This window comes from Phodopus roborovskii, unplaced genomic scaffold (assembly GCF_943737965.1).
Source record: "Phodopus roborovskii unplaced genomic scaffold, PHOROB, whole genome shotgun sequence".
Taxonomy (NCBI): Eukaryota; Metazoa; Chordata; class Mammalia; order Rodentia; family Cricetidae; genus Phodopus; species Phodopus roborovskii.
The window spans coordinates 11,588,110-11,660,198 of NW_026126515.1; the positions used below are offsets into that span (position 1 = coordinate 11,588,110).

The 72,089-nt window shown below is 40.5% G+C and overlaps 1 protein-coding gene and 1 non-coding gene across 3 annotated transcripts; both read right to left on the minus strand.

The window, feature by feature from the left end:
* Window positions 1–9,334: 9,334 nt before the first annotated feature.
* Gtf2a1 (general transcription factor IIA subunit 1) lies at window positions 9,335–41,706 on the minus strand. Of its 2 annotated transcripts, none has more exons than XM_051196148.1 (9): window positions 41,208–41,706; window positions 38,290–38,391; window positions 28,565–28,769; window positions 26,380–26,447; window positions 23,922–23,997; window positions 22,001–22,134; window positions 21,416–21,736; window positions 16,869–16,958; window positions 9,335–13,878 (listed from the first exon to the last, which is right to left on the minus strand). In XM_051196148.1, exons 1-9 carry the CDS (start codon window positions 41,235–41,237, stop codon window positions 13,771–13,773), a joined length of 1,134 nt encoding a protein of 377 aa, XP_051052105.1. In that variant the 5' UTR covers window positions 41,238–41,706; the 3' UTR covers window positions 9,335–13,770. The 2 variants fall into 2 exon arrangements, with proteins under 2 accessions (XP_051052105.1, XP_051052106.1); XM_051196149.1 differs by lacking the exon at window positions 41,208–41,706 and adding an exon at window positions 40,621–40,715.
* On the minus strand, window positions 27,240–27,382 carry LOC127231007 (small nucleolar RNA SNORA79). The gene has a single exon (XR_007835247.1). It is a non-coding gene; the product is annotated as a small nucleolar RNA SNORA79 (small nucleolar RNA).
* Window positions 41,707–72,089: the final 30,383 nt, after the last annotated feature.

Sequence of the window (72,089 nt, forward strand, 5' to 3'; positions counted from 1 at the left end):
GGGTGGCACATGCCTTTAATCCCAGCACTTGGGAGGCAGAGGCAGGCAGACCCCTGTGAGTTTGAAACCAGCCTGGTCTACAAGAGCTAGTTCCAGGACAGACTCCAAAGCAACACAGAGAAGCCCTGTCTCGAAAAAAAACTAAAAACAACCTTTCAGTCTCACATAAGACTTAGCTGTGATTTCTGTTCTCTAGTCTATGAATCAACAGCAGAGAAATTAGACATAGCACAGTGTGCTAACTGGGACAGTGACATCCAAACACGGTGAGGGGTCCAGGGGACAAGTCAACTGTACACAGGACCACAAGGAGAGATGCTTTTCTGTGCTTCTGTGCTGTCATAATGGGAAGAGGACTTCTATCTAGGCAAGGATTAGTGTGTAATATCAGTCAACTGTGAACAACCCGACAGGTACTTCATTCTTTGGCAAAAGGAAAGTAAAAAAAAGATATATTTTCAAGCAGTTCTGAGAAGGCTGAGCCTCACCTTTCAGGTCAGAACTACTTAACTTTCTACCTCCTTCTCCTCTTTCTGTTCCATTGGTTGACAAGGATCCTTCAGTGTGACTTAGTTCTTGACCTCATTCATTGAGCTGACTGTTGAGTGTCTTTGCTAAGCACCTGGTGACGTAGATGGGTTTCATTAAGGCCCTCTTTTGAGTTCTCTGCTGTCTTAGTTAGGGTTTCTATTGCTTTGAAAAGACACCATGGCCACAGCAACTCCTACAACAGAAAACATTTAATTGGGGCGGCTCACAGTTCAGAGATTCAGTCCCTTGTCATCACGGTGGGACATGGCAGCGTGCAAGCAGACATGGTGCTGGAGAAGTAGCTGAGAGTCCTACATCTTGCAGGTAACAGGAAGTGATCTAAGATACTAGGTAGTATCTTGAGCATATATGAGACCTCAAAGCCCACTTCCACAGCGATACCCTTCCTCCAACAAGACTACAGGTACTCCGAAAAGACCACACCTACTCCAAAAAGGCCACACCTCCCAGTAGTGCCACTCCCCTTTGCAGGGCAGCCATTTGTATTTGGCTTAGAACAAAGGTGTCATCATTTAAAACCATGTGAGCCTTGACCACGTATGGAGAAAGGTTCATCCCTGGTCACAGTTTGACTCTGAAGTTGAGACACTGGTGTCCCTTTGGGTTACCATGGCAGAGCTCAGTTTTCCTACAACTGATTTGTCTGGGACATAGGCGATAACTTAGATGATATCACACACAAACTGGGGAGTTCACCAATGTCCTGTGAAAACACACTCTTAACTGATGGGAAGGGGGGAGCCCTCTCATGCTTGCTTTACACATGGGAGAAAGTCGAATTTTCTATTGATTGCTAAGAAAAGCCTACTCAGATTAAACTTGACCAAGAAACATGACAAAGAGAGATGCTGAACTTTAAAGTTGTGGCTTCTAGGGTAAAACGCTCTAGCTATTTGTCTCTGAATTAAATAGACGGTCTATGGCTATTACATTTTGTGCTTGCATATATACAGAGTCACATGTATGTATCATTCCTCAAGTGTCTTCTGCCTTTTTTATTCTTTGAGACAAGCTCTCTCATTGCCCCAGAACCTGCCTAGCAGACTAGACTGGCTGGCCAGTGGGCCTCAGGGATCTTCGGTGTCTCCCTCCTCAGTACTGCAATCACAAATACACACTACCGTGCCTGCCTTAACATGGGTTCTGGGGGTTGAATCTGGTACCTCACACTTCTAAGTTAAACATTTTACCAACTGAAGTAGTTCCGTCATCCCTAATATATTTTTCTGTTGTCTGATTTTGAAGACAAGGGATGGTTTGGATAAGAGAATAAATACTGGGTGTACGGTGTTATTAATAGGATGAGATAGTTCTTGGTAGCTAAGTTACAGAACTTAAAAGAGTACATGCCTCATGAAAACAGGCCATCAAGAGTGGTTGAATGTTCATGAGATCTTTGTTATCACTAAGGTAGATTCTAAGGCTCCATTGGGCACTGGAAATGAATCACAGCAGTAGATACAGCTTTCACAGAAGGATAAACTATTTAGTAAGGACCACGCAACAGGACTGGACAGTGAACGTGACAACCAAAGAGCACAAGGACAGGGTGTCTGCAGGAAAGCTTTATAGATGCGCAGCTAGAGAAGGAGGCAGCCTTCTTGGGGGCGAAGAGAGTGGAATCAAGCAAAAGCTCTAATCAATTATTACCTGTGCTTTTTAGAGGGAATGTGTGACTGAATTTTGGGAGCTTAGGAGGTTTTCAGATTGAGTCATAATGCTTCCTAACAGACTGATGACTCAGTAAACAGCCCCCCCTCCAGAAAATGGTACAAGGCAAAATCATTTCTCACAGTCTCTTGGAATTTACATAATATCAACTGTAATTTTCAACTATAAAAAGATACCCCACTATGTCATAAGGCAGACAGTGGCCAAACATTTTTCCATTTATTTGCTTGTTTGTTTAATGTGTTTTGCCTGTGTGTTTTGCCCTGCATAACAGTGCCCAAGAAAGCCAGAAGAGTGCATCAGATCCCCTGCAACTCTATTTACAGACAGTTGAGAACCAACAAGAACCAGCATGTGGATGCTAGATAATTGAATCCCAGGCCTCTGGAAGAGCTTCCATTGCTCTTCACCACTCAGCTCTCTCTCCAGTTCATGTTCAAACATTTCTATTGTTCCAGAATTATGATGGTATAGTTGGGAGGTGTTTTTAAGTGCTCTCCATCAATTAAACACATTATAAACGAAACAGTGATATATTATCCAATTCAAATCAAACAAATATTTTTGAGCAGATATATTATCCAATTCAAATCAAACAAATATTTTTTGAGCATCTGCTATTGGCTCGGGGTCATTGTAGGCTCTTGGATATGGCAGTGAATAAATCCAACCCGAATATATGCTCTTATGGGGCTGGTATTTGGTATACAGTCTGTTAGTGATAGTGTAATGGAGAAAATATAGAGTATGATAAGGAGGTGGGGAAGCAAGAGGGGTCAGGGCAGGCCTCACTAACCCTTGCTAAGTGGGCCCGTGTTTGATGGAGGGGAGAGCCTTATTCAGCTAAAGGGAGAAAAGCATTCTAGACAGCAATGAACAAATAGCAACATTCTGGGTAGGCGTATGATCTGGGTCCAGGAAGGCAGAGCAGCTAGAAGGAAGCCAGCAAGGATCTGGAAGGGATTAAAAAAAAAAAAACCAAGAGGCAATTGATAGCACCCTACAGCACCTTACAGACTACTGGAGAGCCTTTTAGGGGCTTTGGTGGAAGACCGGCCTGAGTGACTTGAGTGTTGACGGAAACACCCCACTTCAGCTGTGAAGAATGCGCTGGTAGAAAAACTGTTGTGAAAAGAGCGGAGAGTAGCCATGTCAGACACTGTTGGCTGTACACTTCTGCCACAGTTGTCCACCTCAGCTGTTAACAGCACAAGACTAGCTGCACACAGAAAAGGAGCAACTGGCAGGCTTCCCTTGGAAGGATTCAGTAGTGCTAGCATTCAATGTCATGGCTTGTATGCTTCAAAATAATCTGTCTCTTTTTGCTGTCCCAACCATTTAAAAACATGAAGCTATGGGGCTGGGGAGCAGCTGTTGGTAAAGCGCCTTTGCACTATAATCTGAGTTCAGAGTCCCTGGACCCATGCAAAAAGTCACTCTCCTACGGCCTAGCGCTGGAGGTTGGAGGGTAGATGACAGAGTCCTGAAGCTCATTAACCCCATCAGCCTAGCCTAATCAAGGAGCTTCGGGTTTCAAAACAAGAGAGAGACAGAGAGAGACGGAGAGAATTAGAGAACCAGTGACGAAGGAGACATCTGGCATCCTAATGTTGACCTCAGACCACACACAGCCATACCATGTACACATGCAAGCCACATAAACACATGTAGACACACACACACACACACACACACACACACATAAAACCTCATGTCAAAAAAAAAAAAAAAAAAAAAAGCTATTCTTAGCTTTTAGGAATTACAAAAGTATTCCTAATACCGGGAGAGGGTAGTTTGTCAACCCTGGAACAGATTCTGATGAGAGACAAGAAGAGAGACAGCTCATCCATTAATAGTTGGAAGGAGGCACAGTGACGACAAGCTGACTAGGGTGACAATGGTGCACGGGTAAGAAGTGCTGTCTAAATGTGGCAGGTGAAACCATAGAGATTTGGTGACAGCTTGAATTATAATGTTTTTAAGCATTTAAATTTTTACTTTGTGTACCCTGTGTCTGTTTCTGTGTTTGGATATTTATGCACATGAATATAGGTGTCCACAGAGGCCAAAAAAGAGTATCACACCCACTGAAGCTGGAATTACAAGCAGTTGCCAGCTGCCCAACTCAGGTGCTAGGAACCAAACCTGGGTCCTCTGAAAGAGCAGTAAGCAGTCGTGACTGCCGAGCCAGCCCCAATGTGTTATGAGAGAATCAAGATGATATCTTGGGTCTTAGCATATCAGCCATTGAAAATGTTAAATGCAGTGCTCACTTAAAAGGAAATGATAGTTTATTCCTGAGCCAAATATCAGTGACTGTGACCCAGGGATATGGATTTCGAAAGTCCCAAATAACATGAAAGTTTGTAGTTAGAGAACAAACAAAATCCATAAACAAAGCACTTTCCAGATACATCAGTGGAAACAGGGTGGACATGGCAGGTGTCAGCAAAGAGAGGAAATCTCGGGTACAGGTTTCAGATGCCATTGATGACATTCTCAGCTTTTGGTTATCGGAAGCTAATGGTCTGTTAACCGTGAATAAGAGCACTTGCTTCTCTTGCAGAGGACGTGGGTTTGGTTCCCTTGGTTCCCAGCACCCACATGATAGCTCATAACCCTCTGTAACTCCAGGTTCAGGGGACTGAGCACCCTCTCCTGGCCTTTGCCGGCACTGTACACACATGGTACACAGACATTCATGCAGACAAAACACCCATGCACATAAAAATAAACTTTAAAATGGTTTAAATTACCGTTTTAATTTTAAATGTGCTATTCAGTATTGTTAAGTAGATTCATATGGTTGCAAAATCACCTCTAGAATTTTCCATTTTTGCAAAGCTGAAACTATATACCCATTAAGCATTTCTTCACTCCCCAGCTCTTGATATCTGCCAGGCTGTTTCTAACAACTTCACTACCATAGATGCCTCATTCAAGCAGATTCATACACTAACCCTCTTTTTGGGATTTCGTCTTTTGGGAATTGCCTTAATCATTTCTATAAAACTTAAGAAAATCACAGGCTGGAATGTAAAAAATAAATAAATAAATAAATAAATAAATAAATGGAAATCACAGGCAATATAAATAGGACTAAAATTCATCATTGATGCATTTAACATCATTGAGTTGTACTTATAAAGATGGTTAGTATAAGTTTTATGTGGGCTCAATACATCAAAATGAATTCTTAAGACCTCAGCACTCTTGCAACAGAGAATTAGAAATGCCATTGCTGAAAAGCACCAAGTCCACTTGAGACCAGGAAGTAACTAAAAGGCAGCATGAGAGGCTGGAGAAGCTCAGTTGGTAGCACATCTGTCCAGCATGCACCAGGCTCTGGGTTTGAGACCTAGCACTACACGAAGCAATACACATCTGTAACTCCAGCACTATAGAGGTAGAGGCAAGAGGATCAGACGTTCAGAATCATCCTTGGCTACACGGTGAGTCTGAGACCAGCTTGAATCCTCATCTCAAAAGTTTGATTAATAAATTAAAAATCAAATAAAGGCAAGCTGAAAGCTTGCAGCTGTGTGTTGTTCTTTACGTCAGATTCCTGCCTCACTGAGTTGCAGTGGTAGCTACCAAGGACTATCAACCTAACCCATCCCTTCCCCAGTCAGAGCTGCTGGCACAAAGGTAAATCTGCCCTACAACTGCAGACACCTTGGATTCCAGGAACAGAAACCCTTCAGGACTAACCACCTCTAGGCTGAAAACAATACCTGTGGCAAAGAGGCTGTACCCTGGAGCAATGGTACCATCTCATTGGAACCAGATTGATCCAGCCTACCAGAGACAGTTCTGAGTTTTAAATCACCTGGTAGAACAAGTGCCAAGACCACACCTTGACCAGATTGCCTAATTGTGCCCAACTGTTGCCCCTTGCCTTGCTTAAATAGAAAGTTCATGTCAGTACCATGATGAAGAGCTTGGCAATCACTGGATCCCCACATCCATCTTCCGGACCCACCCATGCCCTGCTTCCCATCATTGCTGGTCTTTAACTGGTGTACTGGCGCGGGTGGCTGAGTCTAGCCTGTTGAGGCTGAGTTCTTTTGCCCTAAAGCTGCTACACTGTGGCAACTAAACCAGTTGGAACAAATAACTAATTCTTATGAAGAGGAGAGTTTTTCATAGGTGTAATTTATGATTGCTGGAGCTTCATAATAACAAAAAAAGCACACTGGCTTTAATCAGCATTTTAATTGTTTATAGGTGCTCCCAATAATCTATCTGGCTCTCCTTGCCTGTTCCCAGGACACCCACACCCTCACCCCAGCATACCTCTGCTGCTAAACATGCCAAGTGAGGCAGGATTTCACAGCTTTCCTTCACAGCAATTCAGGCGGCGGGTGCTATTTAACTTTGAAGACTGGAGTGTGTATCTTGGTTTGTTAAGGCTATCTAATCACAAGAGTCTATGAACTGAAAAACTTACCAACAAGCATTCATTTCTCACTGTTCTAGAGGCTGGGAAGCCCATGGTCAAGATCTGGTGCCCCTAGCGTCCTCCAAGAGACCATTCTTTGCTGCACTCAGACAAGAGGTCAGCTAACTCTGGGCTATCATATAAGGAGTGATCTCATGACAATTCACTTCTCAGAGGCCCAGCTTCAATTATGATTACTTTGAGAATCAGGATTTCAATATAGGAATTTGAAATAAACACAAGACTTTGATTCAGATCGCAGTAATAATCTAAAAAACGTACTACACAATGCTGAGAACTTACACTAGGAAACTCTCAAACATGAGAGTGTAGACAAATCACTTTTGGGCAAACAAAAATAACTACCCACCCACCCCCATGCCAAAAATATAAATTATAAAATAAGACCTTCAGTTCATTCCATTATCATGTGAGGTGTAAACACTAACTGCACTCCGCTGACTCTCACATGAGCACGAGTGACTCTACCCTCATGCTTCCAGATGATGACTTGATTTAGGAACTGTTAGGGTTGAAGTCTGGGCCCTGGCAGCCATTAGCTAGGCTTGGCCACCTGTCCTCAACAAGCCAAGTGAATAGACCAGGATAAGTTGAAGACTTCTCCAGTGTGAACGAATTGGGAAGAACAACAAATCCAGGTCTAGCGACCACCTCCCAAGCCCACATGTGGGGTTCTGACTTGAAGTTTAGAGTTAGATGGAGCTAGAGGTCTGCACTTAGGTAGTCTTGAGCAAGGTGTGTTCTACCCTTCAACCGACTCATCCTTTTAGCTGTGTCTCCTCAAAGGTGGCAGGCATGTCATCTCTTTCCAGAAGACAAGCTCCCCTCTCCTACTCGTTGGCACCAGGATTCAGCCTTCCCCTTTTCTTAGCATGAGATTCAAGGAAATTCTAATTCCTTTGGGGACCACTGTTTCAACAGTTTGATAGCCAAAAGCAGAGGCACAAGTGTCTCTCTTTAGAATATCTTCCCTCCTGCCAAGATGATTAAAAAAAAAAAAAAATCTACTCACGTCACACAGAGATCAGGCAGACAGGAGCTCATAAATGAACTGACATGGAATTGCCCATAGGCAGCTGTATCACTGATGTCTCAGTCCCTAAATAACCTCTCACCCCGACACTAAGACCACCTTAATGGCAGGATGATGTGCAGCTGAGGCAGGGGGCATGGTAGCTGCAATCAAGGGTGGGTATCCTGACCCTTCCCACTCTTCAGGGAAACAGCAACAGTCTCATTGTCTTCTAACCATGTCAGTGAGTGTCTATCATTCTGTTATTACGGCTGCCACCATAATAACAGGGTTTCTCTGTGAAACAGTCCTAGCTGTCCCAGAACTCACTCTGAAGGGCAGGCTGGCCTCCATCTCACAGAGATCTGCCTGCCTCTGCCTCCCGAGTGCTGGGGTTAAAGTTGTGCACCACCACCGTCTGGCTCCCAGTGTCTTAAATCAACATGGCAGTTCAGGTTCTTGGTGACAGACATGTAAAGCAAACAGTTACGCTGTACGCTGGGTGATGTATTTACTACTTACTCCCTGTCTGTTGAAAGACAAGGAGACAATGAAGAATGCAGGAAAGACACAGAGGCTACAGACCACAGCCTCTTCCCAACAGGTCTAGCTAAGATAGAAAACATCTGTTCCTGCAAACTGAGTCAAAGGGCTATCCCATCTTTACTGACTGCACCCTGCCTACAGCATCTCTACTATGCTTTCACAATTTCACACACATACACTGAATGTACTTTGATCATACGCTCTTCCCATTACTCTTATCCCCCTTAAGCACCTCCACCCCCACACACACAACGAACCTTTTAGTAAACTCTTTAAGTTAAATATAAATAAATAAACAACCCTAGTTTCAGATGTAGGCTATGTGACTTGGTCAGAGGGCCCTAGCCCACCAAAACACAGGTTACAGCATTGCTCTTGGTTGCCCACAAGAACTAGCTGTGTTATCATTAGCATGGAAGTTGCATGGACTAGATGATGTCACTGAGCTCTTTGCCAAAAGGAGTTACCCGTCACACTCATAGATCAGAGCTTGACATCTCCATGTGTTCTCTTCACACTGACTGCATATGACCCACACATACTTGGGAAATTTATTTTTAAAATAAATGGCTCAACGATTACAAGCACTGGCTGCTCTTGTAGACAACCTGGGTTTGATTCCCAGCACCCACGTGGTAGCTCCCAGTTCTAGGGGATCCAACGTCTTCTTCTGATCTCTGTGGACACTACATGCTCATGGGGGGAGGGGGGAGCAATCATACACACAAAGTAAAACATAGTATAGTTCCATCAATTTCAGTTTTGAAAAACATGAATCTATTTCAGACATGTAGCTCAGAGCATGAAGTCCTTCCACCCCGACGCCCACCCTCTGCTTTGGCCTGCTCCTTAGCAACACAGGTCCACCAACTCCTCCTTCTGGGCTGCTCTGTGAACAAGTATTCTGGTGTCTCAATCACACCACATTTTTCTACTTTGGCGACTTACTCCTTTTTTGTTTCAGTCATTTTAAATTATCCAAATTATTTCATACTCAAAACATTGCCGTTGTTATTTCACAGACAGAACTCAGGTTACAAAGATTAAGATCATAATGTAGGAGCTTGAATTAAATTGCAAAATACAAGAAATGCTGGCAATAAATAAAATATCTTTATTATGATTATTTAATAGTTAAAATCTGCATGTTTCCTTAGATAAAGTAGTTTATAACAGGATAAAAAATTACAAAAAGGCAAGCTCTTAATGATTCATTTGAATTAACTATAAAATCAAAATACTGCTAGTAATTTAATATCTTCTAAAGTAACACAAAATATATTCAATATGTAATACAAACCTCAATAATCCAAATCTTCTAATAAGCAATTATTTACAAACTCTGAACTGAGAGAAAACAGTTTAGCCAGACAAAGAAATGAAATGATGTTCTTAATAACTTCATCCTATGTAATCTAAGCTTTTGAGTAGAAATACTCATTCAATACAATGTTAATTATATTAACCTTAATTTACATTTAGTTGGTGTGAATTTACCCATCCTAAATGCCTCTGTGCCTGGAAAATACAACTTTTAAAAGCGCTTAAGATTTCTAAGACAGTTTAACGATTCAGTCTGGTATCCCAAACTCACTACCTTAAAGGTACAGAATTTAACTAAGGATACAGAATTTAACAACATCCCTATTTTGGTTGAGCTTTTCCTGTCTAAACTGTATGGTTTTATTCAGCTGTCCAATGCCATAGACTAGTAAGCAAAGCAAGCAACATTACTTTTTTTAAATAACATCTTTAATTAAAGTTTTTGCAAGGTAAAATATTAAACTTAAAATAGGTCTTAGTACATCAGAATACTAAGCTCTTTAATTGTATTCCAAGATGGTCTTTAAAACCTAACACCTCATACATCACAGAAGAGCAACCTTGATCTGCAAGTGAACAGAATGAATTTTACAAACATAATAAATATATTTACGCCCTTACACATAACAGTATGTACAACAGCAGTCGACAATAGTAGCTCCGAAAAGCCAGGGGTTAACCCCTCCCCAACCCGGTGCATTCGGGACTGATTTAAGGAAGCTTGACTGAATGAGTTATTTATTAAATGTTGTGTTGTTCTCCCATCAAAAGGGAGAAAGCTTTTGTTCCTCAAAATAAGCAAAAAAATTAAATTTGATGCGCTCTTCCTTAAATCATGCATGCAACAAAAATGACAAAAGAAAAGGGCAGGCTTCAAGGAGGAAGAATATAAACCAGAATAATTTCCATTGGGGTAACAGATCAAAATCCAAACCTACAATAAACACATGAGAAAACACAAAAACAAACATTTTTAAACCAAAAACCTCAGAATTTGCTATAGGGGATTTAGACAGGTAGGCAGGAATCATGAAATGAAAATGTACAAAGATCAATAAAATAGCACATTGCACAAAAGCTCAAAAGTTCAAGATGAAGTAATCTGAAAAATATAAGAACTTTCTCAAGCAGAAAGTTTTTATAAAGGGAAAGTTGCTAAGAGGAAATATGTCTATTTTCTTATATAAGGAATACTTACCCTCTAATGTGATGACATTATTGCTATAATAATAATTAAAAAAAATTCTCAGAGGGAGACAATTCTGCATTCGTCTACACAAGCCACCAAAAGAAAACTCCTTGATTTTCAATACAGCAGCACACTAGTTTATATCAAAACTAGTATATTTTACATTGTTTTCTAAAGCCAGAATCTATTATGCTTGTCAAGAACACATGTCAATTGCACATGGTGCATGAATCTTGATGCCATCGTGACTTTTTAAAAGGCAACAGTGTAAATGGGCTGTGCATTTAACAGAAATGTGAACATCTCAAATATAAAAGCCCAATACAGAGATCTCCTCCTACCATGTTTGACTCTAGAAACTGCACGTGACAAAGCTGGGTTACTCTAAGAAAAAATTGCACGTGCTCTCGGGCATCCAGTGGTCTGAGAGTACAAAGGACCACCACGCAAGAGTTCATACACTGAAAGGCACACATTTCCACTTGACTCATTCTGTGTAAATTTACCTTAGCACTACTGGCATGGTGTTACATAAAAGGTGCCATCACGATTGGTACAACCCTAAACAGGTCACCTCCTGAAAGCACCGCTTATTTCAGTCTTCCCAAGTCAGAACTATTCCCACCTTTTGGGTAAACATGCTGCTTTCATCTTGAAATTCTGCAAGGGGGAATCCCTTGCCTTTCCAAAGGAAAGACATTTTAATAGAACCTAATGACATCATCTGTTAAATGTAATGGCCAAAGCATGATTAAGAATTCAAAGCAAGTGACATTTATATAGCAAAAGCTAGTATAATAATAAAAAAAAAATGCTACTTGATTTAAAAAAGAACACGATATAACAGCATATAAGAGCACAATCTGGTGTGCAGGGTTGTTTGAACCAGCTGTCAGAGTTTTCACAGATAAAAGCATTTATGGGGGGTGGGGATATCATTAATAGGCAATACACAGGTACAAATACAAACAGTTACTTCTGGCTTCAAAATAGCCCTCCTTGTGTACAATGCTAACCTTCAATGTTTGACTACATAGAGGGCCCAGGACCTGTGCTGAATTAGCATCATGTAGTAATCAAAGTTTCAGCTACTGCTGAGCCCAAGGGTTTCACTGGAGCAACACTGCCATAGGTGGTTCAGGTCACTGGCTTCATTGAGTAAACACAAACCTAGCAACTGGGCAGAGGGACCACTGAGCAACAGAACTCATGGGATCTCCTTCCCTCCGTCCGTCCTCCAAGTATTATAAACAAAACTGCATGTGCTTCGAGATAGGGAGAATCAACAAACTTCCCCCGAAAGGCTACATCAATAAAACAACAATTGTATTACCAGTTATGGCATACAAGCAAAATCTAACTACTATCGTGTTTAACACACCACCACTTATACCAAACTCCACAATTGGTTCAGTGGGGTGCTAAGTGAAAAGGGAGAATCAACTGCATTAAGAAATTTAAAAATATGTGCTAAAAAAGCACTATATAACTCACAGTTTTTCTTGTGTAATATATTTTATCTGTTACATCTGGAACTACACAAGGTCAAATTAAAGGAAGACAAAAATGGAAGACAAAATAAAACCAATAGGCAAGTTAACTTGAATGCAAATGTTGTTAATCACTAGAACAAAGATGAAGGTGAGCAAGCATCCTGGCAGCTCCCAGGAGGCTGGCTCACTGTAGCGCCACATTGTTTAGAGCCCCTGACAGAAGTGAACCAGAGCTATACATTCCCATCACACACAATAAATGTCTAGAGCATTTAATAAGTCAAATCTCTATACTTTCTTCCCAATGTGCAAACTGGAGCCCAAGTCTAGATCAATGGCCTGAAAGGGCTACCCAATGAAAGAGAGGTAAATTTGTATTTAGTGGCCCACCTCCCTCTACCCCCTCCACCCCCAAACTTTCCCTCAAATTACAAAGTTTTTTAAAAAATTGTTCAATTAAAATAATAATTTCTAAAATTCTTTACTAGTAAACACAAGAAACTTTTATAATTACTAAATTGTTTAATAAAAATCCAGTCCTCACCACCTGCCTTTGCGTCTTAGATCAATGTACAGAATGCCATCTCGGTGTTACATGAAGACTAAATGCACAGCTAAACACACACTGTAGCCCAACAAGAAAAACTTTCACATATCAAGTGCTCTGTACAATTTCAGCTCGGTGGTACCTTTGTGAATAAAAACATATTCCTGAGGAGCTGATTTGGGGTTTCTTCTTAAGTGTGGGACTGAGTACAGTTTTTCTATATGGAAATCAAACTGTCACTTTAATTCTACTCAACACAGGTAAGACCCAAATCTTTAAGTTACATTTAACAAGTATGAAAACCTAATTAAAACAAGCATCCATTCCTGGGTCAACCTTCTCTCCAAACTGTGACCATTGATCCTTTCTTTAAATCTAAAGTAGATGTTTCCTACAGCAGGGAAGCAAGAGGTATGTATTACTGAGGGAGAGTAACAAGTAAAAATGTTTAAGACCTATTATGAGTTTTAAATTCTCCTATACAAGTGAATTAAAATTCAACACCATAATTCTTGCCCTTCTGTAAAAAGTTCACACGCAATTTGTACCAAATATAAGCACATACAACAAACAGATTCAGTTCAATCTATCAAAAGGGAAATTTCTTCAGGTCATTCCAACAAGTATCTTCTGACTGAGCCCAACTTGGAGAAAGGAATATAGACAAACTTTACATGCTAATTACCAATGGCAGGTTCCTGTATTTAAAATTGACTGTTACAGTATCCTACACAAACCCTCCCCCCCCACCCAACAACCCCAGGTGCTACAGTTCCATGGCTTGCCAGTTAGAAGTAGTGTCTATGCTGTCAAGGTCTAGCTTTGTTTTGTTCCAGTAGCTTTGCTTCTACTGCGCTTTGCTTTTCTGACATGCAGAAGTGACGTTTTGGTTGATATATGTCCCAAGTTTCAAACCGTCCATTTTAACTTTGTAAGTTCCTTTTGTCTTACTTATAAAAGGAGAGAAGCAATTCTTCACCACTCTGCATCTCCAATTGCTTTGGAAAATATATAATCTCTTCCGTTAAGATTCATAATGCCATCCTTGAGGTGAAATTTCCATTTATTTTTACTTCTGTGTATCTAAACAAAAATTGAGAATACAAAAGGCATGAGGAAAACACAATAAAACCCCATCCATAATAAAACCAAAAGCTTGTCTTGCATAATTATTACATTTGAAAACTGTTATCTTAATGTTTAGCAAAAAAGAAGAAAGAAACAAAACTATGAATTTTAATTTTTTCTTTAACTCATTAATAGCTCTCGGCACTTTGTGCTCACTAAGATTGTTACAAGTTATCTGCAAGCAATACAAATAGAACCTTATTTCTTTCAGTAAAATAAACTTATGTTCTCAAAACATAGCGTGGACCTTTCAAACAATGCAGATCTATTTAGGAGATACACATTTCTGGGCTCTCAATCTTAAAATCCTAGTCTTAGCACAGATGGACACCCTCTGGCATATTAAGACAAATGGCTGTTCAATGTTTATCTGATTATAATTAGAAGTTTGTATAGAAGTTTGTCTAGACTTTACCCTGTCCTCTTAAATGTTTCCTCTTAACTTTCACTTACTGATCCTAATGCTACCTTTTGATATGTTATTTAAAAAAAAAAAAAAGATAATAATAATAAAGTGTTTTGTTCATCTGGAAATCACTCATGTTCCTGCTCTACATTCCAACTTATTAAAATAAAACAGAGAACAATAATCTTAGAATGAAGAGACTCTCACATTCAGAAAGAAGTCCAGAAATTCAAAACTGAAGTCACGTTGAGTAGTAAATGAAAAATATTTTTATTTACACAAAAGTATAAAATACAACTTTAAAAACATCTCTCAGGCCACACGCCTTTAATCCCAGCACTTGGGAGGCAGAGGCAGTCTGATCTCTGTGAGTTCAAGGCCAGTCTAGTCTACAGAGCTAGCTCCAGGACAGACTCCAAAGCAATACAGAGAAACCCTGTCTCAAAAAACCAAAAGAAGGCTTGAGTGGCAATATAAACATCATTATTCCTTCTATGCTTTTCTTAAAATCAACTCACTATTGAAATTAAAGCTTAGGCTTCAAAACAAAAGTCCTAAAATTCAAGTTGGCTCAAATCACATTTATCCTTATTTTACTAACCAGACTGCCTCAGCATTTATACTATAGCACTTGACTATTCTTTCAGTCTTTCTAATTCTTGAAAGACAGCTCTGAAAACTCTGAAATTGTTTTTCACTAGGCTGCATAAACCAAGTCTGTTAGCTTAAAACATAAATGTACCTGAAAGCCAAACAAACCAACTTTACTAACATTTAGAACACTGTATATAGCTTACCAAGGTGAATGAATATTCTCTTACAACAGGAAAATATTACAAAAAAAAAAAAATTCTCCCTGGACCTAGACAGGTTTTCTCTGTGTAACAGCCCTGGTTGTGCTGGAACTTGCTTTGTAGATAAGCTAGCCTCAAACTCAGAGATCCACCTGCCTCTGCCTCCCGAGTGCTGGACTAAAGGCGTGCACCACCACCACCAGCAAGTAATATTCTTTGCTTGCTATCATGAAACTATGTACTGGGTATTTGGCTGCAAGCAGGTCCTTTAGGCCTTCCTGCTGTTTTAATCTTACTCTTTCTGTGGGTAACAAAAAAAAAAAAAAAAAAAAAAAAAAATCCCATTTGCTGTACTATGTGCAGTGAAGGGTTAAGTCAAAATGCACAAAAGCAGGTGTCATTAAATTATCAATAATGTATCTGGCTTTAGGTTACTGATATGCAACTAACCTGGTTTACCTTTTACTAAATCTCCTTTGTAGATCTACTTGATGTAAGCACTACTTATCAAATTCATTGTAACAACAAAAATTTAAGATTTCTTTAAACTACAAGGAAATTTCTTGCAGGATACAAATAATACATGCGTAGTTCTCCCTCCTACTCAATAAGCATTTAAAGAAAGAAACAGTATGAAAGCCAATAATTTATGACTGACAAAAGATCTTATCACTTCATGATTTAATTATAAAAATCCCAACAACAAAAAAAAAAAAAAAAAAAAAAAAAAAAAAAAAAACAGTTCTCAACGTGGGGGGTGAGGGGTTACAACCCTTTTGGAGGGCAAAGGACCCTTTCCCAGGAGTTGCCTAAAATTGTTAGGAAACAGATATTTAAGTAATCTCTTGAAGCTCATCTGTCTATTAGTTTTGTTACTGATTATTTTCCTGGACCTCTTAGTAATAAAAGATAATTCAGTTATATCTTTTCAGACTCAAGAAAGCTGAAGTTTATGAAGATAAAATTCTCTTAACGACTTTGTGTCACTGAAAGGAAAAGCGGCTGTTTACAAGCTGATGTAGAATGAAGAGAAACATGATCATCTTGGGGCTGGAGAGATGGCTGGCTCAGCAGTTAAGAGCACTGGTTTCTCTTCCAGAGAACCCCAGTTCAATTCCCAGCACCCACAATGCCAGCTCACACCTGTCTGTAACCAGTTCCAGGGGATCTGACATCCTCACACAGACATACAAGTTGGCAAAAAAAAAAAAAAAAAAAAAAAAAAAAAACAAACAAAAAAAAAACAATGCTTTGAACTAAAAGTAATTTTTTAAAAAGGAAGAAAAATGATCATCTCTTACCGTTTTACTCATTACTTACTTTTCAAAGGTAAGCTAAGGAATCAGAGTCTACTTAGACAATCTGTGAAACAATCACAATGCTTTCTTTCACACTGTCTATAAAAAGTTAAGAAGGAAAGTCAGACAAGGTAGAGTGCGCCTATAACCCTAGGCTGAGGCAGGAGTACAGCTTAATATGAAGGCACCCTGAGCTAGCTACCTACACCCAGAGTTCAAGGCCATCCTAGATTGTTAAATACAACCTGGTCTCAGAAGTAAGACCTAAAATTAAATATCGACAGTCATCATCTCCCTAAATCTTTCAGTAAAGCTAAAACCATGGCTTAGAAGAGAAACTACAACAACAACAACAACAAAAAAGTCCATTTAACTGAAAATGAAGTCCTTCAGGCTCCAAATTTACACCGAGGAACCCTGTCTTGAAAAACCAAAAAAAGTTCTTACCTTATCATATTGGCATACAACAACATTTTCCGTGTCAAAGAGTTCCTGCCCCTCCTCGTCACTCACGTCATCTTCACTGTTCAGGGGCTCCTGCAAATAAAAGGAGAATTTATACATAGATCCCCTGTGTTGCTGTAGTTTCCTGTACCATTTAGCGGAAAGAAGTCCAGGTACCATGATGCTTTCTGAGAACTACGTATCAGGTGTGTTGCACACACTGTGAAGGTAAAGCTGTCAACAGCAAAGGTTTGCCAATGTTATTTCAGCATGAAACTCAATAGAAGTTAAGCTGGTGAACTCCTAAGAATCAAAGGGGGTTAAAATGTATTTCCTTTGGGGCTAGAAAGATGATTTATTTGTTAAGAGCATTGTCTGCTCATGTACAAGACCTACGTTCAATTCCCAGCACCTACACGGCAGTTCACAACCATTTCTAGATCTAATCCAGGAGACCAGATGCCCTTTTCTGGACTCCCTGGTTATTAAGCCCTCACCTGATCAACAGACACAAATGCAGGCAAAATAGCCTTACATATAAAGTACTTTTTCAATTTTTCTTTAGGCTTTAATAATTGCACAAGATAAAGTCTCCCCAATAAATGTTTCAAATACCCAGAAAATGATATTGAGAAAATATGAAAGCTGTGTTGTGAGGTCATGGTATTAGTCACCACCAACAGTAAAAGAAAGCAAATCAAACCAATAGTGACATTGGAGAAAAAGAGCAAAGAATACAATTGGTTTGCAGTGTGGCCTGAGGGCTGCACTAAAGACCAATATTCTGAATGCCAATCAGTACTGTTTGTCAACTACAATGGCATTATGGTAAAGATACAATGAATAATTATGATTTAAATTACTTAAGTGCAGAGGATGAACTATCTCAGGGACAAAAAATAAAACCAAAGGAGGAGATAAAATAAGGTTGAAATTTATTTGTGATATAAGACTTTAAATCAGATGTCTAATAAAGGAAGAAAAAGATATGGCAAAACAGAGGTAGAAAGGAAAATAATCAAGGATGATTAAAAGCTTGGGTGTATTAGGTGTATGTCATTCAAACATAGGTGTGGACGGGTATATCCATACTCTTTAAATAAAAATACTTATATTAAATGGGAAACGGTGATTAAAAACTTTAGCCCTCTTAGACCGTACATTTCAGCTGTACTATGGACATTCCTAATGGAATCATCTCTGCTATGTAGCTCCAGAGCACTTCACGAATCTTATCCATGGCAATCACTCTATATAGTCCCTTCTGTCCCCTGGCAACCACCAATATGCTTTGCCTATCCTGAATATCTAAACAGAGCAGTACAATTTGTGGGCTTTGTGCTGCTTTCAGGTTTTCAATGTATACTCATGTAGTAGCATGCACCAGTACTTCAAGATTCTTTTACTAGTATTGTGCTGTAAGGATATGATTCCTTTTATTTGCCATTCACAAGATACTAACAGACAGCCAGGATGCTTACACTCTTTGGATAGTGAAGAGTGCTGCCATGAGCACTCATGCACACGTTTTTTTGTCTGAACAATTCTTCCCTAACATGCACTTGTAAGTGAAGCTTGGCAGCACAGGGTTAATGCTACTTAACTCTGAAAAACTCCCAGTACCACCACACTATTTTCCATAAAAGCTGTTCACTTCATACTCACACCAGAAACACACAAGGCTTCTGACTGTTCCAAATCCTCACCAATGTATATATACTTTACATTCTACCATCCTGGACTAGAGAGATGGCTCTGTTTTTCCAGAGGACCTGGGTTCAATTCCAGGCAGCTCATAACCACCTGTAATTTCAGTTCCAACAGTATAGCACCCTCTCTTTTGGCCCCTGTAGGCACTGCATGCATGTGGCATACAGAAATACATACAGACAAAACAACCCCAGAGGTTTTTGGGTTTTTTACTGTAGTTTCCCCCCCTTTTTTTTAAACTGTAGTGTTCCTAGTAGCTGTGACAAACCCTCTAACTGTGATTTAGATTTGCAATTCCCTACTGACTAAAAAAGCTGAGGAAAACCACATCTGTTATTACAGTTTCCCATGGTCAAAGGTGCAGGCAGGCATAGCACAACATAGCAAGTTTCCCTGTTCAGTCTCACAGAGGTTAAAATTCATAATATCCCAAGACACAGTTCATCTCTGGGTCCTTTTCTAGGCTCATTCATGTTATTGGCAGAACTGAACTGCTTACATTTTTTAAGAATGAGACCTTTCTTTAGGAGGTGTTCTCATGAACTGTGCATAGATAGTTCAATGGCAGAATAAAGTAACAAGCTTTAACAATACCCACAGATGTTGCAAACAATGACCCATGACTTTAATCCCAGCACTCGGGAAGCAGAGGCAGGCAGATGATCTTGGTGAGCTACATATAGCTCAGCCTGGTCTACATACAGACCCTGCCTTTAAAAAACAATAATATAACCCCCCCCCAAATTTAGCCAGGCGTGGACAGTGATGCACAACTTTAATCCCAACACTTAGGAGGCACAGAGCTCCAAGCTGGCCAGGGCTACATGAGACTGTCTCAAAAAGAATACATTTAAAAATTAAAAATAACAAATACAGAAGACATTAGTTTAATTTTTAGAACAACAAAGTCCAAATTAGTTCATAAGGGTGCTATTAACATGAGAGTGCTAAGAAGATTACTGAAAAAGAGGTGACTCACGCACACTGATGCTAACTTGTGTCAACCTGAATCTGGCAGTTACAGAGAGTACAATGTACAGTGACTAAGCTGGGTCCTATCGGGAACTCAAGATTGGTTTGCACATTAAGGCCAATCAATGAAATTCATAAAGGACAGTCTGAATCAGATTCTGTGACTATCTAATAGTTGCAGAAAAGCATTTAATAATAAAATGCATTTCCTTATAGTTTAAAAAAAAAAGCAGCAAAACTTGATTAATTACAAAGAAAATAAACTCTTTCAGCCCTAAAAGACAACCACAAAAAACAGTAATAAATACACTTATAACAGACTATTAAAAGATCCATCTACATAGAAAACAAAAGAATCAACAAAGGCATTATAAAAGGCATCAGGCTAACTCAATGGTGAATACTAAAAGTTTATACTATACATATCTATAACACCAGCAAACAGGAGAAAATGCAATATAAATGTCTCTTAGGAAAAGATCAAAAGTGTGGGAAAATGCTAAGGATAATGTTAAATAAGTACTTCCACATAATAAAAATACAAAAAAAAAAAAAAAAAAATACAAATGACAAGTAGATATATGAAAAGAGGCTGAAGCTCCTAAGCATTCAAGGAAGTTCTACCTAAAACCAAACCAAGAAACAATTTTCTATTGGACTACAGCAATTCAACAGTCTGTCAATATTAAGAAGTGATGACATGTTGACATCTACAAATCATAGACAAAAATGGCAGAATAGACTCTGTACAGTAAACAGGCAAATCCATGCTTGTGTATAATACTGAAGAGAAATAAATACATATGAGTTCCCAGAACACATTAAGGGCAACTAGAAGTTGCCCAAATGTTTAATGGACCCAAAAAAAGGATAATCAAATAATGGTACAGTCAACAGTAAAAATAATGACAGTTATATGCAACAACCTGGCTGAACCTCAGAACTATCATTTTAAGAAAAGTTAACAGAAACATTAAGAATACTGCACTTACACTACTCAAGCAGTACTACACCTTTGAAAATATAAACATATATTGAAATACAAAGACAAGTTAATGAATGATAAAGTCTGGCACAGATGCTTTGGAAACTGATGGAAGAGGATGTAACAGGGGAAGAAACACCAAACATTTTAAGTAACAGACACCAATTTCACCTCAGTGGCGCATGCCAGGATAATCATGGTTTAAAATATTTTAGTCACTTTGATTATTCAGATAGTTAATAAACTATCTTTAACTAAATTATTTAGGGGGGAAAAAAAGACTTAGGCCCAAACAATGACTCACACCTATAATCCTTGGGAGGATTATACTTGGGAAGCTGAACCAGGAGGCTTGCCACAAGCCCAAGGCCAATCTGGGCTATATAATGAGTTCCAGGCCTATAACCTAGGCTACAGTGTGAAACTGTCTCCAAAAAAAAAAAAAAGACCAAAATAATAAATGAATGCAAATCAGTAAAATGAAACAGAATTTTGCATTAAGATTTAAAAAGAAAGATGATTTCTAAAAAGAAAGATGATTTCATCTTATGCCAAAAAAAATAATCATGAAAATTTCAGTGGGACATAGTAACTATCCTGAAAATTGGTAGCACCATGTTGATTGACAGGCGTCAAGAAAAGGTATGAAGATCAGATAACTGGGAGCCTATGATGGTCTGCGATGATGTGGCTAACTGAAATAGAAGAACCACATTCAAAGTGGGTGACACATTCCCTGGGTTTGGGGAAAAGAAAGCTAGTGGAGTCCAAGCATCCACCTCTTTGACTCTGAAGAAAGAGCATATAATTTGTCTGTTTAGCACTAAATAAATGACGAGTGGCTTCTCTTTTCAAGTCTCCTCTCTCTTTACTAGAAACTTACTTCTTCCACCTGCCCATCTTCAGCTCCATCTTTCTCTTTATCTTCCTCCTCGTCATCATCATAGTCTTCCTCCTCATCTTCATCTTCCTCAGATGATGTATCCCCCGTCCCATCAACCTGCAGCACCAATGGAGCTTGCGGTTGAGCAGGCTGGGCCTGTGGCTGCTGCTGACCAGCTGCAGGTATCTGTGCTTGTGCTGGTGTGGCTGCTGCCACTGTAGTAGGGATGACCTGAGTCTTATTTCCTGTAAATAAGATTTGCTGTGGCTGGATGATGACACCTGTCTGTGGTGAAATCCCTCCAGGGAGTGGGGCTAGGACCTAGAGCAAACAAAACCACCAATTAGGAACTAGTAAGAGGAATCAGGAAACCAGAACCAAATAATAATTCAGCTTTAAACATGAGAAATGTAAATTAGGCCTGAAGGCCTAATAATGATGATAATGATGATGGTAAGAATAATAATATACAGTTCAGAGTAAGATTGTTTAGACCACTGTACATGTAAACGTGGGGGGGGGGGAGCCGGGGAACCACATGATAAATTCATACAACTATAGCAGCAGCAGTATTGGCAGCTTTACCTGCTGAATAACAGGAGCCTGTACTCCACCAGGCTGCATCTGTGGTATAACTTGTTGTTGTAGAACAACTGACTGCTGAGGCTGAAAGATATACTGGGCACCATTGGCTGCTCGGACCACCTGAAGAAGCTGACCTAAGGCAAAATAAGAATATAGATCGTCCAAATTGCTATTTCGGCAGCAATTAATACACAGAGAAATGAATTTATATTGCTTTCAAGTCAAAGAACCAAAAGTTACCAAGTTAGAAGACTAACCATTTACTAAGGGCTATCAACTATACATGATAAACTACAATCATTATTGTTCCCAACTTCCCTCTATGTCCAGATGTTTCCCATATTATCTTCATTAGCTTTTCTTTTTTTTTTTTTTTTTTTTTTTTTTTTTTCTTTTTTTTTAACATGCATTGGTGTTTTACCTGCAGGTATGTCTGTGTGAAGGTGTTAAATGCCCTGCAACTGGACTTACAGAAAGTTGTGAGCTGCCATGTGGGTGATGAGAATTGAACCCAGGTCCTCTGGAAGAATAGGCAATGCTCCGAACTGCTGAGCCCCCTTCTTTAGCTTTTTACCAACAACAGGTTGTAAGACTTGATTAAGAGGCTGAGATAACTCAGCAGTTACAATCACTAGACGCTCTTCCAGAGAACTGAGGTTCCATTCCCAGCACCCACATGGTAGCTCACGGCCAGTCCTAACTCCAATTCTAGAGGAACTGATGGCCTCTTCTGGACTCCCAAGGAACTACAAGCACGTAATACACAAACAAGCAGGTAAAATAAAATATCCATACATATAAAATTAAAAAATGAAAAAAAGACTTAAAGATAGCCTTTTTGCTCACATGGTAGCAGTCAAGAAAGTGTAGTAAACAGTATTATACATTTCAGTGGCTGCTTTTAAACTTTAAAAACACAAAGGTAACATTTCATTTATAAAACCATTGAGGCTTTGCTTCAAATTTTCAACAAGCAATGAAAATTGGCTAAGACAATTAGAACTGCTGTAATTATGATTAATATATAATACACAGATCAGCCTCATATACTCTTTCAAGAGTGAACAAAAGCATTCAACACAAAGCTCTAGGCAGTGGTGGTGCATTTGGGAGGCAGAGACAGGCGGGTGTCCATGAGTTCCAGGCCAGCTCTGGTCTACAGAGCAAATTCCTTGATAGGCTCCAAAACTGCAGAGAAGCCCTGTCTCAAAAAAAAAAAACAAAAACAAAAACAAACAACAAAATAAACAAAGCCCTAATTGATTCTGCACAAATTTGGAAATCATAATCAATCAATCAATAAGTAATATAAAGATGGTAACAGTCCATACAAATATTCCAAAAGATGAAAATTTGCATTTGACATAACTGCAAGAGATAATATCATCTAAAAGTACACAATGAATCATTTCTTCAGGTCCTGTGGAATTTAATTTGGTCACCACAAATTAATTCAAATATCTGATTTAGCAAAACTGATGCCTAGTTAAAAGAAAAAAAAAAAAAAAAAAAAGACAAATCTCGGTAAATAATCATTTCTCCATAATCTCACTTGGGCAGGGTTCTCATTCACAGAACAAAAGATCCATTTAAATTTTTTAAATTTGCATTTTAATTTTTTTGCTTTTTTGAATCAGGGTTTCAGCTGGGCTCAAACTTACTATGAAACCAAGGATGACATTGAACTTCTGATCCCCTGCTTCCAACCCCCAACTGCTGGGATTATGTGTGCTACCACACCTAGCACAATTTTCATTTTTTCACTTGTATCCTCAACAAAGACTACAATTCTATATTCTATAGCCCTCAAATTATTTTAACAAGTGTCTGTATTGTCACCCTCCAATGACAATAAGACATTAAAAGCCACTTGTTGTTGATTTCTGAACAATATTTAAACTGCTTTCCTTGTTCTCATTACCTGAATTTGTTAGTATCTGTTGAACAGGAGTCACGCCTGCAGGGAGTGCCAAGGTAGCAGCCGTAGCAGCAGCACTCTGGAAGAGTAAAAACAAAGGGAGAAGTCGCACCTGCATGTGCACCTAACCAGACCCTAGTTTATCTGTAGTGTACTTTACAGAGTATGAAGAACTCACTGAAAGGCACTCTAACAACAGGATGACGCTCATGTGGCACAATAAAGACAATATAGCCTAAATAACCTACTCAAGCATTTCAAGAAATTATAAGTCTAATTGTTTGGTTCCCCTAAAAAAAACTTACTGTACGCAACCTCCTGATTCTCACAGACTCAGTCTAACCTGTATGTTTTTAGAAATACATGCACTTGCAGCCATGTTGTACCATGAGACCACCATTCCATGACTACCATCCTTCTACTTTTTGGTTCCTTACACCCAATTTCCTGCCTCAAGTAATAATATACTAAAGGCCAAAGTCAAACCATCCTTATTTCTTCATTTTCTACATTTCTACCAGAATCAACAGGTCTCCCTACAAGACAATCGAAGAATTCCTTGGTGTCTATAACTGGCAATTTTTCTAAGATGCCACATTACCTAAAAGGAACATAAATACACCGACACAACAGTCTAGGTAAAATATGTAATAAAGTGAGTGTTTCTTATCCCAATGCTTCAGAACTATCTCAAACATCAGATATTTTTGCCCAATTTAGAAATATGTGTATACACACACACACTCCCATGCATGCACACACACAAACACTTTATCTATTTATCTTGTATATGTGAACCCAAACGCATACATTTATAACTAGCCTGGATTTAAATCGCATTTTAGTAGCCTGTGGGCTTTTTCCCTTTTCTTTTTCTGAATGTAATCTTCTATGTATGTAATCCTCTCTAGCCTGTAACTCACTGCCCAGACAGACTGGTCTTTAGCATGAAGTGAGTCTCCTGCCTTTTCTTCCCAAGTACTGGGATCACAAGTGCATACCACATGCTTAGTCTTATTTTGTTTTGCTTTGTTTTTTGAGACAGGGTCTTTCTTTAAAGTTTATTTTATGTGCATTGCTGTTTTGCCTGTATGTATGTCTGTGTGAGGGTGTTGGGTCCCCTGGAATCAGAGTTATAGACAGTTGTAAGGTGCCATGAGGGTGCTGAGAACTGAACCATGTCTTCTGGAAGAGCAGCCAGTGCTCTTAATCAATGAGTATTCTCTGCAGATTCTCAGTCTTGTTTTCTTAAGACCGAGTCTCACTACATAGTCCTGGCTGGTCTCAAACTGGTGATCCTCCTAACTCTGCCTCCGAGGGATGGAATTACAAAAGTACCATATAATGGCCCCACAGAGACTTGAGTTTGACTGCAACAGGCAAAATCACTCCATTTATTTCTTCCAAAGACGTCATTTCTTCTCTTGCTTGCCCTCAAAGGTTACCAACACTCCGTTAGCTTCGTTTTGTACTTATAAATAGTATTTTTATGCATCTTACTGTAACTACATTTAGGTAGTTTTATTCCCATGTGTTTACATACTCCTTAAGACACTATGTTATACATTTTTGTTTAACCTATAATAGAAAACCCACACCTGGATTAAGTTTAGCCAATTAAGTATGAAAATGCTGTGGAGAAACTAGTGCCAACAAGACTTTGTGCAATTAAGGAGCAAGAGAGATGGCTCACTGGTTAAGAGCACTCATTGCCCTTGCAGAGGACCCAGATTCAATTCTGAGTACCTATATGGTAGATCACAACAATCTGTAACCCCAGTTTCAGGAGATCTGACACCCTCTTTTGGGCTCCATAGGCTACCAGGCATGCATGTGATACACAAATACATATTTGGCAAGCAGTCATACAAACAGAATTAAAAAGTGTGTGTGTGTGTGTGTGTGTGTGTGTGTGTAAAAATAAAAAGGAATTGCTATTATTGGCAGCAATGTATAATGCTGCCTAGGTATGAATTAGCAATACATAGGATGGTGCAGAGAAACAAAACGACAGGAAAAGCAAACGGTTGGGTAGGAAAACACCAAGGAGTGGATCTAGGAAGAGCTGGAGTAGGGGGTGAGTATGAATAAAACACATAGAAAATGTTCAAATAACTAATAAAATCAAATTTAAAAAGTACCTTTCCTGAACTGTTAGCATTCCCACCCTCTAACTTTCTAAAACAGAACTCCCATGTGCCAGCATATGCTTGGCTGATCCCTATAGCTATAAAGCAATGACCACAAAGAGTATTTGGTATTTTTTTAAAGGAGGAAATTACATAATTTTATGAACTTTAATGTTTAAGATTAAGCTACCCTTCAGATTTGTGGCTAACAGCTATTTCTCGCAAATCTCCCATAATCCTCAAACTGTTAAATACAACACACATAGGAATAATTTCAATGTTGAGTTAAATAACCAAAACCAATGTAAGTGCCATCCATGTTCCAGTCTTACCGTAATACTTGATGCATTCATATGCTGTATTAATTTAGAGTCAGGAACAATGACTTGTGGTGCTGTAGCTACAAATATACAAAGAAAAAAGTAAGACATTGGCAAAAATGAACTTGAGGACACTTAACAGTCACAGTAATGTTATAAAATACCAAATACTTTTTTACTTTTTTCATACTTCTGTCATGTTTTCTGCATTAAAATACTCTCAAACTATTTTATATTTCAGAAGTTTTTACATTTTTCAATGGACAACAACAGCTGGGATATATTTATTTTATACTGAAAAACATTAAAATTATAATACCTAGGCCAGGCATTGTAGTACATGCCTTTAATTCTAACATACTCAGTAAACAGGCAGGTAGACCTCTGAGTTCAAGGACAGCTTGGTCTTCATAGTGAGACACTGTCTAAAAACAACAAAAAAAAAAAAAACCCAAACATCCTTTGACCAACCTGACAGCTACTATAATCATGGGATTTTAATTAGCTATTTTAAAAATACAAATCAAGGGATGTTAAGTGCTTGCTGTATAAGCATGAAGACCTGAATCTCTAGAACACAGCTAAAAAACAGCCAGCTACACAGCACCACCACTCTGGGTGGCACCACCCCTCTGGACAGCAGATGGGGAGCTATGAGGGTGATGAGGACAGCTAGCTTGGTGTATGTATGTATGCACAGGAAAAGCAACCAAGACCCTGCCTCAAACAAGTGGAAAGAAGGATCAACACCCAAAGTTGTCTTCTGACTTCCATGCATGCACCATGGTACGTGGGCACCTACATCTGCATGTGCACACACACACATTACACACACAACTCAGAAACAATGGCAATGTCAAGTCAAAAGATAGAATTGTTTGATCCCGCAAATTTCAGAGAATACACAGATAATCCCATTACCTTGATATTCTCTGAGTGAAAAAAATCAATTTTAATTTATGATGACCTAAAATCCTAGTGCCATGCCTAAAGGCAATAGGAGGAACAGTCATCAAGGATGTGATTACGTGGTACAGACTTAACATAGGTATTAAGAGCTGGTGAGATGGTTCAGCAGGCAAAGGCACTTGCCTCCAAGCCTAAAGACAAGAGGTCTATACTTAAAACCCGCATGGCAGAAGGGGAGAACAGACTCCTGCAAGTTGTCCTCTGACCTCCACATGTATGCCACAGTGTTCACATGTGTGCCATGGTGGGTCTACCACTCCTCCACAAACACTAACCTAAGTAAATTTTTAAAATAAAGAGTGAATCAAAATCTATTAGCTATAAACATTAAACCAAATCATATAGGTTTTTCTACTCTGTATTTATTTTGTATTTCATATATACTAACATGAAACAATTGAGTCACTAAACAGTGACCACCTTAAACTAAGCTTTCATGTATCCTGTTTCCTTTCCAGTCAAGATTCATCTAACTACAATATTGAGGAAATTTTGTAACTGAATAGATTGGCATTTTTTTAAAAAAAAAAAAAAAAAAAAAAAGCTAAGTATGATGGGTCAAGATTCTTCCCCCACCCTGCGTTTTTCAAGATGGTTTCTCCATGTAGCCCTGGCTGTCCTGGAACTTATTCTGTACACTATGTATACCACGCTGACCTCAAACTCAGGATTCTGTCTGCCTCTGCCTCTCAAGTGCTGGGATTAAAGGCATGCACCGATGCCGCCACCAGGGCCCAGGTTTTCTTCAACTGTGAAATGGAGCTAATGGCTATTCTATAACACCCCAATAAAAGACTAACAGATCAAGACTTATATAATGATTTGAACATTGCAAAGAACTATTAAATTAAGCTAAATTGTATATCATTTTCTACTTAAATTAGACTAAATTTTCAGACTTACAAGTTACAAAATTTCTCTAGTATACATGGATAAAATAAACATGTCATTGAAAGAACATGTTTCATAAAGAAAACTACCTTATCTAAAATAATGAAACCCTTTGTAAATAAGCCTATATCAATCAGGATCCCCATTTTTTCCTTAAATACCCACAAGCACAAACTCAGCCAATAAAGGGGAAGAAAAAGAGAAATAGGTATAGATTTCTCCCCAACCAAGCATCTCTTTAAAAGGATAATCCAAGAAACTCAGGAGCCAAAAGAATACTTCCCAAAGACAAGTGTAACTTGCAAGCTGTAACTGGGACCCATCTAGACCTTCTCACCTTGCTGTGACGCAGGAATAAGGACCTGTTGGGTCTGTGCTTGCTGAGGTACCGTCTGCTGAGGTTGCGCTTGCTGATGGTGGTGGTGGTGGTGATGTTGCTGCTGCTGGGGTTGATGCTGCTGCTGAACTTGCAACAAAAGCTGCTGCTCTTCTGAATGAAATCCATCTACCGCCCTAGACTGCATTAACTTATTCTCCCACAACTAAGACAAAGAACAGTAAAAAGACTTTTCAGTGAGGTAAGGAAAACTCTGCACATATGGACAAAACATTTACTAGGTGTTTATAAATTTTTCCCATTTTAAGAAATGATACAATCATAAAAAACTAGCCTTTAATTCTTACCCAAGTTTTATATAAGGAAAATAAATCTATCAAATTTCATCTTTTCATTTCAAAACCATTATTAAATTACTTTTATAGAACTTTGCTTAATACACATTTTCTATTTCGCCAGGCAATGGTGGCATATGTCTTTAACCCCAGCACTCAGGAGGCAGAGGCAGGCAAAGATCTCTGTGAATTCGAGGCCTGACTGGGTAGGTACAGAGCGAGTTCCAGGACAGACTCCAAGACTATACAGAGAAACCCTATCTTGAAAAAAAAAAAAAAAAAAAAAAAAAATCAAAAACAAAACCAAAAAAAGAAGCAAAAATTTTTTCTCTCTTAGCAGTCAACAGAACAAATATTCATCTTTCCTTCCATAGAATGAGAAATAGAGACATTCTAAATTAAGACAGACCAACCTCCTTTCCATGTCTCATCTTATAAGAAAGTGAGGCCTCAGCAGTCATTCCAATCCTCTACACCTCTTAAAATTTCCTTTCTTCCAGTATGCCAAAGATTGACAATCATTTTCTGCTTAGTCATTTCTACAGACAGAATATATCTAACCTAAAAATTCAAAATCTGCAATTTTCTCAAAATCTGTATTCTTAACATGACATTACCAGTAGAAAATTCTACCTGAAATTTTATTCTATGAACAAAATTATTTAAAATACTGTGTGAAATTAGTTTCTAGAAATGTATACAAGGTATATATAAAACATAGGTAAACTTCACTGCATATTATTTGCAAGTATTCCAAAATCTGAAAAAAAAAATGCAAAAAGGAAATATTCCTAGTTGGTGACACCTCTCATATTAGAGATTCCCAATCTGCATTTTCTCATTTCACCATAGGGTAAATTCTATAATGGGAGGAGAAAGAAATGAAAACATTCCCAACTATTTCCTAACATATCTGCTCTCTTATGTTTAATGTTTCATGTACAGCCTCACTCCCATAAGAAATTATCCAACGCAGATGCAACAATTTGGTCATTTTTCACACTTGATCATCTATACACACTGCTTTTAACTTCAGGACCTGCTCTTGGAATACTGCTGATTTAGAGGCTTCTCCAAGATCCTCTCAGATGACTACATGCTGTAACAACCCCAGCATCTTTCCAACAGTATGTGTACTGAAAGAATGAAGTAAGTCAGGTTCACAGTAAAACTATTTCCCCAACAAGCCCAATACTTAAGTGCCCGAAATCTACACTTAAGAAGATACTACACTCTACTCATAGTTATCAGAGTTTAAAGCCAGTGACCATTGAACGATAGCTGTTATTACTTCAGTAATGGCTTTAATTACGTAAGGGCATTATTACATCAGAGGCTGGGAACCAGTTAATCCTGGTTTGTCTACTAATCTGACTCAATCATGTAATATTCTTGGACATTTTCCTCATCTAAAATTAAAGGAAAATTAACTTACATTACTCCTAAACTTCTAGACAATAATAGAGGCTTCTATAAACCCCACACTAAAAACAACTGGTTTCTTCTTGTAGCAACAAAGTATTACTTCCTAGACTCCAAATTGTGTCTAGCTGATCTCTGCAAAATGGGCAAAATCCGGTCAAAACGGGTACTTGAAGACAATTAAGACATATTGTGATAATTAGTGTATTATATATAGTAAATTTCTCAGATATGCTAGTCGCTTGAACCTCCTGTCTTCCTCTTCCCTCTTTCAAACTGAAAACAAAACCTAGTTTCTTATGAGTCAAAAATCAAGGTAAGTCAAAAGACAGGTGTTAATGTTAAGGCACCTGCCACCAAGCTGACAATGGGTTTGATTCCCTAGTACCCACACGGTGGAAAGAGACCAACAAGTTACCCTCTGACCTCTACATGCACAAGGTGGTTTATATTCATATACATACATGTGCATACAAGCACACATACACACAATTTTTTCTAAAAAAAAAAAAATTAAGTGTGAAGTAAAAGAATTATTAGTGTTGAAACTGGTTTTTAAGCCAGCTGTAATGGCCTTTAATCACAGGATTTTTATTAGTTCGAAGCCAACCTGGTTGGCCTGGTTCCAGGACCGCTAGAGCTACATAGTGAGATCCTGCTTCAAGGTGGGGGAAAAAAACAGGGTTTTTTTAATTATTATTATTTTTACACCAAAATTTTCTAACTGAGATAATGATGAGGATCCAACCTAGTTCTTAGAGTACATCTTCTAACACTGGCCCCAAAAATCCCAATAGCATACTTTCAAAAAAAAAAAAGATTCATCTTATTACTTGTGTACATTCGGGAATATATGTCACATGCTTGTGGCTGCCCTCCCTAACCAAAAGTGGGTGTTGAATCCTCTGGAACTGGAGTTACTGGCAGTTTGGAGCCACCTGAAGTGGGTTCTAGGAACAGAACTTTGATGCTCAGGAAGAGCGGTTATCACTCTTACTGACTGAGCCACTGCTCTAGCCCCACCACACACACTTTCCTAAATTCATGTTTCATTTTCATTACTATCGTTGGTCTACCCACTGGAATGAGAGCTCATCATTCCAATGAAGCCTTTATGGGAAACAGAAAGGTTGACTACATGTTAATGTGCAGCTGAATGCATGTTCAACTCCCTTACTTTCTCTTATCAAGGACGTAGCAATCAAACTTCATAATTGAGGTTTAGGGTGTCCTTCAGTGGTTAAGAGTGTTAGCCCCATTAGCATGAAATGAGAACCACAAATCCTGAACCACATAAAGAAAGGAGGAGAGGGGAGGTAGCAGCTGCAAGAAGGAAAGCTAATTCTGAGGTGTGATCCCAGACCTATTCTTTTGGCAGGTTTAGAAGTGAGCCACAAGCCGTCACAATGAACTGTCCAGGTTATTTTGTGATGCTTGCAAAAGTAAGAGTATTAAAGTCTAAACCAATGCTTTTCAATGAGGATTGAAACCCATTAGTGGGTCATAAAGTCAAAGTTCAATTTTTTTATGAAAACCAAATGGAAAGGAAAATGAAACATAAGAAAGTTACTGTATCTTTGTTATATAGTATGCGCAGAAGCTTAAGGAACATTGTCTTCTGCACTGTCAACAGGATTAATTTTCTGAAGTTTACAAACACATTTTTCTAACAAAGCTGACCAAGAGTAACAAAAACCTCAAAAAATAAAATCAGGGGTTGGAGAATAGGATCAGTAGTTAAATAAACTTCTGCTCTTCCAGAGGACCCAGGTTTAAATTCCCAGAACCCACATGGCAGTTCACAATAGTCTGTAACCCCAGCTCTCTTCTGACCTCCACAGGCTCCAAGCACACATATGATACAGACATGCATGCAAGCAAAATACCCACATACCTAACCATAGATAGGGAAAACAAGTACACTTATTTTTTAAAAAACTGTGGCTTGGTTCTAAGGTACTATCCATCCCATTTAGTGGAACAGAAGTTTAGTATGCCGATTTGCCACAGACTAGCTGCTGTTACTCTAATTTCCTCAATTTCTTTTAGTATTAACTACTTTCAGTGATATAACCTTAGACTATTCCATTGCTTTTAATCTACAGTCTTCTAAAATCAAAGTCCCATAGCCTCAAAGAAAAGCAGTCACTTAGGCTGGGCTTGGTGGTGTGTGCCTTTAATCCACAGCACTTGTGAGATAGAGGCAGGTGGATCTGTGAGTTCAAGGCCAGCCAGGGCTCTAAAAGGGGGTAGGGTATGGCAGTCACTCCCTATGCATATTAGAAATAATTCTACTTTTGAATGAACTCCTTCATGAAGAGACTATTTTATTCAGGACCTAACAGATACCTAAGAATTTAACAACCATTTAGCATTAAAATCAAACAAAACTGGAAAAGTAAACTACTGTTTTTTCTATTTTCTGTATTGCACTCTACTGGCATTTTAGGCAGAGTACGCCTGTATCATCTGGGATGGTCCCATAGGAAACCCAACATTCCTAGTTCTTGCCTACTAAATGAACATGGTCCCACATATTGCCAAGAGCTCTGCAGGGGTTGGGCTAGCCAATCAAGGAATCAGGACTTAGCAATCATGGTAAAGTGCTCTAGTAACTTAACAAATATAAAAAACAATACATACAACTAAGCACCAAGCTTATACCATCAAGTAAAATTTGATGTATTCAATATTTACACTTTATCTTCATTTAAAAAAGATTTATGTGTACAACTGTTTTGCATGTATGTATGTATGTATGTATGTATGTATGTATGTATGTATGTATGTGTCTGATAGCCACAGAAGTCAGAAGGCACTGACTGGGAAATGGGAGTTATGGACAGTTGGGAGCCTCCAAGTGGGCACTGAGAATTGTAGCCAGGTCCTCTGTACACAGCAAGTGCTCTTAACTGCTGAGCCATCTTTCCAGCCCTTCAATTTCACTTCAGTACAATTTCAACTGTATCATAAAGTTCCAGGTTCTAAATATCAGCTGTTAAAACAATGTTACATTGCTCAGGCAATAGTAACTGAATTAGTAATGATGAATTAGCAATACTAAATTGTTAAATATTTCTTGTGCTTAGAAATTTGCAAGAGCCCTTTTACTTTATTTTCATTTGCTCCCTTTCCCACAAATAACTACTAATTCCGGGATACCCACACTTCAGCAATTTTTGCCTAGGTATCTAAAACTGACATGAAAAAAATTTTCTGTTCACAAAAGAATGAGGTATATAACTATGTGTTACTAGAGTTTAATAACTGAAATTTAGTTAGTTCTATATAGTAAGTACATATGTAGACATTATTATCACCTGCTTCTTTAGAGAAAAACAACCCAAAGAGAAGTTAGGCAAGTTATCCAAGATCAACAAATAATAGAAGGCAAAAATAGGTTAATTATAACCCACAAGTCTCGTTTCAATGTCTCTGAACAATGTGCCCTGGGTACTTCACTTGCCTCATCCAAATGCTGCCTCACCCTAATGCCGGTTCTAATCCTCGCTTCTCATCTAACCACACTGTGACTTCATCTACTTTCTATTTCATTTGCTCCTGGGGGAAGCTGAGTTCCCTAACAGTGTTTGGAAGCTATGAAATGAATTGTACATTTTATCCGGGAGCCAGGTATTTTGTGGAAACAGAAGAGTTGTTTAAAATTTCTAGCCCACATACTACTGGAGAATGGGCAGTTCATAATTTGACTCAAAAGTAAATTCTAACCAACCCTTGACAAGGGCACTTACCTAAAGATGGTAGGAATGTGAAAGTAGGTCTTTTATCTCAGAGCAGAACATGGTTCACATTCTACTTTTACTAGCGATAAATGCTCTTGTCAAAGGGTAGAGAATAGGTAATCAGTGAATTTATAGTCTAGACATTTATAGTATGTGTCACCTTAGCTATATATAATTAAGAGTATGTTTAGAGAAGTGCTTCTCAATTTGGGGTGGCTTTGCTACTACTTCCTTAGGGAGACTAGCAATAAACACATTTCTGAACACAACTACAAGGTGCTACTGGCATATAGTGAGCACAAGTCACCTCTCTGCTAACACCTAACCAATCATGCCAACAAGTCAAAAGCACCAAAGCTGAGGCACTCAACTAGAGACACGTGTAACCTGAATTTTCAGACTCATCTCTAACTGAGGAATCAATTTTTATCAGCAGATGCATAGGGATGTGGCTTGGTGGTAAAGCATTGGCGGGGGATGTACAAGGCTCTATATTTAATGTCCAGCAATGACAAGGGAAAAAACCGTCTTGTAAGCTGTACTTGCTATTTCGATATAAACAGGTCTGACAAATTGTTTTTAATCATTTACTTTAGGTTTTTTGTTTGTGGGAAGTTTTATTGGGGGAAGGGAGGACAGAGAAAGAGCAGGTTTTTGTTTTTACAGGTTCTTTGGTTTGTTAGTTTTTGGCTTGGTTTCTTTTGTTTTTTGAGGCGATCTCACTATGTAGCCCTGACTGGTCTGGCACTATGCAGACTAGGCTAGCCTCAAATTTGTGCAGATTCTCTTACCTTCTCCTCCTGAGTTGCTCATTATTCACTTCGAAGTAAATTCCTTGTGTTATTCCCACCCAATTACTTGCTGATCCACAATCCACTTAAATACAAGTTTATCAATTATATCTCATGTCTTCCTTAGCTCCCATTGTTCACTCATCAAAGTAAGCTCTCAACACTTTAATATTTTTTTTTTAAATCATGACATTACCTGCAGTATTTAGTTAACTTTTAAGTTACAGGCATTCTCACCATGCATCTCAGTTCATAATCTAATTTACCACTTATCTCGTTGCCTTAGCAACCGTTTGATAAGCTGTTAAACAGTTAAAAAGGAGAAGGGCTAGCACTCAACCAAAGTCCATTATAAATGATAAAATACACAATGGATGTTACCCTTGTTAGCAAGAAAATCTGTGTAGCTCAATGTGGTAATCACTAGCCACATATAGTTATTTAAATTTAAATTAAATAAAATTAATGAAAAATGTATTCCTCAATTCCTCTAATCTCATTCCAAATACCTAACAGCCACATGTGGCTAATAACTACCATTCAGCGGACAACAGACACAGACAGACCTTTCCATCACTATAGAGCTGTCCCTGGACAGGGCCAGTGTTCGACTGTTAAATTTAGGGCACCTTCTGGAAATTCTAATGAGGGCCTGAAGAAATTTAGTGCAGAAAATTAAGTTCATTCTGTCCAACCGCTTTAACTCTTATTACAACTCAAGACATGAGAGTATGCCCCACTTAACAGTAACAAAAATAGCATTGTTAAGAGTCTGGAGCCACATCTGCTATTAACCAGTTCAGCTAAATTTTTAACTGAGTGCCAGCCACACATGCCAGGTATTATGGTAAAAACTGAAGATTAAAAATTGAGTGAGTCACTTTCAATCAAATGTAAGAAACATGCAAACAAAGTTACTTAATTTTTCCAAGACAACTCAGTTTCTCTGAACAGAATGTCTTAAAGTTATGGGAACCAGTCGTAACACTGAATTCTCCAGACTGTAACTTACAAAACCAGAGCAAATCAAGATCTTGGACTGACCCCTACTATAAATCAGTTACTCTTTAGGGCTCATTTCCACACCTGTGGAAATTGTATCTTCTACATAAAGTCACAGAAGTGTTAACAACAACCAGTCATTGCAGCAAAGTGTAAAACACTCCCCGGTAAACTGAGGATCATGCTAAGTTACTCTTTGTGTAACTTAGGTACTTCATGCTGTTACAACTCCTGCTTCTGAGGAGGTATTCTAACACTTGTATCCTTAAGCATTAATAAATTTACATTTCTCTCCCGCTAATATTACTCACCTCACTGAAACTTACTTTTCCTTCTCACATTGGCAAATTCTTATTGAATATTCTATAAGTTTCCATAGGTGCTTAAATATATTAAGACATATTTCATCTCCACAATAAAGTTCAGATTTGTTTTACTTCAAATGAGTGTTAAATTCTAGCTTCCACATCAGAATGGAGAAGACCACAGCTGATGTCCCTAGCCATTTATTAGCTGTGATGATTTCAATACAGCTCTAAAGAAACTGCTCCCAACTTCTACCCCAGCAGTTCTAGTATCTTCTGACCTCAGGCTCATCACCTGTTTTTAATTCATTAGTTTGCGAATGGATGATTTGGGGAGGGAGGGTGCACAGACCATGGCACATGGAGAACAACTTTATGGAATCAGTTTCTGCTCCATTAATCTCTTTTCAAAAATTTCTGAGGACTTAATATTTTTAGTGTTATGAAGATTTTTTAAAATGAAATAAAAGGTCTATATTTACATAAATGACACTGATTTTTCTGGTATTAACAAAAAAAAGAAAAAAAAAAAAAGACTTGAAAAGAAACGGGATCCCCCATCTGCTTCTGCATTTTGCTACTGTTTTGGTTCAAGGGTTACACAGTTGAAAAAGCAAAAGATATTTTAAAATGTTTCTTAATAGTCCAGCAATCTATCTCAACCTATATACCAATGAACTTTTCATATTTACAGTAAAATCTATTAATGTATCTTGTACTTTAAATGAATCTTCCAACATGCACTGAAAATGAACTATGCAGATCTCTCAAATTCTTCTAACACGTTTCCCTATACAATGAGTATACCACCTCTTTAAAATAGTCATGGGCATAGTCAATATCCCCTGAAGCAAGCCTGCTGCTCTAAAGGAAACACAGGAGGTTCTATGCACACAAGTGTGAGCTGAGTCACTGGTTTCTCACTGGACAACTTTTTATGTGTGCATGTGAGGCCTACAAAGAATGTAAAGTTTTCCTCTCATCTCTTTCCACTTTTGCCTAGGAACAGGTCTCTCACTAAAACCTGGAGCTCCAAGTTTCAGGCCAGCCAGTGAGCTCTTGGGATGCAGATGTCTCCATCTCCCAAACACTGGGGTGACAGGCACATGTGGCCATGCCTGGCTTTTATGTGGTGCTGGAGATCTGAACCCAGGTCCTCTTAATTTCAATTAAGAGCAAAAATTCTTACTCAATAAGTCATTTCCCCAACTACATTGGACACAATTTTTTTTTTTTGGATACAACTTTTAAATTAAAGAACAAACAACTATGAAATTTTCAAAGTTGGGTACTTAGTCCAACTAGTACAAAAATACTCTCCACAGTCTCAAGTCATTCTATGACCAGGAACACAAATGCTGTCTTTTCAAGTGTTTTGCCTGCATGAATGTCTGTGTACTACTTGTGCCCTGATGCCTGTGAAGGCCAGAAGAGGGCATCTCCTGGAACTGTAGGAACTGTAGTTGTACACTATTGTGAGCCACCATATGAACTGAACCCAGTTCCTCTGGGAAGAGCAGCCAGAGACAGGACCATCTCTTCGGTCCTCACACAAATGTCATTTTAAAAATCTAAGTATTTCTGCATCAAGTTAAGGGAAAAAGTATCTCTCAGTATTTAACACATAATAAACAAAGCATTTAGTATACAAAGGACTTGACTCTGGTATCTAAATTCTATCAAACATTCATTCAATCCCTCTAACATAAACAAATTGTAGAATATAAATATAGTAAGACTACAAAAAAAATTTAAAAACTTACTGACATGTCAAGTATCTGGACAATAAAACACTGCATGTGAACAAGTAAAGCTATTACTAGGCATTCTGACAGGTATTCTCTGCATTCATTACATTTAATCCTGAGAACAACTATCTAAGAAGTCTATACTACCAATTCCTATCCTAGAGGGAAAGAAGCTAAAATGCAAGTTCTCTGCCCACAGTCAGAGGAAGAAAGGATGTCGAGGCTGGGGTTTAAAATCAGTGCTGTTCACTAGATTACAGCATCTCTCCTTAAAGTCAAACAGCCTTCCTACAGAAAAATGACTTACTGGGGACTACGGAAACGGGTTTTTCTTGAGGGAGATATTCTTTTAAAAAAAAAAAAAAAAAGACAAACTCACAGTTTTTAGTTCCATCAGGACTTGTTCATCCACTCCATCATCCAGAAAGATGTCTCGTACATCATTAATAACATCTTCAATCACAGATCTATACAATTTAGGCTACAACAGAAAAATAAGATTTAATAAAAGACTGATTTTGAAAGTTTAGCAGGCTTTAAGAAATCCTTAATTAAACATCTGACCCTTCAATACAAGCCATTTGGTCGACGATCTGAAATTGACTTTTTGTGCCCTTAAAGATAATAGCAATCCTAAGCCTACCAGTTGGGAGGTAGAGAAAGGAGGATTTCAGAGTTCCAGGCCAGCTAGTCTACATAGAGAGACCCTGTCTAAATAACAAAACAAACAAAAAAAAAACAGAAAATATATTTTGACCTCATTAAACTAGATTTGATAACTACGTGTTTTAAAGCTATGCAATATAGTTCATAAACCAAAGTTCTTTATGCACAAGAGTCCATACAGATTCCAGTTACTTCCTTGATTGTGAGCAAAATCAGGAACATTATGATTAATAACAATAGTACATGATCATGTCTGGTTCCTACTCCCATGCTTGGTTTAACACCTATGTGATCTCATAACCTTTCCAACTCTCAGATATTGGGGAACTTTTTGTTCACTAGGCAGCTCCTGGTCATACCCAGCAGTCTCGTCAGCATTTAATGATACAAAATGACCCCCACCCCCTTCAAGCCACAGCACTAAACTGTTCACTGGCCCTGTAATTGGTAAGACAGTTTTCCAGGAGACCAGATGTTTTCCTGTTTCAGAAATCAGATCCCCCAAAATCCTCTCCTTAGAGATTCAGACACTTAGGTACAAACCTGGTTTCACTATGGTTGAAAGAAAAAAGTGAAATGCTTAAATTCTAAAATTGAGCCAGTTCTTGTCTTTACTGTATACAAAGTCATTTGGATCTGTCCTTTCAAAACACAATATCCCAAACTTTGAAAACTGCAAATTTAGAGGCCACATGTGGCATCATCAGTAATTCACTGCAGAGTTCCTTTTAGAAAAATGCTAATTTTCTGGCACAATATTAAGTAAACAGGGTGGAGTTTTATACTGGACCCCATATTAACTGCTGATACAATTAAAACCACCACTTGATCTTTAATTCTTAAAATCCAGGTTAGGCTATGCCTCTTCATATCAAGGTATTGTGGGCATAAAATCTCACAAGTCACAAGGAAGCTTCCATCACTATTTCCTTGAAAAGCAAGTTCATGCCTTGGGTATTTGTATTAAGAAAACACGGATGAAATGTTAGAAGCTTCTAACATTTCCTGGATACCTGATGAACAAAACACTGCCAAACTCAAGCCCTCTGCGGCGGGGGGGGGGGGGGGGGGGGACGGGGGGGGGAACGGGGGGGGGGGGGGGGGGGGGGGGGGGGGGACAGGGACACGGGACATTTAATGTACAACGCATTTTTTGTTTAAGCCGAGAATGTTGAAGGCACCTCTTCAAGGGGGGAAAAAATCATCCTATGTCATCTAAAATGATTATTAAACTCTATATATATATATATATATATATATATATATATATATATATATAAAAGGGGGAGTTTTTTAAAAAAAAAAAAAAAAAAAAAAAAAAAAAAACGCTACAGCAATTCTTATCTACTTCCCACGACAAACAAAGGCGGCATATCCTAGCAGCTACAGTTAAAACATAATTCGTGAAAGCAGCCTCCCGGCTGGGAAGCAAAATTTCGGCGTGAAGGGAACCTAGAAATAAATTGAGCTCCGCACGCGAGCGCCTCTCGCCTCGGGAGCACGCACCTCCCAGCCCCGCGCTCAGCAGCTCTCACTATTTAAAGCCGGATCTGGTGTTTAAATGGAGAGGCGGTGACGTAGGCCTGAAAAGCACCTTCCCATCCTGGCAGAGTCTATATTAGAGAGCGGCAATGGCTCTATATAAACAGGGCAGCCAAAGGGAGGAGGACCACAAGGCGCAGGCACTGAAAAGCAGAGTAAGCGGCCGCAGCCATGATGGATCTACCCGAGTCGCCAACGGTACGGTGACGGGCATCTGCGGGCTGCTCTGCGGCGTTTGGGACCGGGCAAAAACAAAACGAAACAAAAAAATAAATAAATAAATAAAACAAAAAAGAAAACCACGTCTTTTATTTTCATAATAAAAAAAAATCAACTTGGGGGTGGCCTAGTGATCACACTGCTTTGGTGACAACTGAAAAGGTTATTTTTATGTGACTGCTTTTTGCAAACCTACGTGATCGCAAGTAACCAAAAAAAAAGGGAGCAGCGGGAAGAAGTAGGCAAATTTCAAGGCGAATGCGGGGACACTTGGGCCACTCACTGTAAGGCTTTGTTTGTTCTGGTGCTTTTGCTAGTCGAAGATACCACGGGGGTTTTGCTTCCCCTTCGCCATTTTACCCACCGGGGAGGAACCGAGATAAGTGCTTTTCCAACCTTCAGATTTTGTCTTTTTTTCCCCCTTTTTTTGGAGGATTAGCAAAATCGGCCCCCAATGCAGGCTTTCCAAAGCACCACCTCCAGAGAGGCCCCCGAAGGCACGCCGAACTTGGCAGCGTCCGAGAGGCTGGCTCACCAGGCGCGGGGCTCGACCCACGGCCGCTCGGGGGCTGGCCGAGTCCGGGCCCCGCGTGGGGGTCGCCGCCCGCCTATCGTGGCCCCGGGGTCGACAGCCAGCGCCCAACGGCCTGCGTGGCCCGCCCCGCGGCGCTCCCGGCCCCGCCGCCCTCCGCCCGCCAGCCCTTGGCGCCCCCCCGCCCGGCCAGGCCCGCGGCGGGCAGCGGCGGTGGAGGGCGGAGGGGGAACCGGGTCGGGAGCGCCGCCTCGCCCGGGCCCGCCCCCGCCCGCCCCGGCCGTTGCCTGCCGCCGGAACCTTCGCAGCCCCCGCCGGCCACCGCACCACGTCCTTACCACGGTGTTTGTGTTTGCCGAGTTCGCCATTTCCACACACAACACTAACAAGAGGGAACGAGATTTAAGAGAGGAAAAAGGAAAAAAAAAAAATCAATTACAAAAAAAAAAAAAAAAAGGAACTTAAGACCCGGAGGGTGACCCAGGTCACCCGCAAGAGTGGGGCAAAATTTTGTTCAACAAAACCGATCCTCAAGGTAGTAAGAGGCGGGAGACCAGGAGGAGGGGGGCACTCCTCCCGCAGCTAGAAGCCTCGAGAATCGCCTTAAGGAAAAAGGAAAGAAAAAAAAAAATAAGCCACGACCCCTCGGGGGGTTAGGGGGCGTCGCCCGCTCCCCACTCGGCGCCGCGGAGGGAAACCAACACCGGTCACCGCTCCCAGCACCGACGCTGCCGCCACCGGCTGCAGCTCCAGCCGTCCGGTCCGCCTGCTTCTCCCCTTTATATAGCGAGCCAACAAGCTGCGCGAGCCGCCGCCGCCGCTGCCGCCGAGACTCAGGGCGGAGGGAGGGAGGGGCGGAAAGGGCGGGGGCAGCGGGGGGCGGGGCCGAGCGCGAGACACCGCGAGAGCCGCGTGCGCACGCGCGCCGGGGCGTCGCTCGCCCGCCGATGGGGCCCGGGTGGGCGGGGCCGAGGTGTGTGGGGGGGCGGGGCGGAGGGACTAGAGTAAAAGAAGGCGCGCCGCCGCCTCCGCCGCCGCCTTTTTTACCGTCTCGCGCGATCACGTGGTTGGCACACTGGCGGAAGCGGTCCCGGCTGGCGTGCGGGGAGGAGTTGGCCGGGAGGTGGAACCGGAGGAGGGCTTGGTGACCTAGTGGCCGCCGCCCCTCGTCAAGAGTTCAAGGGTACCCAGCACGGCCTCGGGTGGGCGGCGGACTTCGCCGGTGGACAGGAGGGATGGAGTAGCCTTGGGGAGTCGGGGGAGGACCGGCTCTCTCTGAGGATGGCTGCGGAGGGAGGGGCGAGTCACGTGATCCGGCTTGGGGGGGGGGGTGGCCCGCGCGCAGGGGCTTGGGACAGTTTTAAATGCGGAGTCATCTTCTGATTTGTGAGCCTAGGTCGGATGGGGAGGGAGTTCGCGCCTCTTGCGAGGGACAGACCGCCAAGTTGTGTGAAAGTGTAAAGGAAATGAAAGCTTTGTGCTCGCGCTATCTGCAGTCCAGAATCAGGAGCTCCTGAAGGCGTTTTGAGCTGTTTGTCTCTACAGATTTAGGCAGTTAAAGTGGTTTGGGTTACTGTAAGGACCCCCAAAAAGATTCAGCCTCTCAAGTACCTTACATGACTTCTTAGGAAAACGAACTCAGGTACAACCCACTAGGTTGTGAACTGCCCGGCAGTCTTACCGCTTTTGTTTTGTAATATTATCAAAGTAATGTGATTTGCACATTGGCCAGCACATAGTGACTAACTACATCTGAAACCCATGCCCCTGACTCACTAACTTGCCTGGCCTGTCACTTACAAGAGATCAGGCAGAATCCTTCGGTATCTTAGCCTGCAATTATCAGCAGTTTGACCCGTGACATCCAACCAAATCCTGCCTTTGTATCTATTTCACGGAACAGGCTCCTGTTAGGTAGGCAGAATTTAAGTGCCACTTTTCCTGGTCTCAGAGACTTGAGAACAAATAAAATGTATTGTGGAAGTGTGCAAATCCAAGCGAGCAACATCGTGAAGTCTGCTGTGACCTCTGGAAAGGGATTAGAAAAAACAGAGACCATGGATACTGGGAAATTGGACATTAAAAGGTCTCTCTTTAGATATTTCTATGGAATTTGTTGTTTTATAGATTTTGGATTTGTTTATTGGTTTATTGAGACAACGTTTCTCGGTGTAGCCTTGGCTGTTCCTTCCTCTGCTTTTTTTTTTTTTTTTTTTTTTTGTTGGTCAGGGTCAAGTTTCAAGACAGCCTGGATTGCATAGAGAGCTTGTAGACCATTCTGGCCTTGAACTCACAGAAATCCTCCTTCCTTTGCCTCCCTAGTGCTGGGATTAAAGAAGTGTGTCACTTCATCCGGCCACTGAAATAATTAACAGGATATACGTGTTCTTGGTATATGAAACTGAGCCAATCAACATTCTGAAAATATTTCACATTTAGGTAACAATTAGTCTGAAAAGTTTGGAGACCCATTCCTAGTGAGTCACCCAGTTACTTTGAGAACCTGTATGCATACACACTAGGAACTTTTTGCACCTAGTTTTTCTTCCTGCCACTTGGTATTTGTAACTAAACGAGCAGTGGTGTTTGTTTGTTTTCCATCTGTTATGTTTAGAACATGGAAGTGAACCCATAAACTTCCTTCAGAATTAATCTCCATACGGGATTGATGGGATCTACGTTGTTAGGTCTGATTTGTGAAATCAATGTTAATCAATGTATGTATGTCAGCAAGTTTCTAATATTTGTCTAATCTTGTATCAAAATTCTACAGCTGGGGCTGGGCAGGGATATCACACACCTTTAATCCCAGACTCAGGAGGCAGAGGCAGACAGATCTCTGTGAGTTCTGAGGCTCTACACAGCAAGTTTCAGGAAAGCCAAGGCTATCCAGAGAGACCCTGTCTCAAAAAATAAATAAATAAATAAATAAATTGTCTGGAACTTAATGTTGGGAACCTCTAGCCTTTTAATGTATAAAACAAAGACTGAAGCCAGAAAACACTCAAGTAAAACTTCATCATGTTTAATTTATTTTTACCTGACCCTCCCCCAATATTACTTAAAGCTTGAAAACTTCTAATAGCTTCGTATGAAACATACTGGATTTCCAATTTTTGAGTTCATATGTTTAAGGTACGTAGACACATAACAGTGCCTCATTTATTTGTTTGTTTTTGTAATGAGTATCTTTTCTTTCATACTGGGGTCAGTTAGAAACCTGGTTCCAGGGAAACTCCCAGGATTCTACAAGGATGACCCTAGCTAAGACTTTTTTGTTTTGTTTTTGAGACAGGGTTTCTCTGTGCCTTTGGAAGCTGTCCTGGAACAAGCTGGCCTCAAACTCACAGAGATCCACCTGCCTCTGCCTCCCAAATGCTGGGATCAAAGGCGTGTGCTACCACCGCCTAGCTCCCAGCTAAGACTCTTTAACAGTGGTGGATAAGTAACCTGAACTGGCCATCTCCTGTGACTGGGTGGATCTTCCAGTACAGGGATTGGAACATTAGCCCAACCACACAACCTTTGCAAAAGGGTGGCCTGGAGATTTTGGGAGTGGCCAACCAATAACTGGTCTAGCCTTAGATCCATACCAGGAGAATGAGCTCACTCCTGGACCCAGAAGCTGGATGATCCAGAGACTTAGGATAGAACCAAACACAACTGGGGGTAGGGGGATGTCAATGTAATGATGCCTAATGATATTCTGCTATATCCATTACATTGGTGACTACCCCAGTTGTCATAAGAGAACCTTCATCCAGACACATGCAGAGACCCATAGCCAAGCACTGGGTAGAACTCAAGGAATCCTGCTGAAGAAAGGAAGGATTGGAGGAACCAGGAAAGTCAAGAGTGTCACAAGGGAAGCCACAGAAATAAATAACATGGGCTCATAGGAGCTTACAGAGTCTGAACTGACAACCAGGGAGACTTTATAGGACCAACCCAGGCCCTCTACATATTGGTGACAGTTGTATAGCTTGATCTACTTGTGGGATTTTTAGCAGTGGGAGTAGATGCTGTCCATGTTTTAGCTGGCATTTGGGAAACTATTCCTTATAGTGGGTCGCCTTGCCCAGCCATAGTGTAAGGGAAGGAGCTTAGTCCTATCATAAGTTGATAATGTCATACTTGGTTGATACACATGGGAAGCCAGCCCCTTTGTGAACAGAAACGTAGGAGGAATGGATTGGTAGGGAACAAAAGGAATGTGAGGGGAGGGAATGGGAGTCAAGGAGAGAGAGGAAACCAGTAAGAATATAAAATAAGTGGATAAATTAAAATGGGAAAAAAAAGAAAGTTCAAAGAAAAAAAAAAAAAAAAAGACCTGCATAAACCTTGGTGGGCACACCTTTAATCTCAGGCAGAGGCAAGAAGATCCCTGTGAGTTCCAGTACAGCTAGGACTATACAGAGAGAGATCCTGTCTCAAACACAAAACAACTGTATATTCTGGAAAACCAAGGCCCCCATGATGATGCCCAAAATGTGGATTAACTATTCTTATCTAGTCTACAGATTGAAATGCAAATCTTGAAGGGTGGTGGTGGCAAATGCCTTTAATCCTAGCACTCAGGAGGCAGAGGCAGTGGATCTCAGTGAGTTCAAGGCCAGAACTGTTACACAGAGAAATCCTGTCTCAAAAAGCAAACGAAAGAGAGAGAAGAAAGAAATTTGACTCTCTTATCAAGGTGGGAGAGAAGAAATACATGTGTAAGACACAGAGCAGAAACAAAGTTCTTTAGTACTAAATCTTGGTGATTTTTCCCATTATTCTTTTCCTCTGTCTTTGAAGAGACCTAGAAGTCAGTCCAGCAACAAGTACACTTAGTACTTAGCCTGCGTGTGCTATTTCAAGGCTGGTGCTTTTGAGAAATTTCTAATTCTAAGCCAAGTGCCCAGAGTGCCTTTCTTAAGAACAAAACCTCTTACTTTTTTATTTTATAAAATATGTATCTCAAAAAGCCTCAAAACAGTGACTAGTCCAGTAACTGAATAACACTTGTTTCTAGGTTATGATCTTTTCACTAAGAGGAATCAAGGTTGCTTGGAATCAGGCCATAAGACTCAGCTCATAGACAGTATCACCAGCAAAAACAAAAACAAAGACCTAATCCATCAAAGTCCACAGTTCTGGGGAAATCTCTAAAGTATTAACCTCGCCTTTTGGCTTCTGGAACTCCACTTCTAGCTAACTGTTCTTGTTAACTGAAGTGTGTCAAACCAGGATATGGGTTTTGTGCTCAAACACTCATCCTGAGAAAGGCTCAGGACTACACTGGGATCCTGAACACCCAGTGTAATCACCAGCCAGGTAAGGAAGACTTTCTATTGGGTTAAACTATAGTCTTCTCTGGTGAATACCCTACAACAACTCCATAAAGGGTACAAGAAAAATCTTGCTTCAGGAACAGCATGTAATACAGTTGGTAGAGTACACAGTGTACTTGAAGCTCTGAGCTCCATCCCCAGCACTAAGCCTATAATCTCAACAAATGGGGCCGTAGAAAATCGTTCTTGACTACATAAGTCCAGTCTAGCCTAGATGAAATCTTGTCTCAAAACAAAAAGAAGCCAGGCGCTAGTGGCACACTCCTCTGTGGTGAAATAGTCCCAATTAACACACAGAGACTCTGTGAGTGATATAATTCTGTTGGCCAGGTACTAGTTTCTTATCAGCTAGCTCGTCTTAAGTATTAACCCATTTCTGTGTATTTCCACGCAGTCTCCTTACCGGCAGGCGTCTGGTCTCCCCGGTCTCTCCATGCTGACCCTCCTTGCTACTTCCTCTTTCCTCCTTGTCTCCTAGTCCGGCCTATCTTACTTTCCTATTGGCCAACAGTGCTTTATTCATTAACCAGTATGAGAAACATATACAGAATGATATCTCCCATCACTCCTCACCACTCAGGAGACAGAGGTAGGCAGATCTCTTTGACTTCTAGGCCAGCCTGGTCTACAGAGCAAGTTCCAGGACAGCCAGAACTGTTTGTAACACAGAGAAACCCAGTCTTCAAAAACAAAAAAAAAAAAAAAAAAAAAAAAAAAAAAAAAAGTTATTTAAACCAAAAGAAATCTGTTGTTATTCATCCAAACCAAATGTGTAATACCTTTTCCTATAGATAACCAAAAAGAAGAACGTAATTCCTATTGTGACAAAGCATCATTCACTACATAGTTTAAACAAGAATTTTGAAATTTAGCATTCTGAAAACTAGCATTCTGAAACTTAGGTGCTGGCAGGTCTATACAGTCATGGATTCTGGATAGAATCCTGTAATGGTTAATTATTGTCCTGTGTTAACTTTCCTGGGCTAATGAAGGCCCAAATAAGTAATAAAACATATTACAAGTGTGTCTGTGAAGATGTATTGTGGTTTGGCTTATTCTCTTGATGAAATAGTAATATGATGGTATTGGATTATTGGGGGGTTGATAAAAGTATTTTGGAAATAGGTCACTGGAGGCATTCCCTTGGGGTTATATCTTTCCTTGGGTCCTTTGTGTAATCCTGTTTTCTCTGCTTCTGTCCCTCTATGATGTGAGCCAGTCTGTTCTGCCTCACCCTCTCTGCTATGAGAGTCTGAAACTATGAATTAAATCTTTCCTCCCCTTTAAGTTGCTCTCTTGGGTATTTTGATCACAAATATACAGAGGTCACTAATACAAGTATTTTCAGTAGAGATTAGCATTTTCAGCAGTAAACTAAATACTGAAGATTAACATTCTGAATGTGAATTCATATCCCCCTACATGTTGATGGCCATGTAGAACAAAAAAGTACCATGAAGATGACTTCTCTCTGTTCTTGAACTGAAACACCTGTCTTCTTCTCTAGGATTTCAGCATTCCTGGGTTTTTGGGGCTTTGAGCAAGAATTTGGAACATTGAACATAATGTTTCTGCCTCTCACTCTAGTTCTCAGTCCTACAGATTTGGACCTGGTCTTATCCCACTGGCTCCCAAGATTTTCCTGGCCTCTGGAATCACACTGGATTACACCCAATGGATTCCTGGTTCTTCAGTTTTCAGATGGCTGGTCTTTGGATTTCTCAACCTCAATAACAAAATCCACCTGTTCTCAATACATATTTCCCGATGGTCTTGTTTCTTTGTACATTGAAAATAATATATATCTCTTCCTGGCTTATTCCAAGTATCAGGAGACAGCAATCCCTATGTTTCTTAATTTGTACATAGGTTGGACTCAGTATGTCCAGATTGTCCTTGAACTCATGGAAATCCTCTTGTCCCAGCCTTTGGGTGCTGGATTGCAGGCATGAGCTGCCATGCCTGATGCCTCTGTTTCTACAAGCCTTCTCTCTTGTCTTTGTACCCTATTTTCCCCTTTTATAAGGGCATCAGTTAGGTTGAATTGGTACATTACCTAGACAGGACCTCAGTCTAACAAGAATTATCCTTAAAAGAGAAACAGTGGAGCTGGGGAAAAGGATCAGCAGTTAAGAGTGGTTGATGCCTCCCAAAGGTCCAAGTTCAGATCACTGCACACATGTTGGGCAACTCACAACCACATGTAACTATAGCTCCAGGGTGCTAACATGTACTCACCCACATTCTCTCTCTCATGACAAACACCTATACATAAATGAAAATAAAAAATATACAAATTTTAAAGAGATACACAAAAGAGAAGAAGCAGAAAAAAGGGAGGAAAAAAATATGACCATGGGGTAGACGTTAGAGTGATACAGTCAATATCATACTAAAGAATTTAAGAATGAATTGGCATGAGCTCTTGATTTATTTTCAAGTAATCCAAAAACAGAAGCATAAATTATCATTGTTGAACATGGTTACATGTAAATTCAGGGTATAATGGCCTTCAGAATACTATCTTGTCTTCTTTCTTTCTTTATATATTGGCAAGTGGGAGTTGAGACAGGGCTGACCTGTAACTCACTCTGTAGAGCAGGCTGGACTCACAGAAGTCCACTTGTCTGCCATCACTGCCCAGCTCACTATTTTAAACATTTCTTTTTTCTTTTCATTTGGTGATTTTTGAGTCAGGTCCTTTCCATTATATAGTCTTAGCTGTCCTGAAATTCACTATATAGATCAAGCTGACCTCAAACTCACAGAGACCTTCCTGCCTCTGCCTCTCAAGTACTCAAATTAAAGACACATACTATCACACATGGCTCTTTTTCTTACTTGTTTGAAAAGTTCCATCAAAATGTTTTAAAAATAAAGTGCTAGCTAGGTATGATGGTGCATGCCTTTAATCCCAGAATTTAGGAGGTAGAAACAGGAGGAGCTCTGTGAGTTTGAAGTCAGGCTGGTCTACACAGTAAGTTCCAGGATAGCCAGGGCCACAAAAAAGAGACCATGCCTCAAGAAAAAAATAAATAAATAATAAAGGACTAGAGAAATGGCTCACTGAGTAAAGTGCATCCATTGCAAGCATGAGAACCTAAACTGGGATTCCCAGTACCTGCAAAAAAGCCAGGCATAGTAGAAGGCATAGTGGAACATATCTATAAAGCTCAATGTTGGGAAGCAGGGACAGCTGAATCTTTCATGTCTGGCTGGGCAGCGGGTCTAGCCAAAATAGCTCCATGTTCAATGAGAAACCCTATTTCAGAAAATAAGGTAAAGAGCAATAGACAAAGAACCCTGACATTGACTCTTGGCCTCTGGGTGGGCAGTCACACAGACACGTGCATACTCACACACATGTATACATGCATGAAAAATATGTTTGGGGAACTAGAGAAATGGTTCAGCAGTCAAGAGTACTCACCACTTTTGGAGAGGGCTAGTGTTTAGTTCTCAGCCCCCACATGGCTACTCTGTGTAATAGTCCTGGCTGTCCTGGAACTTACTTGTAGACCAGGCTGGCCTTGAACTCACTGAGATCTGCTTGCCTCTGTTTACCAGGTGCTGGGATTAAATGAATGCACCATCACAGCCTGGCAATAAATCTTTCTTAAAGTAACTAAAACTTTTACAAATAAACCCAATTTAGTATTATTTTACCATTGATAATAGTTTCATATTTACAAGATTTATCTTCTAGACTTGGTGGAAATTCCCAAGAAAAGCCAGGTGTTGGTGGCACACACCTTTAATCCAGCACTTGGGAGTCAGAGGCAGGAGGATCTCTGCGTTCCAAAAAAAATCCCAGGAAAGCCTGGTATTATAGTATAAATACAACCACTTCTAAGTGTCGGGATGCCGGGATTAATTACAGTGATTTCCTCTATATTTGATTCTTACGTTTCAGTGTTATAGGCCCACTTGAATTACAAGTGCAGTGGTAATGTAGGAGAGGTAAAACTTATGGTGTTTGTGTAGATATCTTAGAGAATTATTAGTTATTACAGCTTGAGTATCCCTTATCCAAGATGCTTGGGACCAGAAGTGTTTTGAGTTTTTCCAGATTCATAGAATGAATCATCTTGAGGATGGGACAAGTCTAAAGACAAAATTCATCAATGTTTCACATAGCCTAAAGGTAACTTTGTAAGACCCTCAGAATGAGGAGTCTTCCAGGTTCGGTCGATACCCCAAGAACTCAATGTCCAGTCCAGTTGCTGCAAAATGCAAGAGGCTTTAATGAACAGGAAACGTTTGCGCAAACGGGCTTCTCCAGCACGCAGGCTAGAGAGAAGCCCCCTCCCCTGGGCCTATGTGTTTTTAAAGGCAAACCCACAAGCTTAGGGAGGGGGTGTGACCCTCTGTCCATTGAGTACTACGTGACCCTTGGAGGCCGGATGGTCTGCTGTTAGGGTCAGCAGACCTTAGGGCCTCAAGGTGTGCTAATTAATCTTGTCTGGGCAAACCAGAGTTATCTCTTTGTTTCCTAAGGACCCTATTTACCACCTGTTGACTCACAGGAAAGGAGGGGCAGAAAGGAGGGGCAGTGTGAATTCTTGTCATCTCAGGGCCTGGTGAGAGGAAGCTAGCAAATTCCAAGGAACAGATATTGGTTAGCTTTCCAGGTCAGACAGTCCTTCATTTAACTTCACTTTTTGGTCTTTCAACTTCACACAGTATTACTAGTGTGCCTTGTGGTGATATCTTGCTAATACAAATAAAGCATGTCTGGTCCATGCCTTTAATCTCAGCACTGTGAGGCAGATGCAGGCAGATAGATCTTTGTGACTTCAAGGCCAGTCTGGTCTACAGAGTGCCAGGACAGGCTCCAAAGCTACACAGAGAAACCCTGTCTCAAATAAATAAATAAATGGTGTCTGAAGATCAGAGGATGAAGCTTTCCATTAACCATGGTGATTTGGAGGTCTCCTGAGTGCTGGGAGTGCCCAGTAGCCTCCCCCTTTTTAACGTTCTATTCAGTGTAGATCTTGCCCATGGGATAGTGTCACCCACGTTTCTCCAGTTAAACCTATCTGGGAACTCCTTCGGTGACACGCCAATGGTATGCTTCCAAGGTGAATCTAGTCAAGGTGACATGATTAACTATCACATGTAGGTAATTGTTCTCCAAAATGTTCTTGCCTGTGAAAGTTACAGTTCTAAGTAGAGGTTTTGAAGAGCTTAAAAACAGGCAAAAGAGATAATTATCATAGATCCAGTCTAAAAGAAAGTATTACCCCAGCATTCAGGAGGCAGAGACCTTTGTGAATTAGATGCCAGCCTGATCTATGTAGTGAGTTCCAAGACAGCTAGGGTTACATAGTGAGACACTGATTAAAATTAAAATGAAATTCTTTAAAAAATAAAGTAATAAATCTCCATAAAAAGTTAAGATTTATCTGTCCATAACAGGATCATTTGTGGAGAAAAACCACAACAAAAACTAACAGGTGCAATTCAAATGTTTTCTTAAGAACCAAGACCTAAGTAAGTAAGGTTGTTTTTGTAGGCAAACAGAATAGATATTTTAACAACAAAAAGGACTTTAAAAGTAAGAATGCAGCCTGATGTTGGTGGCGCATGCCTTTAATCCCAGCACTAGGGAGGCAGAGGCAGGCGGATCTCTGTGAGCTCAAGGCCAACCTGGTCTACAGAGCTAGTTCCAGGACTGCCAAGGATAAACAGACAAACCCTGTCTCGAAAAACAAAAAGTAAGAATGTGTAGCTTATGGCTTTGTATGCTCTGTCAGACTGGCAATCAATTTAGTGGCAATTTGTACAACTGTTTAGCATTTTAAAACCTTTTTTAAGGACTTTTTTCTCCTTTTAAAAATTTGTGTTTTGTCCAAATGTATGTGCGTGCACCACTTGTGTGCTTGGTGTCCATGATGGTTAGAAAACGACACTGGGACCCCTGAAATTTGGAGTTATGGGTGGATGTAAACCATTATATAGGTGCCTTTTGCACCCATCTTAGCAATATGGAATTGCCCAGGAGCATTTGCATTGGAACAGTTTTCAAAACTGTCAAATTTCTTAATTATATAAAATACTTTTATAAATCATTTAAGTTTGGGAGAAGAGATACTTATATAGTAGATAAGATTAAGACTTGAAACAGTGACTGTACCCCAATTAAATATAGATGTCCTAGCCATCAAAAAATATTTGTTATTGCCTAGCATGGTGGAACATACACAACGTTAATCTCAGCAGTTGGATTTCTGTGAGTTCCAGGCCAGCCTGGTCTACTTAATGAGTTCCAGGCTAACCCAGGCTAAATAGTAAGTGAGACTCCATCTACCAAAACAAGTAAACAAACAAGACTTTGTAAAGTCATTTAAATAACTGATTTTCTCTGCTTCTATATCAGTCAGAAGCCCTCCTTTTTCTGCTTTGAAAAAGCAATTTCTCAATTACTAAATTTGGCAAAAAAGCAGTCATGCTCTAATGAGATTCTTTCTAATGGAAAACATTGCCATCTAGTTCCACTATAAATTGTAAATGCTTCCATAAAACCAGAAAAATGAAGGATGGTCGTATTCAGTCATAGAAAATTGGAAAAGAGAATTCTTATTTTACTTAATGGGCCAATGGCGTACCTCCCAGTGTGGAAACAGAAAAATAGATTGTGCCTGTGCCAATGCTGCTGCTCGGTAATTAGAAGAGAAAGTGTGTGTTGGAAAAGATCCTGCTATCGCAAGGTCCTGGGAGCACGGGCTCCAGAGTCAAAAGGAATCAAGTGTTATCCTCCCTACAGGCAAATTACTTCATTTATAAAATGGCGTTCACCACCACCGACCCCCACCCCAACCCCTTGCTGCCTGTGGCAGGTGGGAGAGCGGGCCCTGAGGTCCTAAGAGCAAGAGAGTTGTCCCTGCCCCTCATCAGCTACAGAACTTGGAAGAGTGTCCCCTTTGCCGCCTTGCCTGGGCAACACAGTGGCGCTGGCCCCGAAGGTAGGCGAAGGAGAACTGGCCTGCCCTTTGCTCGTGGTTGCAACGAGTGAACTAGCCAGGGCAATGTTAGAGAGCTCACCCTGGTGGTAAGGACTGGAAAGAGCTGGAAGCTGACCAACCCTGCAATCACACAGGCCCAGAACCAGGGTTACGAGTTGGCCCATCCTAAAAACCCACCCCATCTATAATCTGCTGGAACACATGAAGGGGCTGGTCCTGCAGACCCAAAGGCTCTCCACAACACAGGGCAACAACAGGATATCCAAGAGGAGTCCCACTGAGAGCCTAGCATGGGTGCTGTGGTAGAGAACAGAGGCTTCGAACCAGACCAGTGATTCTTTGCAATGAACACTTGCACATAGAGATACACGGATAAAAGGGTTTACTGCATGACTCACTACATCACACTACAGTTTCCATGATGAGATTTTTCCTTTTTTTTTTTTTTCTCTTAAATTTTATTTTGTTTCATTTGTTGGAGGAGGTTGCAGGGGTAGAAAGTGGATACAAAGGGGCTGGAAATGAGTGGGATTGAGATGCATGATGTCAAAGACGCAAAAAATGAACAAAAGAAAGTTAAAAAAAAATAAAATGGCATTCAATAGTATTACTTTAGTACTGTTTAGTGCTTGGTACAGAGCAGATCTTCAGTAAATGTCAGAAACAATGACTATTGATAGCGTAGAAGATTATAAACAATGAATTCTACATTGCCCTTGCCTAGGTCTTACTGAGTGATGGAGTAGACCAGGCATTGGGACATGGCTGTGAACCCAGGCTTCCAACAAAGCACAAGTGTCTATCTTAGAAACACATGCATTTTTCCACTTGTAAAATGAGAATCAGGAAAGAAAGTTATTGCAAGTTTGAAATTAAATGCACATCTCACTCTGTTTTAGTATATATTGTGCCAGCTTTTTGAGCTAAATTATCTGAGTGACTAATCTCTCTGTTTATCAGCTAAAAACCATCACTTGGTTTTCTGGGATGATTCAACTTGTTTAAAACTAGATTCTTTATATCAATGTCTAGACAAGATATATCATGGCTCAAGTGCAAAAGGCATTACTCTTCTTCAGTAGCTGTTAGGTTAAAATATGGGTGCTTTTTTTTTCTTTTTCTAGGCATCAGGTATATTGTATTATAATATGTGAGATAAATGATATCCAGTACTATTCGCTGGCCATGTTATGGCAAAATATGCCTGAACCCAGAAACACACTGGGCCCTGAGAGCACAATGTCTGAAAACATTTCACTTTTCCAGTCTCCGTGGTAAAATGTGTGGATAACAATGGCCTCATTTTCAGAGCACGGAATTCCACACATATTTCCTTCTAAAGTCTCTCTAATTGCAGCCAAAGATGGTCAGGTCTAAATCCCTTCTTTCTAACCCTCCCTCCTTTCACCTCCACTGGCTCCCCCCCCCACCTCCCCTCCCCCACCTCCCTTCTCTCTCTCCTACCCCTGTGTTCCTGGTTTTAAACATTTGAAAAGTGATAGCATTTGGCATACTTGTTGCATGTTTTGCTGAGACATATATCTTCAAAGGGAAATTAAAATGAGTGTTCTCACAGTATTTTTTTAACCTTGTGTTTGTTTTTCTTTTGTCCCAAGAGAAAAACTAAAGCTGTCCCTACTTCAAAAATATCTGAAAATGTTCCCTTTTCTAAACTTTGTATGTATTCCTCTTTTAAAATACATCTTGTGACTGTAATTTATGTCTAATTATCATGGTTTTTATATTCATTCAATAAAACACAGCATACTCTTTGGGTGTTGGTTGGTTGGTTGGTTGGTTTTTTGAGATGGGGTTTCTCTGTATAACAGCCCTAGCAGTCCTAAAACTCACTCTGTAGACCAGGCTGGCCTTGGCCTCACAGAAATCTACCTACATCTGCCTCCCAAGTGCCAGCATTAAAGATGTGTGCCACTACCAGTCAGCCAAAACATACATTTTGAGACTGGTCTCATAAATCCCAGGCTGGCCTTGAACTCACTGTATAGCCACAGGTGGCCTTGAATTCTGATCCTTTTACCTCTGCCTTTTCAGAATGCTAGAATTCCAGGCATTCGTGTCTGGTTTTTCATCCAACAAATGTTTTTTGGGCATCAGTCTGTGTCCTAGGCTACAGCATCTTAAACTGTGATTTATGAACCTGTTTGGGGTTGCTTAACTGAAGGATCATGAGACATGTGGCAAAAAGAAAAAGATTCTAAGTGCACATTGACCAAAATTTCATATAAAATCAAATGGGTAGGGCTGGAGAGATGGCTCAGAGGTTAAGAGCACTGACTGCTCTTCCAGAGGTCCTGAGTTTGCCAATTCCCAGCAACCACATGGTGGCTGATAAACCATCTATCATGAGATCTGGTGCCCCCTTCTGGCCTGCAGGGATACATGCAGGCAGAAAACTGCATACATAATAAATAAACATTTAATTTTTAAAAAATCAAATGGGTAGGGACTCTGAGGTGTCTCTGGTAGTGCTTGCCCGTGTTAGTTGCATCATGTGGTTTCACTGCAGGCTTAGTTCTGAACACACAGTGTGTGTACTTTGCACTGTTCACACTGCAAGCTTAGCTCTGAACACACAGTGTGTACTTTGCACTGTTCACACTACAGGCTTAGTTCTGAACACACAGTGTGTACTTTGCACTGTTCATGCTGCCCCATCGTCAAGCAATGCTGCCTGAAACACTTGAGCCCAAGGCTGCCCTAGAATTCAGTGTGTAATTGACAATGAACTTCTGATTCTCCTATCTCCACCTCCAGATTGCTTGGATTATGTGTGTGCAGCTAGGCCAGTTTATCTGATGCTTGGATGCAAACCCAAGGCTTTGCACATGCTAGGCAAGTACTCTACCATCTGAGTTACATGCCTGGCCTGATGTATCTATTTTATATGCCTATATCCATGGGAATACATGAAAAAAAAAATGTTTAGTGTGGGGCTGGAGAGGTAGCTCAGCAGTTAAGAGTATTTGCCAGTCTTACAAAGGGCCAGAGTTCAATTTCCAACACCCACATTGGTAGCTTCCAACTGTAACTATAGTTCCATGGGATTGATGCCCCCCCTGCCCTCCTTGGAGCCTGAACTCACATGCATAAACATGTACATAATTAAATATAAATAAAATATATTTTTAAAAACATTCTTGCTGGGTGTGGTGCCACACATCTTCAATCCCAGCACTTGGGAGGCAGAGGCAGCTGGTTACTTATAAATTGGAGGCTACCCTGGATTGCATAGCAAGTTCCAATGAGACCTTATCTCAAAACAAAACAAAACAAAAACCCCACAAAATCCCACCCACCCCCACACCTACTCGGGTGAAAGGGGTCACAAGTGGAGCAGGTTTTGAAAATCCTATTTATTTAAGGCATAATGTGATCAGAATTTCAGGTGGGTTGATCTCCACTGAAAACCAGGAGAAAAGGAACCAGTCAAAGGAAAGGAACTTAGAGTTTTGTCTAGAACCGAGGAAGTAAAATTCTCAGCTTCCCTCTGCCTTGCAGCAGTGTTAGAATTCACAGAAAAGATGGAACAAAGGCCAGAAAATTCGAATGTGTCAGTATAGCTATGAAAAAAGCCATCAAAACTGTGAGAGGAATCTTCGTGGGAGCCAAGGTTTAGGCCTATCCTGACCCCCAGGGTGGAATTTCCAGAAGAAATTCTAATTATGACTCCCATTATTGAGGTAGTACAGAGAGCCAGGGGAATTATGGATGCTTGCGTAGGGAAAGGACCCCCTCACTCTGGAATCTGGTTAAAGCCAGTGAGAAGCAAGGGCTATAGCACAATTACTACCTGTGTAAGACCCTTTTCTCTTCACAGCATAAACCTGCAATTTCTAGCAATTTCTAGAAAACCCATTTCTAAGGACAGGACATGTACTAACCAACCCCTTGAACAACCCTAGTGGCTTCCAATTTTACCTTTAAGATTATAATTATTTTGTTCAAGGCAAAGAGAGAAAAACAGAGAGAGTTCATAGTGACCTTCAGATGCACCTCAGAGCCACCATGCTAATACTAAGAAAGTTAATGGCTTCCTCTCCCCGGAGGAGCCCATACTCTTTGTCTCACTTGGAAACTGCGTGCCCATCCCACCCCCCTGACCTCCAGTCTTACCTTCCTCTGATCGCTTCTCTTTCTCTTAACCATGTCCTCAAGCCTGAAGTAAAATATCTTTAATATAGTTTCTAAATCGGCTTCACTATAGCCACTGAAATTCTATATATTCTAAATAACTAAATTCTCTGTTATTCTAAATATATATTCTAAATAACTGAAATTCTCCTCAGCATTGAAGCCTCAAATCCTACTTTGGCCTAAATCAAGGTCCCAGAAAATATCAGGGACCTCTTCAGGCTAGGGAGGGTAGCGGTTAGATAGGTAAATGTAGATAATAAAAGGTGTGCATAAGTGAGCGTTCCCTTAAAGTGTGGTACACTGGCACCCTCTGTGCTTTAGCTCTAGTCTCTCCTGTGACGTGGTCTGACACCTTGTCAGAACTGTGATTTTGCTCAGGCTCTTCCTTGGGCTGGTGTCTAGGATCTGACCATTTTCCTTATCCCAGCACCAGTCTCCTAGGGAAATTCCAATCCCTTGGAGACTTTTATCTCACTAGTCCGATAGCCAAAGGGAGGGGCAGGAGTGCCTTTAGAATGTCTTCATTACAGCCAGAAGGGTGACATGATCACTGGAGGGGTTGTGGGGAGAAAAGGGAGGCTTTCTCAAACTTAGATTATGAACCCCAGGGCAGAAAAGGCTCCCTCAACTGGAAAGGCGGGAAAAAACCCATGAAGGAGCTTGTCAGTCAGGAGGAGGATGGGGAGGAGAGTTTAGACAGCAAAGAGAGGAGCGTGTTAGGAGGAGAAACGTGAACTGTGTCAAAAGCTGCTGAGAGGCACATAAGGCGACGACAGGTAGGACCTTAGATCTGTCAAGTTAGGAAACTATGACAAAAGTCTACCGTAGTGTGATAGTAGAGATGGGTGACAAATTGTGTTCCCTTATGCAGTCACTGCACACAAACCCCAAATTCTCCACATCTTTGCCAATACATTTTCTGAATTTTTCCCTAAACACCTGTGGCTATAAAGTGATACTTTATGCTTTCGGTCTATATCTCCCTAGTTAAGTTGACCATTTTCTATCCATTATTGGCCATTGGCATCTTTGGAAAAAAAACTCTACTCCAGTCCTTTGTTCCTGTTTGAATTGGGTTGTTCTGTTGAAAATTAAGAGTTCTCTCTATGTTGTGGATATTAAAACCCTGTCAAATTTGTCTCCCATTATATGGGTTGCCATTTTACTCTTTAGTTTTCCAACAGTGTCTTCTCCACACACTTTTTTTAAGGGTGGGTGAAGGGTGCTAGGAATTGAACCTGGGTTTCCAGGCACGCTAAAATCACATTCAACCACATTTAAGTTTATATTCTATTAAGTCCAATTTGTCTGTTTTTTTTCTTTTGTTGCCTGTACCTTTGGAAACATATATAGAAATCATGACTAAATCTAACTGTGAAGTTTTCGTTCTGTACTTTCTTCTTAGAGCTTTAGATATTTAGGCATTTTGTTTACTTTAAACTACTTTGAAATATTTATTTTATGTGTATGAGTGTTTTGCCTGCTGTGTGTCTGTGCATCACTAACCTGTATGGCACTGGTAGAGGCCAGAAGCTGGTCCCCAGTCCCCTGAAACTAAAGTTATAGATGGCTGTGAATTTCTATGTGGGTACTGGGAATCAATCAAACCTCTCTGTCTACATTAATTCCTTAATATTTTAATATTTTCTTGCTATTGTAAATGGATGTTAGTATAAACAAGTTCTAACTAGTTGTTGTGTATTGATCTGATGTCAACTTTACCAATTTTTTTTTTAAGATTTATTTATTTTTTATTTTTAGCTATTTATTTTTGAGACAGGCTTTCTCTGTGTAGCCCTAGCTGTCCTGCAACTTGCTCTGTAAGCCAGGTTGGCCTGGAATTCACAGAGATCCACCTGCCTCTGCCTCCTGGGTACTGGAATTAAAAGCATGTGCCACCACCAGCCAGCTATTTTTAATTGTGTGTGTGTTGTCTGAGAGGGGGTATGAGCATGTGTGTACAGGTGCCCGCCATGGTCAACATCATCCAATACTTCCAAACATTGCTGATGTGGAGAAGTGTACTGGGGTCCTCTGCAAGAGCAGCAGGTACTCTAAACCTCTGGGCTGTCTCTCCAGAGCTAAATTTGCATTTTTATTTTCGATGAATTTTTTACAGACTCTTCAGGGTTCTATACACACATGATCATACCATCTGGGCAAGAGGTCATTTTACTTTTTTTTCTTTCCCAATTTGGATGCCTTTTATTTCTTTTCCTTTCTTAATTGCCTCTAGCAAAGCTTCCAGCAGTATGATGGTCAGGAATAGTGAAAGTGGGCAGCCTTGTTCCTGTCTCAAAGGAAGAGCCTTCAGCCTTTCACTACTGAGCATAATGCTGATGCTTGTGTGCAGAGTATATGGGAAATCTCTGAGAGCCTAAAACCATTCTAAAAATATAATCTGTCTGAACTGCAATCAGCCAGTGAGCCACAGATCCAAACACTTACAGGCCAGTGTCCTTTGTACCCGCGGTGGCTCCCACAAGCTGTATGAGAGCTGTTCCTGGAATGAGTGCCTGACTGTCTGCCAAAAGGTTGAGTGGTAGTCGGGTAACTGTTAACGTGCCAAGAGCTGAAAATGACCAACAATAACAGCCATTTGCCATCTAAGGCTTCCCTGTGAAGTTGCAAGTCTTCACTGTGCTCCAGAATTGAAGGCCATTTTCTAATGCTATTTCTTAAAGATGGGCTTGTGCATAAAGGAGGTATTTATTCACCTGTGCTCTCACCCTGGCCCCCACCCTGGCCCCGTTGCTGGGCGCTCGACTTAGGTAAAAGAGGAGAAGAATGAGAAAGACCAAGTTGAAGTGGAGACTAGCTAGACGGCTAGATTGGTAGATATGGTGGTGGGTCCTTCCTTCCTCCCTCCCTCCCTCCCTCCCTTCCTTCCTTTCTTTTTTAAGATAAAACAGTTATAATCTGAAAAGTCCATTGTAAAGAGTGGTAAGGGATTGCTGGAGGTCCAAAAAAAAAAAAAAAAAAAAAAAAAAAAAAAAAAAGAGAAAGTACAAATACGACGGCTATACAGACTTGGTCATTGTGTTTAAGGTAATTATCCTATCTGCATGCTTGTCACTGCTTTAGGCTCTCTGCAGATGACTCTGAGAAGGTGCAAATTTGGGCCTAACAAATGTGGCACACATAACTAACTTACTTCAAATATTTGCATTTCCTTGTATTAACTAATAGGATGTCTGGAGTTTGAACTAGCTGTTTTAGTCCATTTGTGGTATTATCCTAAGGCTGGGTAATTTATAAAGGATATACATTTATGGAGTTGCAGAGATGACTCCGTGGTTAAGAGCACTTGTTGCTCTCACAGAAGACCTGGTTTGATTGCGGGAATACACCTGAAGCCTGTGTGGTTTGATTGACAATGCTCCCCACCCCAAATATTTGCATGCTCAGTCCTCAGTTGAAAAACTGTTTGGGAAGCATTAGGAGGAGGTGTGGCCTTGGAGGAGGTATATGGCTGGGGGTGGGGCTTTGAGGTTTCAAAAACCCATACCAGGCCCAGTCTTCCTTCTATATGTCTGTCTGTCTCTCTGTCTGTCTGCCTGCCTGCCTGCCTGCCTATCTGTCTGTCTCTGCTTACTGCCTATGGATTAGGACATAAAGCTCTCAGCTACTGCTCCAGCACCCAGACATGGGTAGGTCTTCCTGCATACCATCATGTTCCCTGCCATGACGATAGTGTACTAACCCTTTGAAGCTATAAGCAAGCCCCCGATTAACTGCTTTCTTTGATAAGAGTTGCCTTGTCATGGGGGGGAGGGTCTCTTTACAGCAATAGAACAGTGACTAAGGCAGTGGCTCACAGCCATCTATCTGTATCTCCAGTTCCAGGGGATCCAATACCCTCTCCTGACTTCTATGGGTATCAGGCATGAGTATAGTACACATACATAGATGCAGGCAAAATACTCATATACATCTGTAGGGCCCTGCATGGACCCCCCAAGGCACCTTGAGCAAGCCTGAAGATGTTGGCAAGAACTCCTTGCCCCAAACCTATTGTTGGTACTCTTCCCGTTTTGACTATACACACCTCATAGGGAGGAGCTAAGCCTAAAATTCCTGTAATTTTCCACTGTGCTGTAAGTCAGTATTTAAGCCCATTCAATCCCGTCAATAAATGGCATTCGGCATTCGGCATTCTGGTATTGCCTTTGAATGAATGACCCGCTGTCTTGTCTCTTTATTTCAATCTCTGTGCCTTCACTCAATTCGTGGAACAGATCTTAGCGTGGGCGCTACATACATAAATGCTTTTAAAAGACTATAAATGTATATCGTACAGTGCTGATGGCTACGAGCCCATGTGCAAGGCACCAGAAGGTTCCACACGCACTTGGTGAGAGGCCAGTCTCCACTTCTAGGATGGGACCTTGCTACCTCATTCTCCTGAAGGGAAGCTGTGTCCTCTTGTGGTACAAGAAACAGGGATAAAAGAGGCACACTCTGTTGGTCAAAGAGGCCCAGAGATGTTCAAAACAAGGCTATTGTCATTGTTCTTGGTTGACTGCCAGCATGTGGTAGTGAAAACACCATGCCTTAGAGAACTTACTATTGTTACTTTGCTAAATGGACATAGCATTAAACAACCTTCTAAATGCTTATCTTTTTAAACTTAAAAAAAAAAAAAATACAGCCTGGGGTGGGTGGCACCACCTTTTATTCCCAGCTCTTTCTCTAGAGGCAGAGGCAGGCAGATCTCTAAGTTCAAGTCCAGCCTAGTCTACAGAGTGAGTTCCAGGACAGCCAGGGCTGTTACACAGAGAAACCCTTCCAAAAAAAAAAAAAGGAAAAGAAAAGAAAATTGTGATTAATTAGGGGACAGGTTGTTGCAGGAGTCCATTCTCTTTTTTGTTCTAGCAATCAAAGTGAGCTCATCAAGCATGGCTCAAAACATTTACCGGAAGGGAGCAGGCGAAAGAACCTTGGCTTGAGTACTGCCATTTTAACTTCAGACTCCATTTCACCTGTAGTGTGAAATAAAGTTCAGGTCCCCGAGCTCTGGGGGGGAGCTAAGAACTTTCCAATGGCTGATCCACCTCCTCCCTAAACCATAGACATAGCCATTATGCATCTTTAGTTCTCTCGAAACATTGTGGTTGTTCCTAACAACAGAAGGAACAAATGAATCTGATTGGTTGGACTAAAAGACTTGCGTTGTATGTCAGTTGACAATGATGGAACATGCAAGAAAAGTCCCTAATCTTTGATTTCTGATTGGTGAAAATTGTAACTGTAACTTGGCTACAAATGTTGGCGTTTTAACCAGGAGAAACAAGGCTCTTGAGTCCTTCTCTGGCAACCATCCTTGACGTATCAGTGACCTGCTTACATGGTGAATTAAAATCTTGAGAAGTATAAGTGTTGTCTGTCTCCTTCCGGGTAGCACATAACGAGCTACGTATAACATACCCTTGCATCCATAGATCAGTAAAGTTCTCAGGCCTCATCAGAGAGTGTATTTTTTGCAATGGATTGTTACTCACACAGAGACTCACAACTGATTAGAAATGCAGAGAGTAAGTTGACTGGGGAATGCTCAGCCTTAAATGAGTATTTATACCACCCACCTCAGCCCCACAAGGCCCAGGAAACATTTTGGGAGAGATAGAGAAAAGTTTGTTAAGAGCCAGAGGAGGGAGAACTGCTGGGAAAAAAAAGAAAAATCATTGTTTTCTGGATGTGTCAGGGCTGTCACACCCACAAACTCACAGATGTGGGTCCTAGAAAAAACACCTGCAAGGTCAAACCAGCAACTTTCTAGCAAGGGTGGGGGATGCAGGCAAGGTTGGGACACACTCCTACTCCTAGCTGAGGAGCAATTAGCAGTTGATTGCTTCTGGGAAGGAGAAGCTTTTTTTTTTGGGGGGGGGGATGTGGCTCTTGGTAGGTGGCTCAATATCGACCTCACTAGTTGGATTTAGTGGATAAAAAAAAAGAACTTGTTAGTGGGAATGTATGGGAGATGTTAGGGATAGGGATTGGGGGAAGGATATGATCAAATATGTAACATATACTCAATGCTTCTAGAGAACTAAAGATGCATAATGACTATGTCTATGGTTTAGGGAGGAGATGGATCAGCCATTGGAAAGTTCTTAGCTCCCCCAGGGCTTGGAAACCTGAACTTTATTCTCAAAGTTACACATATGTGAGATATATATATATATATATATATATATATATATATATATATATATATATTACGTGTGTGTGTGTGTGTGTGTGTGTGTGTGTGTGTGTGTGTGTGTGTACCTCCAAAGCCTAACTTCCCAGCATTGTTACCACGGTGATTGAAACAGGGTCTCTGTGTGGCTTTGGCTGTCCTGGAACTCTCTTATAGACCAGGCTGGCCTCAAACTCACAGAGCTCCTTCTGCCTCTGCCTCCTGAATGCTGGTTACAGGCTCCTGCCACCACTGCCCAGCAGGGATTGAATTTCAATACACAAATTTCAGAAGACATTTTTCAGATCACAGTGCTGGTCTTCCTAGTGAGAAAGTGTTTGGGAGATTCTTGGTTTTTGTCTTGTTTTGTTTGTTTGTTTTGGTCGCATCATGTAGCTTAGGTTTGTCTCAAACCTGCTCCTCCTGCCTTAGCCTCCCAAGTGTTGGGATTGCAGGTGTATAGCGACACACCCAGTTTAAGAGGCTGTTTGTCAACGTCCCCTGCCCTTGTTTCATCCAATGGGATGTGAGCTCGGAAGCTAGCAACTCCTGAGTCATTCTCCTAAAGAAGACACCTGCCTGACCTCAGTAACCATGATAATGAACTATTTAGCCTCAGGGGAGGGATGGGAAGTTTTTACTTCTCCCAGATGGACAGGGAATAAAATAATAACATCATTGAGTTGTAAATTGTAACCAAATAAAAAATATTTTGAAAGACAAGCATGATGATCAGATGATCAGAGAGTGGTACCAGGATGGACAGTGATAGCTCACCCCTATCAAATTAAAGGTCAATTTGGGCTACATAGTGAGCTCCTGTTTCAAAACACATACACACACACACACACACACACACACACACACACACACACACACACAATATGTCAAGAATGAGCACCTGACTTTAAGAAGAAAACAAAAACAAGAATGGCAAGGAATCAATTATCTTCTGCAGAAGTTTGATATCAAGAACAGTGGGTCAGGGACTGGGAGAGATGACTCAGTGGTTAATAGCACTCATTGTCCTTGCAGAGGACCAGAGTTTGGTTCCCAGTACCCACAAGGTGGCTCAAAACCATGCAGTTCTAAGAGATCCGGTATCCTCTTTTGGCCTCTATGGCCACTTCATGCAAATGCTGCACATTCATTGTATGTGTAGGCAAAATATTCATAAACATAAAATAATCTCAAAAAAAAATATGGGTGGGCAAATGGCTCATCAGTAAATGTACTCGTTTACCAGCAAGGCTGACCACCTGAGTTTGATCCCTGGAACCCACATGGTCAGAGGGGAAAACTGACTCCTACAAGTTGCCTTCCAAACTCCACAGGCACACAGGCAGATATGGTACTGGAGAGGAGTTCTACATCTGAATTGGCAGCAGGAAAAAGAGAGAGGTACTGGGCCCCCGTCTTGAGCATTTGAGAACTCAAAGCCCACCTGCAGTGACACACTTCCTCCAACAAGGCCACAAGCCCTAATCCTTTCAAATAGTGCTACTCCCTAAGAGCCTATGGGGGTGGGGGTGGGGAAGAATTTTCATTCAAGCCACCACATTAATAGTCAGTTTTCAAAAGGAGAAATAAAATGATCCATAAATACTTGAAAATGTGATCAACAACCTTAACTATCCCAGCAATCCAAACTGAAGATGCTGGTGAGGATGTGGGGAATGAAGAATCCCCATACACTGCTGGTGGGAATGGAAGTTGGTATAGCCACGGTGGCAACGGGCACAGAGGTTCCTCAAAAACCAAAAACAACAACAAAATTTAAAATTGCTATATGACTTACCTATACCTGTTCTGGGAATCTACCCAGAGGACTCTGAGGCTATGCACCACAGAGATAACAGCATCATATTGGGGAAGGGACTATAACAGCCAGCACAGATCAACGGGGAAGTTGAAGCAGTAAGCTACAATTCCCAGTTGAACTTTTACTCCACAGACGAGCAGCTGGTGCTGTGTTTCTTCTGCAGGCTTTATTATATCATGAGATAAGGAATGATAACATGTGTTAGAAGTGGTTTACATTCTAGCTGTTCCCAAGGCCAAAGTGTTTTTTAACACCCTTATCTCCCTGTTACAGACTTCAGTGGCCAGTCTGCCCCAGGACAGGGAGCTTGGGAGGGCAATTAAGACAAACATGCCCGGATCTGAAATGGGGGTGTGTGGGTGTGTGTGTGGAAAGGCAGCCCCACTTCCAGAGCCAGCTACTCGGTGACCTCAGACAGCATGGTGACCTTTACCTGCATAGTTTACATGATGGTGGATATGCTGGCTCTGAGAGCCAATGAGAGCAAGATCAGGGATCGGATAGAGAGACTGGGTGTCCCAGCATACTTGCCACTTTCCCACTGTCCTGGAAAAATCAAAGAATTAATAAAAACATTTTCTTAAAGTTTGGGTTGGTTTCTTAGGTAGTTTTCAGTGAATTCAGGCCTGGAAAGTCCCTAAAATGAGGTCATTCAAAAGACTCTCCCCAAACTTCAGTAAGCTCATGTGTCCTTATACTGGTTTATCAATGAAATCGGTGAAATTGGAATAATGGTACTGACTTGATGATTATGAAGAATAAATGTGTGATACATTAAACTACTGACTCCAGTCTGTGACCCCTTCCTATGTGCATATTTCTTGCTTATAATTTTGTAGTTCACTAAATAGGTAAAGTATGTTTTCTTACCTCTTTAATTTAGGGCTGGTTACATGACTTGGTTTGGCCTTTAGAAGGTCACAGAAGCAGTGCTGGGCCATTTTTCAGCAGAGATGTCAAGAAGCCCTTTGGATTTCTAGCCTCATTCTTGTGCTCTGTCTTCCCACAAAAAGAATGTATTTCACATAGATCATTGGCTCCAAGAATAGTTATACCAAGTTTGTCTATTTTAGTTAAGATATCCAGCCCAACCTAGCCTACAGGGGAGTTCCCAGCCAACCTAGACACATGAGGGAGACAAATCCCTGGTAGACCACAGACATGTGAAATACTAGAAAGGGGAAATAAAAAAATAGAAAGAAAGAAAGAGGGGAGGAGAAGAAAGGAAGGAAGGAAGGAAGGAAGGAAGGAAGGAAGGAAGGAGAAAGGAAAGAAAGAGGAAGGGAGGACGGAAGGAGAAGGAACGGGAAAGAAGGAAAAAAATGGCCTTTCTAAAGCTTGTCTTAAGTTGAGGTTATTATTCTGTGATGAAATATGACCAAAGCAACATGGGGAGGAAATTGTTTATTTGACTTACATGACCAGTTTGTCCTGCATTATTGAAGGAAATCAAGGCAGGAACTCAAACAGGCAGGAGCTTGGAGGCAAGAGCTGATGCTGAGGCCATGACAGGGTGCTGCTTACTGGCTTGCTCAGCAGGCTTTTTTTATAGAACCTAGGAACACCAGTGCAAGTATGGTACTATTCACACTGGGCTGAGCCCTCCCCCATCAATCACTAATTAAGAAAATGTCCTGGAGCCAGATCTGATGGAGGCATTGTTTCAATTGAAGTTTCTTCCTTTCAGTTAACTAACTTGTGTCAAGTTGACATAAAACCAGCTTGCAAAAAGCTTTGATATTTGGTTTTTGTTTTTGTTTTTTGAAACAGGGTTTCTCTGTATTGCTTTGGAGCCTGTCCTGAAACTAGCTCTGTAAACCAGGCTGGAGTCGAACTCACAGAAATCAGCCTGCCTCTGCCTCCCTAGTGCTAGGATCAAAGGCATGCACCACCACCAGTATATTTAGAGTTTATTATTACTCAGAAATAATTAACTGATATAAGATAAAAGGAATTAAATAGTATATGATATCAGTGTTCTGTTTACTATGTGAGTGAAGTGAATGAAGCTTGGGAATAATACTTTCTAATTACGTTTTTGTTTTGATTTTTTGTTTTTTGAGACAAGAGTTTCTCTGTGTAGCTTTGGAGCTTGTCCTGGAACTTTGTAGACCAGGTTAGCCTCAAACTCACAGAGACCCTTCTTCCAAGTGCTGGGATTAAAGGAGTGCACCACCTCTGTCTGGCATACTTTCTAATTATGAAGGTTAACTTTGTAAAAGTGAATGAATGACTGTTGTCTGTTACCTCTTGCCTAAGAGCATTTGATTTTTACTGATTTCCTAGTATACTTAAGTAGGTAAAGTATGTTTGCTTACCTCCTAGATTTGAGTTTGGCCACAGGACTTGATTTCGACTCTGAATAGGAGCACAAGTGGTGAGTTGGGAGTTTGGGTAGGGTTTAATGCACATAGATGGCTTCTCTTGGTTTTGTAACATCTGATGCCTCAGTTGGAAGACTCAAAGTCTGAGACTTTGTTATCATCTGAAGGTTCCCATATTGACATGCATTGGTGGGTTCTTCCATTGGCCGAGACTCTTGCTGGACTGTCAATTGGAGCAATTACATGTGGTCTATCGATGTGCCTTGGCATCTCTGAGACATGGCAGCAGGGTTCCAAAGGGGAATGTCATATATGGAGATCAGAACATGTATCTTGGAAGTCACATAGCAGCCCTTTCTCTATTCACTTGGCTGGAGCAGTCATGAATCATTCAGACTGAAAAGAGACATCATCATTTGATGTTGTATAGGAGGTTCTGGAAGAGCATGGCCCTGAAATATTGCTGTTTATTGCATCTGTTTGGGGGAAATATGTTTGCCATTTATAACATCCATTGTCCTGAAATGAACAAATTTTCTCTAAATCCACTATTACACTTAATCCTGTCTTTGTCCTCCAGATTTAGGGGACTTAAGAGTATACTGGCTCCCCTAACTCAGTTGAGCTATACTTTGTAAAATGTCTTTTCTTTTGTGGACTGACTCAAAACATTCTTTTTACAAAATCTTTCCTTTCATTTTAATAGGCCATCTGGTTTTCTCCTTGAATCTCTAAACTCCATACCCCAGTGCATTGCAAATCATGTAAAGCATGCCTTACCTTATTTTTTGTTGTTTTATTTATTATTTTTATTTTATGTATATGGGTGTTTTGCCTGTATGTTTATGCACCACATGCATACAATGTGCACACAGAGAGGGCACAAGATCTCCTTGGAACTGGAGTTACAGATAGTTGGTTTGCTACCATGTAGGTACTGGCAATTGAACCCGATCCTTTGAAAAAACAGTCAGTGCTCTTAACTGCTGAGCCACCTCTCCAGTCCAGCCCATACATTATTTTCTTAAGCATAATTCACTTTGAGAGCAATAATGATAACAATTTCAAGATTTAGCATATTTTAAAATTAAGACAAATTATTTTGGCCTGGAAATACAACTTAGTGGCAGAGCGTTTGCCTCGTGTATGCAAGGCCTAGGTTTGATTTTAAAAATCAAACAAAAAGAGTATTTTTCTATTCTTAAGATTAAACATACATACTTAAAAATACCCACCAACACCCAAGACACACTCTCCCTGAAAACCTGCTGACCATGACAGCCTGGGAGTCAGTCAGGTGACCTTCACTCTCCTTCCCATCCTCCACTTCCAATTCCCCATTCTCAACCCCAGCCTTGTAGCAGACCAGCTGCAGGGACCCATCTTCCCTCTCTTCCCTTCATTCCCTGGGGACTTCACAGATCCACCACAGACCCAGCTTTCTACCCTCATGTAGACCCTGTCAGCCCCCCCACCCTTCTGGCCCATCCCCATTCCTTCGTGTCAACTCCTACAAACAAATTCTATCCAGGACCCCCAGTGGCCACACTCTGCAGGGACTCAGACACACTCAGTCCCTTCCAGGCAACCCACAGCCATCCCACCATCCTAAGATCCAGACATGGCAACAGGAACCAAAGAAGGGGAAACCACACAACAAAGAGAAAGCCAGAGCAAGGCATGCTTTACATGAGACCTTTAGTCTCAGCACGGAAGCTGAGGCAGGCAGAGCTCTGTGAATCTGAAGGCATCCTAGTGAGTTCTAGAACAGCAACAGACACACAGTGAAACCCTGTTTTGTTTTTAAAAACTCAGAAGGGGGAAAGTCAAAGTATCTTTATTTGTAGATGAGATGATTGTATGTGAAAGTTTGAAGTTTAAACTCTGCAGCTGATAAACACTTTCAGCAAAGAAACAGGACACAAAATTAATACACAAAACTCAATAGCCTTCTGATAGACAAATAACCAATGATCTGAAAAAGAAATCAAGAAAATAATACCTTAAAAAATAGATCTTCATGTAACTCTAAATAAGCAAGTGAAAGACTTGCATAATAAAAAAATTTTAAGGCAGTAAAGAAATTAAAGACATCAGAAAATGGAAAGATCTCCCATGCTCATGTGCCTGTAGTATTAACACAATAATACATTAATTAATATAGCAAATGATCATTCTATCAAAAGCAATCTACAGATTCAGTGTAATCCCCATCAAAATTCCAACACAATTATTCACAGAACTGAAAGGTCAATTTTTTTTTGTTGCATGCGGAAACACAAAACTCCATGATAACTAAAACAATTCTGAATGATAAATAGCTGCTGGAAGATTCCCTTTCCTTGACCTCAAATTTTACTACAGAGCTATAATGATAAAAAAAAAAAAAAAAAAAAAAAAAAAAAAAAACCAGGGGGTAAGGGGTGGGGGTGGCAGCAGCGCACACCTATAATCCCAGCACTCAGGAGTCAGAGGTACGTGTTTCTCTGTGAGTTTGAGGCCATTTCCAGAACAGTTAAAGAGAGAAACCCCATCTCAAAACACAAAGAACAAAACAAACACATAAAAACAAACAGACAAAAACAACCCCCCTAACTCAAAACCAAAACAAAAGCCAGCATGGCACTGGCATTAAAAACAGATTCAATGATCAATGTACTCAAATTGAAGACCCAAACATAAATCCATACACCTATTGACACCTGATTATTGGTTAAGGAAGAAAGGAAGGAAGGGAGAGAGGAAAGGTAGGAGGGAGAGAGGGAGGGTGGGAGTGAGGAAGGAAGGAAGAACACACACATTGGAAAAAAGACGCCTTCAACAAATGGTGTTAGTGGTTTTCCCGCCAGCCTGGTTCCTCTGCTGTGCCAGCCCCAAATAACACACCGAGATGCTGTATTTGATATAAAGCTGTTAGCCTGTTACTAGTTTCTTATCCACTAGCTCTGTCTTGAATATTAACCCATTTCTATCAATCTAAGTATTTCCAGATGGTCTCATCTTACCAGAGAGAGGGGCTGGCATTCTGCTCTCTCTGTCCTCCATCTTGAATCTCCTCCCTACTACTTCCTCTCTCCTGCTTGTCTCCTAGTCCCACCTATCTTGCTTTCCTATTGGCCAACAGTGCTTTATTCATTAACCAATATGAGAAACATATTTACAGAATGACATCTCTCATCAAGATGGTGCTGACCAAACTGGATTGCTGCAGATAGAAGAATCCAAATAGATCCATACTTTTCACCCTGCATAAAGTTAACTCTAAGTGAATCAAGACCTCAACATAAGGCTAGATACACTGAATCTGATAGAAGAGAGAATGGGAATAGTATTGAACTCACTGGCACAGGATAAGACTTTCTGAACTGAACACCTACAGAATAGGCACTAAGAATAATAATAAGTGAGACCTCATGAAACTTGAAAGCTTTGTCTATGTGACAAAGGACACTATCATTTGGACAAAGTACCATGCTACAGAATGGGTAAAAGATTTTTATCAACTGCACATTCAGTAGAGGGCTAATGTCTAAAATACATAACGAACTAAAAAAAAAAATGGACATCAAGAAAACAAATTGCACAATTTAAAAGTGGGGCACACATCTAAACAGTATTCTTGAAAGAGGAAACAAATGGTTGAGGTGTAAAGAAATGTTCATAGGGAAATGCAAGTTAAGACTACTTTGATATTTCATCTTACACCCATCAAAATGGCCAGGATCAATAAAACAAATGACAGCTCATGCTGGAGAGGATGTGGAGTAAGAGGAACACTCCTCCATTGCTGGTGGGAGTGAAAACTGGTACAGCCACTATGGAAATTAGTGTGGCAGTTCCACAGGAAGCTGGGACTAGATTTACCTCAAGATCCAGGTATACCACTTTTGGTCACATACCCAAAGGACTCTCCATCCTACTACAGAGACACCTGTTCTATTTGAAACAAGCGGAAATTGGAAACAGACTAGATGTCCATCAACAGATGAAGAAAATGTGGTACATGTACACCATGGAATATTATTCAGATGTTAAAATAAAATCATGAAATTCAAAGGTAAACTGGTTGAGCTAGAAAAAAAAAATCATCCTGAGTTAGGTAAGCCAGACCCAAAAGGACTAAAATGCTATGTATTTGCCTATATGTAGATGTTAGCTGTTAAGTCTTCGATAAGAAGGCTACAATCCACATAATCCCAGAGGTTGGTATAAGTGACTCAAGGGGAGGGTTGGATTTCCCTAGGAAGGTGAGAAGTAGAGACTGGAATGGAAGAATCAAACAGGGAAGGGGAAGGAAGAAGGTGAGGAAGGAAATACAGAGGAGGGCCTGGGACATCTAAAACTAAGAGCTATTTGAGGGTCATACCGAATACCGTAAAAGCTTTCTAAAATACATATAAGAAGGTGTCTTAGGGAGGGCTGTTATTGCTGTGAAAAGAT

Excerpts from the sequence above, each read along its gene's own strand:
- Gtf2a1 (XM_051196148.1), bottom strand. The coding sequence starts at position 41,237 with ATGGCGAACTCGGCAAACACAAACACCGTG. Across the intron at positions 23,998-26,379 it reads TGAATGCATCAAGTATTACG|AGTGCTGCTGCTACGGCTGC; the intron begins GTAAGACTGGAA and ends TTACTCTTCCAG. Across the intron at positions 16,959-21,415 it reads AAGATGGGCAGGTGGAAGAA|GAGCCCCTGAACAGTGAAGA; the intron begins GTAAGTTTCTAG and ends TTTTATTTGCAG.